The sequence below is a fragment of the Vespula vulgaris genome, chromosome 5, assembly GCF_905475345.1.
Source record: "Vespula vulgaris chromosome 5, iyVesVulg1.1, whole genome shotgun sequence".
In the NCBI taxonomy this organism is placed as follows: Eukaryota; Metazoa; Arthropoda; class Insecta; order Hymenoptera; family Vespidae; genus Vespula; species Vespula vulgaris.
The window spans coordinates 5154369-5226457 of NC_066590.1; the positions used below are offsets into that span (position 1 = coordinate 5154369).

General features: G+C 35.0%; 1 long non-coding RNA gene across 2 annotated transcripts; it reads left to right on the forward strand.

Moving 5' to 3' along the window:
- The first annotated feature begins 19229 nt into the window (after nucleotides 1-19229).
- On the forward strand, nucleotides 19230-44983 carry LOC127064333 (uncharacterized). Of its 2 annotated transcripts, none has more exons than XR_007781650.1 (4): nucleotides 19230-21070; nucleotides 21194-21270; nucleotides 22574-22684; nucleotides 40937-44983. It is a non-coding gene; the product is annotated as an uncharacterized LOC127064333 (long non-coding RNA). The 2 variants fall into 2 exon arrangements; XR_007781651.1 differs by lacking the exon at nucleotides 40937-44983 and adding an exon at nucleotides 27139-30975.
- The last annotated feature ends 27106 nt before the right edge of the window (nucleotides 44984-72089 follow it).

The window sequence follows — 72089 nt, forward strand, 5'->3', positions numbered from 1 at the left end:
CAAGCAGCTTTGAAGTATAAGAATAATTTATTCTATGACGTTCTATTCTCTAATTTCTAAATCTAGTTTCAGAATGTGCTCAGGTGTGCGGTCCAGCTGGTAGTGTATACGATTGTAAGTGAAATGAATGAGTGAAATCTATGAATGAGATGCGTAAGTGACAGAAATAGATGAAATAAATGAATGGAATATATGAGTAAGCAAGCAAATGAAATGAATGATTGAAATACGTGAATGTGATTTTCATACATTGCAATAATGTTTATTGCTTATGTTACAACTTTATAGAATAGTTAATTACAAACAGAAAGAAAAAATTTCATTTCTATTAGAAGTTATAACAACGCTTTTACTAATAGTAATTGCATAAGATATTCATTGCGATCGTGTCTAATAACTAATCGTATCGGAGTTTCGTGCAACTCGTTAACTAATTTTGAACGCGTCTGTAGGGAAATCTAAAAGTTATGTTAGATCGTTGTTAATTAAAAGAAATGTGTTTTTAAACTAATATAACCTCTCCGACAAAAATTGCAGTGCCATGACAAATGTTAACGTCGTTATTACTAACACCATAGTTATTACTATTATAGCTTTAAGGCTATTAATCATCTCTGATTTTATAATAGTTTATCTTAAATAATATAAACGTAATTCTTGAACGATTTTGTTGAACAAAGTTTCACTTTAAAAATGAAAATTTAAACGAGGACATAGTTTCTTAGAATTTTTAAGTTTTATTTTCTTTGAAACGTTTATCTATTCAGTCTATTTTTTTTTTTTTCATTCCGACGAGTACACTTCGAAATTCTCTCTTTTCAAACGTTTAAGATTAAACAATTCACATTTTCGGAAATTTTATAATTATTTAAGCAGAGTATAGTGCACACGGAGTACAATAAATTAATATTTAAACAATTCTACAATCGATTAAGTATTCCAAAGCTCGTAAAACGCTTTAAATATAAAATAAATTCAATTCAATAATTAAACACATTTGTTAAATAATCTATCTTTAGAGAAGCATTATTTGCCATATAATATTTTCTTGCTTCTGTTAAATATAGTAATATTTTTCTTACATATAACAATTGGTATCACTACTAATTGACACTGCACTAGATTGTTAGTTTATTCGTGAGAGATGTATAACCAGCGGAAGCTTATTACCGAATATAATAGACATATAGCGAGGATGGTATTTCTCTATTGCGCTTTTAGTTTATACCTGTCGCTAAAGTCGTATACGCTAGGAACGATAGGTAGTGAACAGCCTTAAGCTGCCTTCTGAATGTTACGATGCATCGTGAGTTTCTAATATACGTCACCGCAATTATTAATAAAGGTAACGAACTTTCGTGTAATTAATTTGCCGAAGTTATTGCAGTGAAAATCTCTTGCTCCGTACATTGATATTTTTCTCGAGATACTTCAAAGATACAGAAAAGATTTTATTAAAACTTTTAAAAGGACTCTGCGGTGTTTGTTATAAATAAACGTTCGTAATTCTGTATTTTACTATAGACATCTTGTTACATAGAAATTGATTTTATCTGGAGCTAAAGCTTACTCTCTTGAATAATGTAACGTTATATACAATAAATATATCGAGCAAACTTTTAAATAATTTATATCTTAACGAACGTTGCATTATTAAAATTTCGTAAACGAATAAGTTATTGAGATAACGAATCGTAATAAATCTTATTTACGATATTGTCGCTTAACGAAAGAAATACGAAGAGTGGAAGGATAGCGAAGAAAAGGAAAAAAAATTTTTTCAAGTAATCTCGTGAGAATGTTATACGATTCTGGACTAATTTCTTCTTTCCAATAAAAGTGCCGATTTTGCGAATGTAAGAGTAACAGGATGTTCGATAATCGGACGATACTCAATCACTATCCACTTTATCCTATCGAGAATCCTCCGGAGTATTCAGATATAGAGAAAGTAAGAAAGAAATGAAAAAAGAAGAAAGAAACGAAGGAAAGGAAAAAAGGAAAAGAGAGTAGAGATGAATACAAAAAGAATATAATTAGAAATCGCCGAGAAGTGGCAAAGTCACAAGGGAGAGGATGATCCAATTGAAGAAAAATACGTTGGAGAGATAGATAGATACGTATATATATATATATATAGAAAGATAGAGAGAGAGAAAGAGAGAGAATCTTTTCTCTCATCTTGGTTTAATTTCTTTATCGGATTTCTGCGGCATCTCGTACGAAATTACGTTCGCCAGTCTAGACGCGAGTTAGAAGTCGCCGAGGTACGAGAAAAGAGGGAAACAAAGAAAAAGAAGGATAAAAAGAAAACAAAAAGTAAGGAAAGGAAAGTAGCAAAAGAAAAAGAAAAATCACCAAAGAAAGTTTCGATCCTCGTGATATCCTCCCATCTAATATTCCTAAAGCGAATCCTTCGTTTGCATATTTACCCGCAGGATCGAGAAATACCTTCATTACAAACATTATACGTTACTAAGAATCGACTACTGTTTGCGAGTCCCTTTCTCTTTTTTTCTCTTTCTCTCTTTCTTTCTCTGTTCCACCATTATTCTTTTCTATTTCGTTTGTCCACCCTTTTCAGGAATTTTCCACTCTTGTTCTACTCTTCCCATGTATTACTGGGTCATGGAACAGTAAGCGCTCTCTCTTTCTCTCTCTCTCTCTCATGGTGCTATACGCGCGCCCATGGCAACAGGTTGCCTAGCAACAGCGGAACGACTTCGTCCCTCTCACATTCACTGCTAGCAAAACTGTTGCTGCTACCCTCGAGAAGATCGGCTTCTCTCTTCTTTCCTTTCTTCCTTTTCTTCTCTTCTTTTTCATATTTCCTTCTTTTCTTCTTTCTCTCTTTCTTTATCTCTCTCTCTCTCTCTCTCTCTCTCTCTCTCTCTCTCTCTTTCTCTTTCTTTCTCTCTCTTTTTCTTTCTCTTTTTCTCCCTATCTATCTATCTATTTATCTCTTTGGTCCCGTTCTTTCCCACGCGTGTTGTTTTCGAACACAGATGTTGGTGAATATTTTTTCGATACGCACAGTACGACCATCCATCCACCAACACCTGCTGTTTCCCCAATCGGATTTAACCTCGAGTTCTTTTCCTCTTTAGTCTTTTTACTTCCCAAAGGACATTGGATATCAGGCAAAACGTATTAACGAAAGAATAGATAAAATAAACTTACCCTTGATAACGACTTTTTGTTAAAATTCTTTTGGAAATGGTCAATGGAAACTTTGAACAATTTTCCAGCTGGTATCGCGGTACCTTCTCCCTTTTCCAAAAAAAGTTTTATCATCTTTTTTGTTTTTTTTTTATCATCCTCTCGATTCAAACCTGTCATCGAATCTTTCCATCGTTAAAATACGCTCTTCCTTTTATGCGTGTTGAGATTTTGGGTAGAGAAGGAAGATTTAGATACTATCGAAAAATACGACGTGTATCGAGAATTTATGTTCCTTCCTTTTCCTTCCCTTTCTTTCGTTTCATTTTTTGTTTTATTTCTTTTTCTTTTTCGTTTTTTCGCGAGGGTTAAGGTTACGAAAATAAGAAAACTTGTTACATTTATCATGAAAAATATAGAAATGTTTCTTTTCTTTCTTCTTTTTTCTGCTTGAAAAGGAAATTAAAATAAGATAAATCTCCATTTCTGTCGACACACTTTAGTAGAAATAATAGTGTCGTTCATTAAATTAACACCGTTATCATTTGTCTTAAAAAAAAAAAAGAAGAAAAAAAGATTTATCTTAACATGATAATGCAAAGCTCGTAAAAAAGTTTCCTCCTTGTTTTCCATCGTCCTTCGATCGGAACCAAAAGGTCATCTCAATCCACGAATCGTTAACTCGATATATCCTCGACGAAAAGATAGAAAGAGAAAGAAGATCGGAAGAAAACGACGTTGAGTTAGTCTCGCTCGGTTAACTTTCGTTGACTTCTGCTTTTTCATGGTAAGGATAGTTCCCGCTTGATTTCTTTTCTTCAACTTTTTGCTCTTTCTCCCTAGATCCTAAGCGATCAACGCAAGTGATTTTTCATCCTTGCCTTTCATTTAAAATTCGGTGCAAAATTTAGTCGAATTTTGATTTTTCTTCTCTCTCTCTCTCTTTTTCTATTTCTCTTTTTCTAGTTTCCTCCACCTCTAGTTTTCGATAATAGATGTTGGAAAAAGCGGAGAACCGATAAACGCAGGCGTCAGGATATGGAATACGGAGCAGTCAGCTGGTAAATCACAGAGGTTGCCTTCTATATAAGGAAGTGCCATTTGCAAGTCACCAGTTTTTACCTTATCTGGCATTTACCGGTCCTTGTCAATGTCCCGTTGAAACTAGGTCTTGATGATGGCAAAGTGGCTGAAGCCTCAGGGTTTCTGCCTTTGAGCAAGGAAATCGAATGGCCAAGTTTTCTCCTCTCCCCCCTCTCTCTCACTCTCTCTCTTTATTTTTCTGTCTTTGTAGGCGAAAAATTTGAGAACAAGAGAAATATGAAAGGGTGTAGGCAAAAAACAACGTATTGCGGGTTTTGTTCTGACACGAGATAAAAGTCCTGTTGAGAGTTTTTACCGATGGTGATGGACGTACGAACGACGAGTGACGGGTTTTCAGTCCGACGAAAATGTACGAAGCAATTTGTTTTTGTTGCATCGAATCAATGATTCGTATAATAGTTGTTTCTCGACGATTCTTGAAGATGAATAGTATACTATGATTCTTGGTATTTTTTTTTTTTTTTTTTCTTAAAAATAGCAAAAGTAAAAAAAGTAATATAAAAAGAAAAAACGAGTGATACGAAATTTAAAGGATATTAGGCTTGACAGACCGACTATGATGCATGGAGTGCATTCGCTTTATCGTATAGCTACGTGATCCTTCGTACGTCATCATAAAAGCCAACGATACCCGTACAAGGCAATATATCCTGATATATATCGCGTACGTGCGTCGACGTTCCATAAAGCATATATACGCATAATGAGTGTTTCCCGTGTCTCTACATCGATTTTACATCGATAATCGAATGACCCGTTAGAATTTCTTGTTAAAAAAAAAAAGAAAGAAAATTAAACGATAATGTAATATTTATACACGGTATGTGCGTCGGATGTATTCATTAGATCTTCGTTTAAACGGCGTCTTCGTTGTACCATGTAAAGGGACATTATCGTTTCATTTTCGGTACGATGTTCTTTCTCCTTATCGATCTCCAATGTTGAAATAGCATATAACTAAACCTCTATAAGCTATAGCTTGAACATCTTAGAGATATAAACGAATATATTGGTTTGTGGCTTGTTACGGTACAGATCAATACGATATACAATAGCGTTCCATTTATTTCTGAAAGTTATTTCGTTATAGAGTTGATATTTAATGGAACTCGATGACAATTTTCGTAGATTGATTTTCGTAGATTTTGACGTTTCCGATGATTGAAAAGTACTGATAAATTTATATATTATTTAGGTAAATATCAAATGTTCGATTGATTCTCATAGTATTTATACCAAAGACATGGCGGAATTATTAAAGGTGAAAATTTACATAAACTTTGTAGTTGGTACGTAACGCATGCTAACTCGACTTTCGATCGCTAAGATGTTATGAAAGCCATCTGATTGCTTCGTTCGTTAGTCCGTTTTGGCTCGTGTCTTATGCAAATCTAAAGTTATTTCTGCTTAGTCTACTAACTTTGAAATTACGTTTTAGAATCGTTTTAATTTAAATGATATTAGCAATCGAACGATTAAGTTTACATTCTTGTAGAAATCAACATTCGATATCAAACAAATCGTTAGTCTAAAGAAACGTATGTTCATTTCAATTCTATCGAACGTAATTAATTAAAGAATAAAAAAAGAGACAACAAAAAGAACGATTGCGTTAAATCTAAAGATAAATTTATCACAGCTTAGGAATCTTTTTACATGTACAAAAGTCTCTTCGTTTGTTTTAAAAATCTATCTAGATACAAACACACGTGCTACTTGTATCCAGTTTACCAATTGATGCAACGAGTAGATAGGAATAGTACGAAGGGTATTCGTAACGAAAACTCGTTAATACGATTGAGGTTCTCCACGTTTTCGAAGCGTTGAAACGTGTCGAACGAAGAAATGACTTTAATCGAATTTTCGATAAGGCCGACGCTTAATTCGTTTAAATGGAGACAAGAAACTTGTAGGAATAGCTTTGGAAGATTATTTCTTTTTCTTTTCTTTTTTTTTTTTTTAAGGATTACCCACTTTTATGTCGTCGATTAGAACTTCTCGAATAGAACTTCTCATTATATCGTAAAATTATAAAGGAAAACGCGAATCGTACAAAACGGACCAAACAGAGCGAAAAAATGTCACGTAGGCATTTGTCAGGAGCTAACCTTCACGAGCGAGCGAGCCAATAGCGTTTGCCAAAATTTAACCACTAATTAAAGTGTGCAGAATCGTAAATTCAATGATACCGTTAACGAGACGAAAAGCACGATATCAATTATTTTCCTCGTCGTCGAACTGCCTCCAAGTTGAAATCTGTCAGCTCGTTCCGAATTTTACAGCATGGCTTGGCATTTTATTTCTCGGTCACGTTGTTCCTTATAACGTTTTGATGGTTGATATTTGTTGTTCGTTGAATATCACTAGATGCTTTTTATGAAATGTATTCTATTTTAAAAATTACGCTGAGGAAACAACAAAGTTGATATAAATTGTACACGATTTATTATGGCAAAATAATCAAGTTTCGATTTGAAAGATTTCAAAGAAAAACTAACGTTTATTCGTTAATTTAAATAACTTCATTCATTCGCTATCGATTTTTACGCGTGCGTCACGTATATATGAGTAAATTTTTAGAAGCACTTCAGAAATATTTTTTATTCTTTCATATCGAATAACGCGTTTAAATAAGATGCGATAGAAAAGAAAGATCAATCATTTATTGATGCCATTTGGAATGTACCGCGAGTCTACGTTCTTCCTCGTTCCATTTGCGTGTCCTTTGCATCGGAAAACTCGATATTGCTATTCGAGAGTGTCGAGAGTTGAGTACGAATAAATACAATATTTTTCAGGGAAGCTCTCGTTTTCAGATATCTGTGATTTCGATCGAAAAACAATATTTCCAGTTGTATGTACTATGGTCAAGGATTCGAGTCGTTATAAAAATATCGATGAACCGTGTGGAAACAAACATGCGCGAAGTTAATGTAAACAAAGATGAAAAAGTAATAACTTTCGAAATTAAAATCTAGATTGAAATATTTTTTATATTTTTAATATATGGTTGTAAAAAATATTATCGATCGTGACCGTAGAGGTACGTTTGATGGACATAATAGAAATTTGTCAGACGAGTATTCGACGGTCGTTCATTTTAGTCATGTAAAAAATTTAAAACACGCGCCATTACACAAATCCATCCTCTCGATTTCCTTTTCCTAGTGAGATAGCGCAACGCGCATAGTGACGAATCGCCGAAAACGTGTTAGTCTTCGCAATATGCGCGAAAAAGGAAGGAGTAACGATAAATCTCCTTGACGTTTGGGATCCTCAACGAAACACATCGAGGATGTCCTTTTCAAGGCTCATTTATCTCGCGTTTTATACGACGTGAAAATCGTCGGACGTAAACTCAAATACGATTGGTAAATACAAAAATATAATAAATGTTTTTCTTTATTCATCCAATTTTATTAATTGCATATAGAGAGAAATTCCTTCTTTCTTACAAAGAAAAAACTTTTTTTACGCTTATACTTATCTGTTTTTCGTAAAAACTTCTTCGTCTCTAATCATTCACTTTTATAATTAATTTCTTAGATAGATCAGACTCTTCGATTGACCTAATTGCCGTGTATATGCATTTAAACTCGAAAGATACTATTTCGAAAAAACAACTCGCAAGATCGATAATTTATTATCATTATTTTCTCCTTCGAATTCATCGTAGTTTGTAAAATGAATCGAAGCAATTCGAAGATATCGAAGTCGACGTGGTCGTCGGAGGTTATTGACCTCTATCGTAATCATTTTTATCCAGTGCTCATGCATATGCAAGCCGGTAATAGGCATATCGGCTAACGTTCGGGTCCTCGACCCGTACAACGGCATTATCCTAACAAGAAACCTTTAGAAACCTCTCCTCTTTCTCTCTCTCTCGCTCTCTCCATTCCTTTTACCCTCACCTGATCGAAACTCGAGTGGTCCTTTGCATCAGTAACTCTAGTCCCGCGCATTGTCTTCACGAATCAACGACCGCTCTCGACAACGAGAAAGTCAGCATTCAGCAGTTTGTCAACGCGATGTACGTGGGGTTATTGCGAATCGATATAGAAGGCCAACTCTTTCTATGCCACTAGACAAAAGAACACGGTTACTGGGCATGCTCAAAACGTTTCGAGTAGATTTTCAAGTGCATTCGCGTATCTCTTCTCCTCTCTCTTCTGTTTTTCTCATCATCCTCCTTCTTTCTCTCTTCCTTGTCTTCTTCCTCTTCCTTTTTCGCCACTTGGTTACAACGAAGTACTTATTTCTTCTTTCATTCGTAAATTTCATACAGGCTTGACGAGTTCTTCTGGACGAGTGCAAGAAAGAGAAAGAGAGAGAGGTCGTTTCCTCGCTTTTTCAAGTATCTTTGCTTCGAACTTGCAACTATCTACCCCTTCCTTTTTTCCTTTATTCATTTCGTCTCTTCTTCGATCTCTCTCACTGTTCTTCTCTTTCACTCGCTCGAAAGTTTTACTCTCGAAGAAACAAAAAAGAAATAGCTCGCGAAAAGAGGCCGATAAATTATCGAGTTTAAGAAACCTACGAATCCCTCCTTTTCCTTCTTTTCCATTTTCCTTCTATTACTGCGACTTGACTTAACGATATTAATAGCACCGGTGGTCCCATTAATCTCTTCGGGCTGCCACAAAAACGAGGCACAACATTACGCGGAAATACGTGCCGGACGTTCGGCTTACCGCTTCTACATTTTGTCTTTCCCCCAGTAAAGACGTTACAAAAGAAAACTCTGAACTATTGCATTGGGAAAAGAGAGAAAGAGAGAGAGAGATGAGGGTTAAACGATAAATGATCAACAACGACACGTTCTTCTTTATCTTCTAGATTATTTATTCTATAATCGTAATACAGCATGGAACGTACTTTACATAAATTTCTTATCGTAAGTTTTATGATTTACGCATTCTCCTAGTTCGTGCCTCTCTATGAGAAACCACGAAGCGATGAAGAACTTTCGATCCAATGGGTTAAAACTTTCTCCTTGAACTTACGTTGAAGAATTCAAAATATCTTTTTATCGTCCCCCCCCCCCTCTCTCTCTCTTTCTATCTATCCATCCATCTATCTATCTATCTATGTATCTATCTATCTATGTATCTATCTATGTATCTATCTTTCTCTCATAGAAGCACTTTCGAGTATCATTCAAATGTAAGCCAGCTCACGATCGTTTGTTTGCGAGTAAGTAAACGGCACGTGCGCTTTCGGAATTCTCTGTTTGCCAGCTTTTGACGGACGAACGAGTCAATATCTACAGTCCGAAGGATTTGCAAATGTATCGCGAACGACAACATTCAAGCTAGCCATGTACCCTTCTTGTTCTCTCACGATTCGCAAGTACCACTGCGGATAACACATCGAGTAATGTTCTTAGGAGGCTAACGCGTTCGTGATTAGAAATCGGCCCATGGAGTCCAGTTATACCATGAGTAAATAATGGATTCGGTAGTTACTGTAGAAGTTTGATCTACGTGCTCCAAAGGTACTTGGAAATTTCTATACACGCTGATAGCAACATCCATGTGTACAAGTGGATAAGGATAGAAAGAGAGGGATGGAAAAAGTCGTAGAAAATTTCAAGTTTTATACAAGTAAACTGAACATTTCCATGCGCACTCGTTTAACTCCCTTTCTCTCTCTCTCTCTCTCTCTCTCTCTCTATATATATATATATATATATATATATATATATATATATATTTCTCTTTTTATCTCTATCTCTCGAACTTCTCGTACCTTTGTATACATAGATGAATATATAAACACATATATATGCATGCAAACACACACGCTACATCGAAATAGTAGCGACCTATTCTCAGACTTAGAGTATTTTCAGCCAACGAACAGCTAGGATATTTGCTACGAAGATTCTCATTCTTATAGTCTTCTTTCCTTTTCTTGTAATCTTCTCTCTCTCTCTCTCTCTCTCTCTCTCTCTCTCTCTCTCTCTCTCTCTCTCTCTCTCTCTCTCTCTCTCTCTCTCTCTCTCTCTCTCTCTCTCTCTCTCTCTCTCTTTCGCTTTTTTCTATCTCTTCTATCTTTATATTTTTGTTTCCTTATTTTAGTTCTTATCGACAAATTCTGAAACGTGGAAGTTCGGAAATTGCTAAACACTCTTCGTACGTTTTCTCTTAAGCTTTTATCCTTTTTCTCATCCTTCTCTAATCGAAATGCGTTCTCCGCTTAGCAAGTGGTTTGCCAGTGAACATTTGGAATCGAGAAAAACGTAGATACTTTTCGATCGGAAGGAAACGCACGATCATTTCAAGGAATTATCGGCGATCTCTTGAAATTTTTCGAGCACGTTTCTGTTTGATGATTTCGCGTCGGATTTTTCTTCGAAATCGTTTTGATGAGATAAGTTACACGAGAAGTTTTTTGAGAGAATATCTCGAGGAACGAGAAAAAAGAAAAATATAATCTATGGATCGTTTCGGATCGAATGAGTTTTCTTTTTATTTTTATTATTTCTTTTTTTTTGCTTCTTACTTATTTTAGTTTGTAGCTACAGTGTGTTAAAAAGTTGAAGTAACGTTGCTTCGAATTACCGTTTCGATGTATTATAGAACATTTCGATCGATTCTGAATATACATACATAGCTTAACGTTCCTCTATATACATATTCCAGTCTCCTCCACAAGATATTTGACTTTCTAAATCGTATGTCGCTACTCTCGACCTTCCACCTCTACGATCGGTAGATATATCGGGTTCTTCGATATATTTCCGATATACGAGAAATTTAATGAGTTTTCGTTGATGTAAAATTTGAAGGAGAATTTCCGATTATATCGATCATTAAACATTAATGACTTCAAATAATTTTACCATATTAAAGGGTAGGCTCTTCTCTATCTCATCATAATTTCCTTATTAATTAATTAATAACTAACAACGAAAGTATTGTCGAGAAATCGATATGTCGGGATGAAGAAAAGGCCAATTATATAACTATAACGTAACTCAGACTGAACGCAATCCAGATACAACGTAACATAAATTCAAAAACGAATTGAGTTATTCCAGAACCATTTATGGAAAAAGTTCATTTCGTTTCGACGAAGAGGCTTTGGGAAAATATCGTCGTTGAGCGGAAAAAGGTATCTTTCTACTCGAATTGGGTTTCTTCGTTCACATCCTCGCAAACGTTTTCTTTTTTTTTCTCTTTCTCTTTTTTTTTCTTTCTCTTTTTTACGTGATAGAGGGTAGAAAAGCAAAGGTTTCAAAGAAAAGCCCCAAGAGCCGTTTGCATTGAGACGACAAGAGTAGGAAGGACTACAATACTCGAGTAAAGCACATGCTGTTGTTTGGCGGACGAACGAAAGTCGAGAATCGAGGAAACAAGGAGCCAAGTGTTCGAGACGATCGTCCTCGGTAAGACGAGGAAAACTATTCTCTGCCTGTCCGGAACAGATTCCTAACAAGTTCTGTCTTCCATCGAAGTACGGTTTTGCAATTGCCATGGCTACCGACTACAACATGAACGTATGCCACGGTGGATCCACTTTTCTTCCATTTTCTACGACGATGAGAAATGATTATGAAGCTCTCGTCGCAAGTGAACGATCGTTCTGATGCGCGATTCCTCTTTCCCATCCCTTAAGATCAACTGATCTTCATTGTCTTGCTTCGAAGGAACGTCCGTAAAGTAATACGAAATTAGATCCGACCTACTTCTTTCGACTTCAATTCTGAATTTTTTGTTCTTCTTCTCTTTTTCTTTCATTTTTTCTCTCATTTCATTTTTTCATCTTAACAACTCATCTTCGCGTTTTTCCTTCGACGATAAAAAAAAAGAATTCGAAATTCGTTCAAAGGACGAAACATTATGCGTATTCATCATGCAGTCATCAGACTTTGCGAAATACCTACTTACGTAGTTACTTTGATTTACGAATTTACAGAGGAGGGAAAGTAAAAGATAAAGAGTCTTCTGTCAACGTTGAAATTCAATGAATAGTCGAACTATGATTTCGAAGCTTTGATATATATCTATAAAACTACTTACAGAAAAAGAGTGAGAGAGGGAGAGAAGGAAAAAGAGAGAAAAAGAGAAATATCGTTCGCGAGGGAAACTTTCTCTTTCTCTCTTTCTCTCTTTCTCAGGGGTATCGTACACCTCGATCGTATCACGAGACCTTCCACTTTTTACGCTCAACATCTCTGGTTTTACGACGGTCCAGCACTTCTTGAGGTCGATACCGACGACTGTGTTTCTCGATGTCTTGGCACAAATGTCTGTAGGGCAACGTGCATGTTCGCTCGTTAAATTCTCGCTGGTCTAACGACACACGTTAAAGATAGAGACAGAAACACAGAGAGAGAGAGAGAGAGTCAAAGAGAAAGAGAAAGAAAAAAGAAAAAAGAAAAAAAGGTCGACAACACGTGCAAGAAATCAACGTTGACACCGTAATTTCTCATTTTACGAGTCCAATAAGACATTCGACATTTTACGGTGTCAAGAAGGGTTACCAAAAAAAAGAGCAATAAACGTTGTAACTTTTTATTCGACTACTTAGTCGATGAAAATTTTTCACGAATTATTCGCAAATCGATAATTTAGATAGTAATTAATTAATAAATCTGTTCTCTTTCGAACGAACGGGAGTAGATGAGAGTATCTACACTTGCTTCGTGCCACGTAGCAGCGTAGCTTGCAAGTTTCCTTCGAGGTTCAATGCGTACATAGTGTAACCTACGTGTATTCTGCAGTGCTTGCTATACATAGCGATATTCCTCTACATTATTGCCTTCCTTTCTCTCTCTCTCTCTATCTCTCTATCTCTATCTCTATCTTTATCTATCTATCTATCTATCTCTGTGTGTGTGTGTCTCTTCCTTGTATTCGATATCTTATGAATTACACGCTTCCGCGTTACTGCCAATACGAGACTTGATTGCGAAATGCCTTGAAAAGGTAGGTCAACCGATGTTAGCATAAATCTTATGAAAGCAGAGAATCCTCCTTGATACTTCCGAAGAACTCGGTGCATCTTTTGCGTAGAATATATAAATATAAATATATATATATACGTGTACATACATATATGTACATATATATTTTTTTTTCATAAGGATTTTCCCTTTCAGAAATTTTTTTTTTTGATTAACTCTCAAGGAGAAATATACTTCCGCAATATTTTATCTCTCTTTGTCCTAGATCCTATCGTATCTGACTCGATAATCTCTTCTCGGCTTTTTGTGTAAGAAAACGATCGAATTCAAGGATAGGCCACCTGTGAACCTATCTTGTGAAACCAGCTAAGTCCAAAGTATTGTGCGAAACAATAACCATTTGAAACTTTTAATAGTTGCCATTTAATATCATCGACGTTTCGTTAATCTTCCTTTGTTTCATTTCTCAATGATAAATTTCTCTTTTTCTCTTTTTTCTTTTTTTAATGCTTGCTGGAATATGTATCGTGAAAACAGATAACAAAAAAGGAAAACAAAAAGATAAAAAGAAGCGATTATCGGACTTATCTCTCTACGTGTCCCTCGAAATATCTATAAGACATGCGAAGCTAGAAGGTAGAATGATACGAAAGTAACATCGATATCGCGAACGAATTCTCGTAAATCCGATCGAGAACGAAGAGAGGATAGTTCGTAAAAGGATATTTCTTCGGCAGGAAAAGTTTACGTGCTTCGGCCTGTGTAATGCGAAGGACGGAAAAGAACGAAGGATAAAGGGAAAAAAAGATAAAGAAAAAGGAGAAAAAAAATATACAGAAAAAAAGAAAAACTACAAAATAAGTGGAATCGAGTAAGGGTGGAAAAGGGGGTCGAATCGATGTAATAAAAAAAGAAATAAAAAGCAAAAAGAAAGAGAGATAGAAAAAAAGAAGAAAAAATGAAACTCGACGCTTCGTGCAAATCGACGTGCGCGTTTCTTTGTACGTTTCTCTTCATCCTTTCTATTTCTACCTTTCTCTTTCTCTCTTTCTCTCTTTCAAAGCATAGAACGAGGCTTTGGCTGTTCTTCTTCTCCTTTGCGTTTCCGAACGCGCGAATCAGATTCCGAGCGACGATAGTTTGCATAACGAAGCGTGGACCGAACGCGAAATACACGACCGATAAGCGAGTAAAAGTTGCGTCTATGTGTATGAATACACGTTTGCCATCGATGTATACGTACTTGTACGTGTTTGGGTGTACAGGGAGGAGAACGAGAGTTTGTTACGATGGAATACGAAAAATTCGATTTCGAGAGTAACATCGACTTCGTGATAAAGAATCGAACGGTCTATATAGTAGTAGTAACGCGTACAGGTAGAAACGTAGTAACACGTAGTTCGCGAGAAAAAAATTTCCAACGATTTATGTTGCTCGTTCTTTTTTCTTTTTATATTTTATTTTTTATCTTTTTTTACTCTTTTGGAATTAATATATTTTTTTTTTTTTATATATACATATGACTTATGAAGAGAGGATTGAGAAATATGCGAGGAAAAAAGAAATTTTTTTAATTTAATTGGAAAAAAATAAAAAAAAAAAAGAGAGAGAGAGAGAAGAAAAATTGTCGAGTACGTTAACGATCTTTCGTTTGTATTTTTTAAAACGGTTTAGTTTCATTCATCGTTCACGACTGAAAGAATAGAAAAAAAAAGGAACAGAAAAGAAAAGAAATAACGTAGGAAAATTACATGTTGACGGAATAAGGAGATTATTTTTTTTTATAATAATTTAAACCATACTCGAGGAGCTTGGCAAAATAAAGGACAAAGAGGACTTGAAGTGGTGAATTTGGTAGAATAAATCTTAGATACTTTAGGGAACACGGATTTCATTCTTTTAACTTTCCCTTCGTAAGGAGTCGGAAAGAGAAGGGTTCGTTAATGCGACGAGTGGAGAATAAGCTTGCGAAAGAAAAAGTTCGAACTAAAAGGAGAAAGAGAGGAGGATATTCGATGGAAGGAAACTCTTGAAAATTGATTTTGTATCAACTTCTCCTCGCAGACGATGACGATACGTACATATATATTTACTCTCCGAACAAATCCCAAAATTCCTACGTAGGTTCGTGTCGTAAAAGAAATTTCAGGACGTATCTAGTACGTAAACGGAGTTGTTAACGAAGAAAATATTATATGCTATTTTGTATTCACATCTATATACATTGCATTCATACGAGATTCATTGATAGACAGATTGGAAAAGTGTCGAAAAGTTTTTTGCGAACTAGAATCGTTCTTATATTCGTTCAACCGATAATGCCTCGTCTATTTGACGTAATTACATAAGACAAAATATCTATCTATAAAGAGAGATTAAAAGCCACTTGGAAAAGTTAAATAAGTTAAAATCGTTCTGGCTTTATACTCTTGATAAGCATGCCGGATTAATTTCCGTGAATTAATTAGATATTATTAAAACGCTTGCGGATCTTCCGTTTCGACTGTCTGTGGGAACGTTAGTTGGATTCTATAATTGCGAGCACTTTTCTCTTTTTTCATTTCTCTTCCTTTCTCTCTCTTTTCTGCCTACCCTCCGCATTTTCCGCGTTTTCCCTATCCTGAAAGCACTCTTATTCCTTTTCGTTTCATGGATTTGCTCTCTTTCACGAAGTATCGTTTCAAGTGATAGCTCGAGCCTCGAAATATCTGCTACATGGAAATCTTTCGAATTAGCGAGTTCTATGAATGCTCGCATTAAGGATATATTCAGTCGACTGCGTATACTTCGATAAGCGGATATCGAAACTCTCGAAATTTAAAGCTATAATACTACTGTACGTTATGATCGTTAATTAAAGACTTAACTAAAACGATTTATGTTGTATGTTTGTGTGCGTGTATGTACGTAAATAATACCTGATACGTTTCATATGCGAGATCTCTATCAACGATGTAAAACTTCGGCGTATTAGCGTTGTTCTATTCAAGGAAAATCTCGTTTCTATGATTTCTATGGCTAACAGCAAGTCATTCTTGAGTAGTTCCAACGATGTTGGTAGATATGTATATCGTTCGAAGAAATCTCATATCGAATCGTTCGATCTTGTTCTCATGAAACTTTCATTGGCATATTTAACCGATCTTTGAATAGAGGCTAACACCTCTTTCTTTGTCAAGTTGCTACTATTTTCTCTGTCTGTTTAAATTTCCTTCTCTTCTTTTCTTCTCTTCTTTTCTCCTTATCTCTTTTATGTATCGTAAAACGCATTGTTACATTATTAAAGCGGAAGAACGAAAAATCGTATCTATTTCGTAGATCACCGATGATGATTATTTTTCTATTCGAGTAATTCGATTAAAATGACTGGGTCAATAGTTCGAACGCATGCATTTCCCATGTCTTTTTTACTTTCTCCGTTTAGTACGTCAGATCTACTGAGCAGTTGTATTCAGTAGTAACATTTTACTCTTAAATTAGAAATTGAAAAAATTCGCAAAAATACTTTTTAATAAAAAAGAGAAACAAAAGAGAGAAAGAGAGAGATAGAATATTAGTAGTCACGGTAATCTTCTTTTATTTTTTGCAAAGACGTTAACTATCGATTCGAGGAATTAGCATGTCGATTAAGGTTCGTTATAGCTCTTAGAAAAGTGCCTTGTATTTTTTAAACGATCCGATACTTTGAAACAGGAAAAGAGTGAACGATTAAAGAGCATACTATTCTATTTGATCACGCAAACGAATTCTCTCTCTCTCTCTCTCTTTCACTTTCTCTCCTTCTCGGTTCCATCCGTATTGTTGGATATCTATATTTTCAGTGACATCGTTCCAACGTGGTAACCAATATCACGTTCGCCATGTAATTGCTCGCTCCGATGCAAATTCTACGGGAGCAAAATGACATGAATTACGGACGGACGATAACTGTATCGTTCTATGACGATTTTACGAATCACCCGTTGCATGTGAAGTCTCAACCCCCTCGTTATCGTCTCGTCATCGATGATTCGAAATTCGTTATTTTACAATCGGCTACAGTAATAGTTATGCAAACAGGGAATTCGTGAAAGTTAAGTTTAATCTTGCGTCTAAAACGGGATATTAATTGTTTATATGCATAATAATTAAAAATACATGTCATATGTTTAACAATAAATTTACGATACTCAATAACAGATCACAATTTCGATTAAAGATAGAGGAATCAGAAATATTGTCTGTTTTTTTTTCTTTTTTAGCAAATTTATATTGACTTTGATTGATTGGATGATATCAACCGATGTTATTATAATGAAAGAAAATCTTATTTTCATGTACGTCGATATAACGAATTTCGATAGACACGTGTAGAATCAAAGTTCGTAAGTTTGTAATTATTCATCGAAAAAATGTTTTTCTTTTTTTATAATTTCAGCAAACATTCGATTATCATTAGTAATACAATGCATTAATGAAAGTATCGGGTGCTTTTATTTGTACAGAATTTATCGCTAAAACGAAGTATCGAGTTAGAAACTTAAAATGTATCTTTTATCCTTAAACCTGATCTCTGATGCATCCCTCACCTACCATCCTCTTTGGTATGTAAAGTGCCCTTTGTTGTGTCTGCGTTTTATGATAAAATATACTGCTCCTAGAAAGTGCACTACGTTACTTGTACTTACTTAGGTACTATCTTATCTTTATCTCTATCTGTCTATCTATCTATTTCTCTCTCTCTCTCTCTCTCTCTCTCTCTCTTTCTTTCTCTCTCTCTCTCTTTATATATCCGTCTTATTCTACATCTGCCATGCGAGAAAGATGAAAGAGTATAAGTGTGTCTCGAAGAAGTACCTATCTACCACTTCTTGTTCCGGAGTTAACTATCCTGCCTCTTCTCTCTGAAAATAGCAAATCAATACGTCTAGCCCGTAGCAGTCGCTTCCAGACAGCATCTTTTGTCTACGTCCGTCCTTATTGTTAGAACCCCGTGCACAACGACCTATTGTCGCGCGCATCCTTCCTTAAGATAGATTCTCGTTATTTCGTTCGATCGAAAGTATCTAAGGTATGATGCTTAAAAAAAGGAAAGGAGGAAAAAATTTTTTCCAATCGATTCTTCGATGTAACTTCGACCGTATGAATTTCTTTATGTAATCGAAAAAAGCTACATCGTTTTAGATCGACGAAGACTAACGGAAATGTCGAATTACAGAGATAAAAAAGATTCGATGGAATAATTATCCGATGTTGAGACAATTTCATTGACGTTTTCAAACGTGAATTTTTAATGCTTTGTGATTATATTTCTCTCGGATGTATAGATAATATACATTGATCGGAAATTAATTTCTTTATGGTTATATCGAATAAAAAGTTTTTTTAATCGTAGGAGCAATTATTATATCGTTTTAACGTTTTAATGTTCATATATAATTCGAAATAATTTGCTTTTAATTAAAATATTTTTTTTTCTGTTTTTTCTTTTTCTTTTGCTATAGCTGAGACCGAACATACGATCTCAAAGGATTAATTGAGAATACTTATATCTCACAAATGGATCGTGAATGTGTGAACTAATAAAAGAAAAATTGGTAATAAAGTTTAGAGTTTAAAAGGGGGAAAAAGGAAGATAGACGTTCGTCTCTTTTCGAAAGTGATCATTTACTTTGATACTATCGCGTGTCGTTCGCGCCAGTAACGATCTCGTTCACCTTTTATATATCGTTCTTTCCAACGAACGAGACTTGGAATCGTTCGAGTTCTACCGATTACGGTAAAGATATCGTTTCGATGGCTTATCTTGAAATTTTACCGTTAAATCGACATTATTAGAAAGCTGTAAGATGATCATTCTACGACAATTGGTTTTGACGATTGAAATTTCATTAACTTTGTACATTAGTATTGCAAATGTGTATGTACCAGTAAAGTGCGATACTTTTATCAATAGGCTATGTGTGTATATGTGTCTATATACACACACACACACACACACACACACACACACACACATATATATATATATATATATATATATATATATATATATATAAAAGCGCGTGATACTTTTGAGAGCAGGTAATCTGCATTTGACAGGGACAATCATCCGAAGCAGCTTCTTATCAAAAATTCCCCGATATCGGGCTATCCATCTACAGCACGTTTCTATGGTTCGTCCCAGTTTTTTTCCCGGGGAATGTCCCGATAAGAGCCGAATAGTTCACCCTCGACATCCTCGCGTCCGCCCGAGTATCCCACGGCAGTCGGAGAAAAGAGAATGAGAAATTTTATCGATTTGTATATTCTTTATTCGTGCACAATGATCAAAAGAGTAATACGTGAACGATCAAATGGATTCTTCTTCCGTTGTAACAGCTCGACAACATTACCGTGAAAAAGTTGAAATATAACGCTTACGTAGAAAGAAGTAAGGAATTTTTTTATGCGTATATAGAAATTTATTTTTTTAATTTTTTCTTTTTATATTTTTAGATTTGCTCTAAGTCGATAATATTCGATATTATTTTACATCGAGTAATTCTAATTATAATGCAGTTAATCAAATATGTCTAACTGTTTCCATGGGTTATCCTAATATAGATATTTCTGGAATTATGCTCATTTACTATACCGCTCGCATTCCCAAATGAGATAATCGACAGCTCACTAACTTCACGTCAGTCATTGCAATATTCTCTGCAAACCGAGATCCAATTCCCAGAGAAATACGTTTCGTTTCTTATCACGTACCACTTGGACAGTATCTTTCGAGAGAATCTTAACCTTCGTATTATGTCTTTAGAAAAAAAAAGAAAAAAATGACAAAGTTCATAAGAATTGGCGAACTAGCTGTGAGGGAAATAAATTAGTCTTAAAAATCATACTCGTAAATTTCTAAATAACGTAGTAATCCTACGAGATTGAAGCGCAAGAATTGTACGAACGTTTAATAGCGATAATAACGATGGATTATCTGTTTAGAGAGAATCGAAATAATAAGAACGGTGAAATGATAATACGATCGATCGACGCGATTAATTCTGAATTCGTTGGATACGATTATTTTGAATAGTTTCATCTGAATGATTTGTTATAATAAATATATACCACATGCATATATGGAGAGAATAAATGATGCCGTTAATAAGAAAAGAAAATATCGAGGAGTTGTATCGTCATAACAAACCAACAAAGTAAATTCTTGGGAAGAATCGTAGAAGAAGTAAAAGAAGAAAAAAGAAAGAAAGGAAGAAAGAAAGATTTTCTCTGGGAAGAGAAAAAATAAGAACATAAAAAAATGTCAACGATATCATAAATAAAAAGAGGAGAAAGAACAAGAAAAGAAGAAAAGAGAAAAGAAGAGGAGAAGGAGAACAGAATCCTGGAGAAGACGTCGAAGGACGAACGAGAACGTCCGTCGCTTTTTCGCGGGGACCTTTGCAGTGCGCAAGGGCGTTGGCGCTGATGACGGACGGGTAACTGGAAACGGCAGAGAGAGACAGAGAGAGAAGAGAGTGGAAGTGTGGGTGAGAGGAGTAAAGAGGGAAAGGAGAAAAAGAGAGGGTGAGTGGAAGTAGGATGTGGCGCGTTGTGGGGTGGAGGGGGTGCGCGGAAGGCGTCGAAGCTTCGCGCGACGGTATGAGGAGGATCGACGAGGAGAAAGAGAGAAAGAGAGAGAGAGAGAGAGAAAATGAGAGAGAGGAAGGGATGCTTCGTAGAGGATAACGACGAGAGAGGGACGACGACGATGATGGTGGTGGTGGTGGTAATAGTAGTGGTGGTAGTGGTGGTGGAAGAGGTGGTACAAGCAAAGACGAGTTCTCCCAGTCGCTCAGTCCGCGCCCCGACACGCAATCGTACGCATGTTTATTTACTTGATCTCATCTCGTACGGACGACGAGATATTACGAGGTGTTTCTTTCTTACTATCTTATCATTATTATTACTATTTGATTATTTATACAAATCTTTTCTATCTTTCGATCGAAAATTCATCGTTTTTATTTTCTTTAAAGAAAAGAATTTCGTTCGCAGACGATCGAACGAGTCCTCGAACTTTGGAACTTCCCGCTTCCAATCTTCGTGGACGACGCTACTGAGAAAGAGAGCCGGTAAGGACTACACTTAGCGATCAACGTTCTCTTCTATTCGTCAATCGAACAACGTGAACATATATTTTTCTATCTCCTTGTATCTATGTATCTTCAGACGAATTTTTCTCTTCTTCTCTCTGCTTTTTTTTTTCCCTTTTTGTTTCTGGTTTCTTTGTCTTGTCGTAACTTTTATACATATTATAAGTAGATACGTACGTATTTATATTAAAGTGTGCGAATATTTAAGATAAGTTGCGTGTTAATTAATTGATCTCGTACGTAGAAAAAGTTTGAGTGTTGTTGAAGTGATCTTGAAAATGTTTCTTTTTCTTTTTCGTGCCGCGTACGTTGGAGGTTGTAACGTTAACATTGGTTAAGTGTCAAGAATGATCTCACCGTAGGGATGGGGCGGTAGCGATGCGAGATAGAAGGGAGGGTGTTGGATCAGACTTCTAATTACTTGGAATCGTAGGAATTCTCTAAAGTTTCGATTAAATCTTGTGCTTCTGTGAGAAAGATCGTACGTTCGTTTATCCGACGAAGAAACTTTATTTTCCTAGTACGTAATTTATAAGAAATAATATGTATTGCGAAGCACGACGTGTTTATCTGTTATTATTTTTTTTTCTTTTTTTCTTTGCAGTCGTCCTCTAACAAACGTTTTCTAGGTGAAGCTATATTGCGTCGTACGTATAATATTTACAGTAGAGCTAGTTAATGAACCTTCCGACGTATTTCACTTCAACTCGATCCATAGGCGTGTATAGGTAGGAGGTATGACGCTAATTAAGCTTGTCGTTCGCGTTCTCCAAACCGACATCCGACTAACTAATAGGATGGATCGTGAGTCCTTTTACTCGGCCAGGGTGAAAACGAGATCCGTGACGTCTGTTGGTAGGTATACCGAGGATGGAGATAGTGATAGAGTGAAAAGAGATAAAGAGTAATAGAACGAGAGAGACGATGTGTTCGTTTATTGCATAGGATGGCAACGGTACGTTAATCAAAAATGACGGAGAGAAGGAGAACGCGTTATTATTTTCTTTTTTCTTTTTATTTATTTTTCTTTTCTTTTTCTTTTTCTTTTTCTTTTTAGTCACGTCGACATTGAACGAATTTGACGGCAGAATTAATGAAACTTTATTCTATTACGCCGATTGCAAATCATTCTATCGTGGCCACGTGTTACATTATGTTTCAAGATCCGTTTAACGAGTTTCGAGATCCCTTCTATTTGTTCTTATTAGTATAGCCACGAAGATATCGATCGATCGTTTGCTCCTTATAAATAAAATAGTAAGAGGAACATTTATTTTTATAGTACTCCTTGTTACCCGGCCGCATAACCGTAAATTTCTCGGACAACTTTCAAAGCTTAAGAGGAAGAAGGCGAGCGTTTGCGTCTTACGTATACACGAGAATCCTCGAGAGAGTAAGTATGTAAAAGGAAAGAAATAGATAGAAGATACCATTGGATGAGAAAGTACTTATTACACGGTTTCTCGCAAAATTTGGAAATGCGTTATTGCGTCAACTTTAATATCAAGAGCAATTTAACGTGGTTTAAATTAAACGCATATCTACGTACAAATCTATCTACGAAGCAATTATATATGTATTTATGTACATAAGTCACGTTAACCCTTTCAACAGTGAATTTCCGTAGTATTATTAAATTGATTTCTAAAACGTCATAGATAGAATTAAGAGCGATACAGTTACGTGCAACAAGCGAATGAAGAAACATTAATGTGTTTTGAATAACTAAATTAATGACAGAGTAGATATTAATTTGGCGCTAAACTTTGAAACGTAAATACGTGTACGTTCTTACCACTGCTATTATTATTACAACTACAGATTCATTAAAGATATTACATAAATCTGCGTGCCTACTGTTCGAAAGATTAGATATATCCATCGCTTCTTTATCTTTGAGCACGAGCTTTAATACCCATCGTCCTGCCTATCCATCATAGCTTGATCCAGTCTCGAGTCTTTTCTCTCCTCGTCAAGCATTAACTCATATCAACACTACACGCACGTATTTAATCGAGTCAATCTCTCCCTCGCCCTTTTCATTCCTTCTCGAAGGGAAACACTGAGGTTCGTAGATCCTTAAAATCCACCAACTCGTGATGATACTCGAAGCGTACTAATTACTCTCGTATATTACTTTTACGTGACATCTACTCATTAAATTGATCGAATATTAAAAAAAGTAACAGTAAAGTTTAGAATGAGAAATAACAAACAGTGTTTGAAGAAATTCAAAAAATACGGATATAGGAAATGATCCTCGGGAAGGAAAAATAATGTAAACAAGGGAAATACGAAATTCTCGCGTCGGAGAAGTGGAAAAATGAATGTAGGATAATTTTTCATTTCGTCTCGGATATGCCGCTAATTAATCCATGGCACATGCCTTGAATCCGTGAACCTATGTTGTTGTAATAATATCGTACATGTTCTCAGCGACGTTTACTAAACGAAAAAAGTCCATCGCATATATATATATATATATATATATATATATATATATATATATGCATATAGGTGTACGTGCGCGCATTCGTGTTTCTTTTTCCTTTTTTCCTTTCTCTGTCTCTCTTTTTTCTCTTTCTCTTTATTTATTTTTTTCTATTTTTTTTTCCTTATTTTGAAAGTTCGTTGATTATGCTCCATAAAATTAAGAGATGGTTCTTGGACCGTGGAGTGCTTTATAGTTGACCGTGTATTTGACTGTACAGTGCCGAATTATACGAGAGGAAAAGATAGACAGAAAGAGAGAAAGAGAGAGAGAGAGAGAAAGAGAGATAAAAGGGAAAAAGAGAGATAAATAAAAAAGAAAAACGACGAAACATTTTGAGATTCGCTCGAATAGAAACTCGAGTGATGCCGGTATAAATTTAAAAGATATCTTATCGATATTTTTTTCTTCTATCAATTTAATTATCTATCCTCTTAGTGTTATGGAATGACCATCATGAACCTGTTTTACCTTGCTTTATACTCGGATGCTTGGAATATTTTAACGGCATTGTTTAGTTCTTGGAGTTTCCTAAACTCCTTTCTAAGCAGCCTTTACTCCTCGCTAACTCGACTTTGGTAAGTCTTATCTTTCATCAGGCGTAAACAGTGTTGCTACTCATCCAGTGATTTTAAATCCGGACGTCCCTTCCTTTAACCTACTATTCCGAGAATTTTAAGGAGATGCTTTCCATCTTTTAAAGGAGTCCGAGATTATGCAGGCACCAACGGCAATGCGAAACAAAGCAAACATCACAGGTTTGTTTACTGCACATGCCACGTAAACAAATTTTCGTGCAACGTACCAAACGTACGAGTACGTGCATATATACATACATACATAGATACATACGTACATACATACGTAGGTAGTTACTTACATACATAACATTCGTGTACCTTCATTTTCAGATGCGTGCGTTCCCTTTATCTGAGTAGCACGAAATTATACGCGTAACGTTCGATCTCTCGCACATTTACGATACTCACCGGCTCGCTTGAGCACGCGATCCATAGAGATAGAGAGAACAAGAGAGAGAAAGAGAAAGAGAGAGATAGAGAAGGAGAAAACGAGTATGCTATTAGTATGGAAGGATTGCCACTTTGTAGATTCTATTTGCTCGAGAAAGTCCATTTGCTAATTGGAGAAACCGTCCTCGCCATTTTCGAAATCGAATAATTAGATGACGCACTAGCGACTCGCGTTAATACACCAAGCTTTTCTCTGTTAATTGACCATATCCGCAACGCGTAAATGCTTATTAGCTATTACAGAGGAGGGAGGAAAGAAGGAGAGGGAGACAGGAAATGACGAGATTCTCAGTGGTTCGAAGAAAGGATGACTTAGAATATTCGCCACGGGGATGCTAGATTTCACGGAGACAATGTGATATTAAGATCGAACCTGACGTATATTAAGTTAATTTCGTGCCTTCCTGGGTATAATATAAGATATAATATAATAAGATGTTAGCCTTGAGGGATGTATCTTGAGATGGAAATATGTACGTCCTTCGTGTTTTACCCGAATATCTTGTCGATTAGGTTGGTCTGGTCTCTTTCATATTTCGTCATTGATTAATTTTATAATGGTCTACTTTGTTTTCTCTAATTAGCAGATGATTATGAAAGTGGCTTATATGTATATACAGTGCGTCCAAGAATAAGTGGGAAATATTTTAAGGATAATTTGAGCGATATCAAAAGCCAAGTGGTAGATATGTTTATATGAACTTTTTATATATAATTTTTCGTTTTTATTGTTTTGATGTGTTAAAGTCACCATCCCACCTACTCTAAAAAAAATATTTCCTCACTTATTCTTGTAACATACCCTTTATATACTGTGTATGAGCGAGATGAAAGAGATTTTATTTCAGGATTATTAAAGATGTATAACTCATACGTATAGATCGACGTGACGCAAAGTGCATTGATAAATGAAATTTTTTCGCAAATTTTATTTCTTTTTCTTCCTTTTTTCTTTTTTTTTTTTTTCTTTTTTACTTTATCAACTTTCATAATTATCGGAACGATAAAAGTATTTTGTTCGAAGGATGAAAATACGAAGGGAAAAAAGTGCGATGAAAATAATCTCCTTATACATCGCATGAAAAGTATTAGTGCTCTCGGAAAAAAGATATTCGGTCGAGGGTTCGTAAAAAATGCTTACTTTGGGAAAAAGATCGAGTGTACTTTCGATCAAAGTCCCGATCAAGTTTTTTGCCACGTAACGGCGAATGTTCCTTACTGCGCATCGGCCATCCCTCAGCGCAAATTCGTAGCATGTCAGCTTGAAGCGCTCTCTTGAAAGAAGGACAGTAGGGGAGAGAATTCTTTCATCCTCGAGATTCCATCCTCTTCTATTGGATGAGGGAAAGAAAGTAGGAAACGCTCGACAAATTATTATTGAAAAAGTTGCCAACCTTTCGTCTTCATTCTTTTTCTTCATCGACAACGATAATTTGCAGTTGCCTAGATTCGACCATAAATAACTCTTTCCATTTTCTTTCCCTTCACTATTTATTCTGATTTTAGTTGCTCTCGTGACTACCCTCTTTGATCTCTCTGCATTCATTCCATTTCCTTTACTTCTAAATATAACTCGTCATCTTTATGCTTTAACATTATTATATTCCAACTGTTTACTCTCGTCTTCTTTCTTTCTTTTTCTATTTCATCGATTTTCTCTTTCTTTCTCTCTCTCTCTTATATCGATTCTTTCTCTTTCTCCCTTTCTCTCGATCAGCAACCTAATTAGATTTCTACGGAGAATCTTTGGGATTCTGAAAGCTCTTGCGATTCTTCGACAACTCGATAGCTTCTGAGAATCTTTATAGAAAAATGAAATTTCATGAAACATTTGCTATGGCTATGGCTCAAAGATAGAGTAAAGAAAATGGATTTTCTTTTTAAAGATCTATATTCGTTGAAAAGAATACCGCGCACCAATTTGATTTCGATATTCGTGACATTTGATTTAAAAATGTTGATATATTCAGTTATATGTAAAACAGTCAGATTTGTTGGCTCGACGCTAGAATATATTTCGTAATACTACGTGACTTGGAGTTAAGTAGAACTCATGTGTACGTTGCTTCTATTGTGAGGTTCCCTAAAAAAAAAAAAAAAAAAAAAAAAAAAAAATGAATCGAGTTAATTTCGTCTTCAGTGGGATACATCTTACGAGATTAAAAGGAACATTTCGAATGTTTCTTCGATTCAGTAGAGTAATCTTCTTTCATTTGAGATTTTTAGCTTGACAAACGATGGTACTTTCGCTTCTTTCCAAAGAAAGGTTACTGGCCAGGATCCACGCGTTTCAAAAGAGTCCTTTAATCCCAGGGAAAAAACTAGTTTCAGATCGGCGACCCCAATGCGACGGCGTTGAAAACATTCGGACGTATGTTGAATTCGCTTTGTAGCAACAGAGGAAAAGAAAGAGAGAAAAAAAAGAGAAAAAGATAGTTGGTTGTCTTCAATCTCATAGGATAGACCAAAGTTACGCCGTAAATCTCGTCTGCAACCTGGAATATTATCATTTTTAGGAGGATCATGATAGTAGATATCGAGGTAGGCATTTATGATCGAGAATAAAGTTATATCTTACCTATTAAATTATCTAATATCATCGCCAGTTTGTGATAAATATCGATTTGATTTATATACGCATATATACCAATAATCTATATACACACACACACCTATATGTATTATATAGAGGAAATCGATAAAACCTTCTTTCTCGCGAATAAAATAATTGAAGTGAATGTACATGAGACATTTTTTTTCTCTCTTGTATGTATCAACGCAATATGTTCGACTTTCCTTCATGTTTATTCATCACATGCGTTGCGTAGTCCGAAGGTAAGAGGAAAAAAATGCTTTTCCAATTCCCTGGACTGGACTGGTATCAGGGCGCCAAATCTTTTTTCTGTGGTCCTTCGTAATTAAACTCTTGCAGCGAGTCGAGTTCATTAATCCCCCTTAATGAAACTCGTTTCATCCGGCCCGTTTCCAGATCGAATCGATCCGCGCGCCTCGAAGCGCTTTTCATTACTCTGACCTATAACTATGAACTTCCATCTCGTGCGATTCTATTAAATTCCAACGATTTTTGGAAGTCTTGATTGTTAAAACATAGAGATGAACATTTCTGAACATTTCGAATTCCAATTATTAATTTTATCGAAGTGAAATTTCAATGTCTACAAGTTTTTTTCTCTATCTCTCTACTTCTCTCCCTCCCCCCCCTCTCTCTCTTAATTTTTTTTGCTCAATGAATTAAGTACGTACAAAATCGATGGAGAATCATAATCTAAATTATTAACCGGATCATAATTCAAGTCACGGAGAAAACTAATCTAAACTTTTCCTCCTGAAAATCTTTACGATCGTGTGAATCATCGGCAATTTTCTACTTAATCCACAGCTACTTGCTCTCATAAATCTTGATCGTTTTTGGGTCATAGTGGATTTCGTTTCTTTCTTTCTTCCCTCTTTTCTTTTTTTCTTTCTTTCTTTGAGAGATTTTATGTATTCCGTGTCGATGGAATGTCTAGGTAATTTAACATTTTCTTTTATAATTGAGGTAGATAATCAACCTAGCTACAACGACGAACATTACTTTGAAATCCGTGATACACACCGTTAATAAAAAATTTCCCACATAACCATTTACGTAGACGCTCGGTAAAATTGCCAACGTGTCGTCTGCTTTAGAAAGCATAAAGATAAAGCTGTAAGGTCGCAGACGCTATAACAACTTATCTAGATTCTCGCGAAATTATTGAGAGAGAAAGAGAGAGAGAGAGAAAGAAAGAGAAAAAAGGAGAGAAAATAAAGAGAATATGGAAGAAGAAACTCACGTACAAAGCAGAGAAAATATAAAGTTGGTCAATTTTAACAAAAGGAAAAGACTTCGTATTTACGATTTTGTTTTTCTATGGAGATGACCATTGCCGTTCGTATATATTATAATATATACATATATACCTGTTTCTATGCGGAATCGCAACGCGAAGATATTCGATTCTTGTCATTCACGATTATTTTCTCTAAGATCAAATCGAGCTCGTTCGAGCTCGTATAATCCTCCTCTTTATCGTCGTCTTCCTTAACTCCTGAATATTCTGTCCTCTAAATATCATGGTCTTTAGCACGTTGCATAATGCAGAAGTCGATGTGCTCCTTCGGGTAAAGGATGTTACCAGTTCAGGTTTGCTTCTATTTCAATTAATGCCCATTGATTCGACGATGCGAACACGCTCCTCCCGGTCATTACGTCGTATCATAATTTGCATGAAAATTCCCTAGTGATGCTCGTTATCCATGGGACAACGCTGATCGACGGAATGCTCGAGTGATACCGGACAGTTTGTTGGACGCGTATGGTTCTAACAGCCTTCATATAAATTGATCATTATATGTACGTCGTCTATTTTCTCTGTCGTCAATCTTTCCCACTAACCTATTGCATTTTAATTTCTCGCGAAGATCCTATTAAACGTCAAACGATTTTTCCAATATTTACGATGAACGATAAAAACTTGATGAGCATCGTGAAAGTTGCCGATATTAAAATATGTTTTATAGTTTTATTGTTATATCGAAGAGAAGAGAGAAAGAGAGAGAGAGAGAGAGAGGGGGATGATTTTTCTTCTTCTTTTTTTTTTTATATGGAAAATCGATAAATTCTATGAAAAATATTAGGTATACATCGTATAGTTTTTACGATTGGTCAAAAGTTCGAATTCTATATTTCATTTTCTCTACGAGATAAGGAATAAGACACGACTAGGGAATAATATAGCTGGTAACCCTTGTAGATCTTCGAGTGAGGCTATTCGACAAGATTGAAACTTCTTTCGAAACTGAGAAAGTAGATAGTGGCAAGGTTCCAACCACCTATTAGTAGAAGAATCTATTAATCCTTATTTATTTCACGATTTTTCTTACTACTCGAGCTATCGATCTCTACTTCCTCTTTCGAAAGTTTCATAGTGAATTCTTTAAGAAAATGAAGAAAAAAAAAAAGAAGAAAGAAGAAGAAAAAGTATTAAGTTCGTGCTTCGTCTAAGTCTTTGAGAAAATAATCAGTGATCGAGATCTCGATTGTATCTAAAAGAAAAAAAGAAAAAAAGAAAAGTCGAAGAAAAATTTTCAACTTTTATTCTTGGCGCATCCCGCTGTTATCTCTAAATAATAGCCATTGTGTCTTCTTTGCGTCACTTTCGTGGCGTCCCTTTTTTATTTCTATTCTTTTTTCTCGAGGAATAAAAGAGACGAAAGCTCGTTTCTCAGCCTCCATTTATATATCCAACGTTTCGGATTAAATTACGATATCGTAGTTACCCTCAACAAGCTCATGGACAACTCACTTGACTCGTCGATCAGTCTTGCCAACCGACGGACATGATTTATGAAATAGATCTTCCTACATCTCCAATCTAATAATAATAACATTACGTACCCACGAAGTCGATGAGTGAGATTAATAAATAATTAATCGAACGATAGCGTGCGTACTGTAATTACAGATAGTCTAGGCTCGTGTAATCGATACGTATGTGTGTATGTATATATCTGTCTATCTACGTACCAACGTCGTTTGTGTACGTCGATTAATTATTTATCCTACTACATTCACCCATTCACCGTTTCACTGCGTTCGATACCAAATTACATCGGCTCTCGCATTTCTCCGTTAAGCGCTAATTTAACTTTGACACGCAAACGTTCGCTATTATCTTTCGCGCGTTTCTCAAAGAAAATAAATAAAAAAATAAACGAAATACGTTGGTTATACTTCTTTGAGATTGGCATTGTTCTCGATCGTGTCTCATCAGATCATTATTTTATTATTAATCGTATATCAAATGATCGATGTATTTAATAATTTATTGTATAAATATACAGTCTCGAACACAATGCAGAATTTCATAGTTCGATCGTTTCGTTCGTTTTACTTTTTTTTTTTTTTCTTGATATCCGTAACAAATTTCATTATTGTATACGTGTAGATATATTTATGTGACTCGTATATACGAATGAAGGGAAGAAAAGTATTTTCATCGGACGATGTTATTGAAAAATGTCGTAAACTGAAAGTAGAATCGTTCAATTTACCGTCATCTCACACGATAGATCGATCCATCTTACGATTTATTCGTTCGATCCATAATTCGACTTTATTCTTACAGCCGTACGATCATATCGTTGAAGTTAAGGATGCCAAAGTCGTCGACCGCCCTTCTTGAAAGGGCTTTAAAGATTTAGAAGGATTTGAGATCGTAAACTTGCACGTACAGGAGAAACGCGTAAAGAGAAAAGATTGGGAAAGTGGATAAATGGAAAGGAAAAGCAAGAGAAAAAGAGAGAGAGAGAGAGAGACAGACAGAAACTCATCCTAGACCGCAAATTTTATTTTCCGTCATACAAACAAGCTTTTCTTGCGTTTACTCATTTCTGGTAAATAAGTATTGCATCCCTTTCTTCCTTCTCTTTTTTCTTTTTTCTTTTCCCTCTCTTTTTTCTTCTATTCTACTACAAGATTTATTTACAATTCTCCACGCCATTAGCGTTTTTTTAATTATTTACATCGACGGTGTTTACTATGATTACCTGTTTAAGAACTGAAAATTTTTAATTTTTCGAATAAGAAAGTTTATTTTGATATATACATACTTACATATGTCGCATTCCTTATATTTTTCTTCTTATTTCTTTATATCTCGTTAACGAAGAGTAAGCATTGGTGTTATCTCATTAAATGAAAACTTTGAAGAAATATTTCCCTGCAAATCTGGAATGTTTAAGTTTTGGTTTAGGGTGTTGGAGAGAAAAAAAAAGTTGAAAGAGAAAAAAGAAAAAGAGAAAAGAAATGTAAAGACAGGAAGACGGAAAAGAACAGCGCGAGAGATAATCTCGATGAGCACGGAAAGGGAAATTCATTTTGGTTGGAGTTTCGAATGTTCGTGTAGTACAAAAGAAAATTAGAGTGCGAAGGATTAAAGGATCAGAAAGACTTGGCACTTCGACTGATCGTGCTCTTAAGTTACATAACGAGGTAGAAGAGACGTACTTACGTACGACCGTGTATAAATGCAAGATTCTTGTTAGTGTTGAAATATAATTATCCAGTAAACGTTGTCATTAAGAAATATTGTCTTAAATATATAATCGTTGATGAGACATTTTGTTGAGCTCGTATAATTGATGCATTTTCTTATTGAAACGAAAATTTGATCGAATGATCGTGAAACTCTGTAAATATAAGCAACTTGTTAAATCTTCTTTATCGACGTCTTCTTTTCTTTACTTTTCTTTTCTTTTATTTTATTATTTTTTCTTTTTTTTTTTTAATGTTCATTTAAAACATTAAAAAGCGAGATCATTAATATTTATATATAGTCGATAACGATACGATATCCGTTAACGAATGATAATACGTTCTTCAGATTATTAGAAATTACTTGCCATATCTAGCTACGTATGTTTACGATATCATTTCTTTTCCTCTTTACTAATAAGAGAAGTACGAGGATTAAAATGGAAAAAACGAAAAAAAAGAAAAAAAAGAAAAGGCAGCTCCGTGTGTAAAGTACGAGTATAACGTAACAGGTGGTCCTCTTCGGCGTCGTTAAGTATGCTCTTACACGTTTTCTCCTCATCAGTGTGACAAGGATTTCAGATGAATATTAGTAGTTACCAACGTGTGCGATTTTCACTGTCCAATTCTTTTTTCGTTAACTTTTACGGAGAACAGCTGTCAACAAACTAATTAGTATAATAGTGGAGGCAACTCGTTCAGAGAGATAAGAGATAAGTTCAAACCACTCGACTTATAACTTCCTAAACTTTTTACTTTTTTTTTCCCCCCTAGTATTTCCCAAGTAATTAAAAAGAGTTAACTGTTATTTGAACGATGTTTGGTAGATTTCATACATTTTTCTTCATTCCTTTTCCTTTTTCTTTGCTTGTTTTTTATTTTTTTATTTTTTTATTTTTAGAAAACTGATAGAACGAAAAATACGTGTCTACATCGAAGGATCGCAGTAATCTTGTAAACTTTAGGCCACTCTCGATAACCTCGGTGCAAATAATTGCATATTATCGCGGTCATCTCGATTCGACGATTTCTATTGTCGGTCGCAAAGCTGATACCCGTAATCCTATTCGTGGAAGAACGAGAGAGAGAGAGAGAAAGGGTTTGCACGAACGATTCCGTGGCTCATTGTTCGACGGCAATATCGACGCCGGAAAGGTTGGCCTTATGGTAGAGGAAATCCGAGTGGATATCTCTTATCACACTCAAAACAGACTGTCTCAGTTTGAGTTCACACCCGGCGAGCATTGTCGAAAGAAAAAAGGTCTTCTCCCTTTTCTCGCCAACCTTAAAACGCCATATGTCCGGTTTAATAAAAAATCCAAAGTAATTTTTATAGCGATTGAAAAGAATCCAGATGTTGACAGTTTCGATATTAAAGTATAGTTTTATTCTGTTAAAGTATTTCAATAATTTTCTATATTCGAATGAAAAAAAAAAAAAGAAAAAAGAGAGAAGAAGAAAAAGAAGAAGGGAACAATCTCGTGTCCAATGATAAAAGAAAATGAGAAACAAAAGTATGTAGTATGTTTTGTAGTAGTGAATGTTGTAGAAAAGAATAATTGATGTTTCGAAAGTGATTTCAACGGTAGATTGCGTCTGGGTTGCGTTTACTTAGGGCAATGTTTTGTCAAGGGTTCTCTTGAAACATGATTGATCGTATACGCTTGCATTCTCTTCAGTTGTTCCAAGTCAAGTAATACCTGTTTCAAGACGACGTGTCTTGAATGTCGAAGATCTTTAATCGCTATAGCAAATATTCGTTATTTGATTTTATCTCTTATTAGAAAGTTCAGATTTATCGATTATCGCGTTAATATAGTAGTTATAAGGGAATATCTCCTTCGATTAGGACGAGGGATGATTTTTTTCTTATTATCATTTTTCATCGCTAATTACGTGTCATTGTTCGAATCAAGAGGACAAATGATAAGGATCAAGTAGTAAAGTTAATTACGTTCAGACGACACGTTAGAGATGGTACATCGAAGGAGACAATAATCGATCTTGAGAAGAGAGTGTATACCTACGCGAAGTAGATAACTCTGGCAGAGGTGAGCAAAGTTTTAATTGTTATAAGCCTGATTAGAAACGATTAAAGGGGACCTCGCCGTCCATAATTACGCTGCTAAACTAATGTCAGATGGCATTTTCTCACATGGGTATTCTCTGTAACATAAATACATTGCTAGAATTTCCTCTTGACTATTTCGATGCAAAATACAGAACTAGAAAGAGAGAGAGAGAGAGACGGAGAGACCAAGAGGGTATAACCAAACGTACATTAGACATCAAAACACCTTATTGTTTCATTCATTCGTGCATACAGAATTTTGCTCCAGTTGGAATAAACGCTTTTGCATGTTGCTATGCGTAAAAGCCGCGTGGTTTATTCGTCTAGTAAAACAGACTTCTTCGTAAGATAAAGAAAAACTCATGCAATTAATGCTAATTTTCTTGGTATTATTCGTTTAAAGAGTTAGAACAGGTTTAGAAGCAAGTTACAAGAAGGAAGTTTCGTGGATAATAAAATAATAATGAAATGTGAAAGTGTTCGATTTGAAGAAACACAGTTTTGCAGAATTTGTTTTGTTTTCTATTCTTGTAATGCACATAGATATCTTAGATCTATTCATTTATTCATTATTCATTCAATGTTCTATATACATATACATACATATAGAAAGTTTCAGTCACAGAAATTTCATTTCGTAGGAAAGCAAAGCTTTAACGTCAAACGCAAAGCAATCCCATCGATATTCCTGTCTATATTTATGATTGAACACCCTAGCGGAAAATTGTATCAGCGAAGAAAATCGCGAATGGAGTAGGTATAATTTAATATTACACAGGTAAGAGTTGGGTGGTTTGCATGTGATGGGGTTGGAGATGAGGGCAGGGGGTGGGGGTATAGGTGTGATAGTTGATATGTAAATGAGATGAAACTCGTAAGGCTTTGCATCGTAAAGTTTAGAAGCTTCACCCATGCGGTATCGTTGTGTATTCCCACTAGACTCAAATCAGATTAGACGACTTAGAAATACACTACGCATGCAGAAAGTAGTCGCTAAAAAACTAATCGCAATCCGGCTAAAGAGGATAGGCGCCGATAGGTGAGAGTTTTCAAGAAAATATCAGACAAATACAAAAAGAGAGAGAAAGTAAAATTCTAAAATAAGATAAAGGTCGAAAGGCAAAGATTATTCGTGTACTTGTCCCGCGAGAAATATGCTTTAACTTAAGCCGGATAATGTCGTGCCATATGTCGTTCCTCGTGGCACATACGAGCTCAAATTTTGGGTGAGAATGTGTACTGTAGCACTAGGTGTGTAAGACCCTTTCAATTCCTCTCGTTGCACTAAGGAACATAGCCTATAGCAAAGTCTAACGAAGCATTCGAAATATGCTTTCCGTATATACCATTATAACTTGCCTTTCTTGTTTCTCTTTGATCAAAACTTCCTTTACGAGTTGAATTTCAGATAATTTCATATTCGAAGAAGAGCCATCGTAATTATTCCGTTTGCCAACAACCATCAACTCGAAATTCTCAATATCGTTGTTAGAGATAAGAATTCTTCCATCGAGTCTTTTCCATTATCGTTTAGATCAGAAAGAAGAAACTAGTCTAGGTTGTATCTACCATGCTAAAATTACGTGAACGCGTTTAAAAATAAAGCTACTTTCTAATAGAATCATTTTTTCGATAAAAATGAAACGCGAATAAGGTTCGACGGATATCTATACTGTACGAAAGAAATTCGAATTCATGGGGTTTTTTAGTTTTTATTTTTTTTATTTTTTATCTGAGAAATTTTTCATTAGATCATTCTGATAAACGAGAGTAATACCTACCTATTTGAAATCGTTCGATTCTCATGTTCATTGACCGTATTCCAGAACGGCAATCACGCGTTACGCCGTTCCTGACATTTTATCGATACAATCGTAAACTATAAAGCGCAAAATCTGCAGAGTAAGAATCGAAAAATGTTGGTGGAAGGGGAAGTTTAGCAATAAATGCGAGGGGGTTGGGAAGGAAAAGGGTATGGAACGAGCACGGGAATGGAAATAAAGTGGATCCGAGTGGTGGACTGAGGATGGTTGAGCGACGGGTGGAAAGGGTTGAAGAGGGGTTAAGGGAAGGGGAGAGAGAGAGAAAAAGAATGAGAGGTGAGATAGAGAGAACGGATTGGACTATACTCTGGAGATCGATTCGCTGATATCGAAGGACGAGAGACGTGAATAAATAAAAGATAAATAAAGGAAAAAATGAGAAGTTCCGTACGTATGTAGGTGTGACATACGGTATCTATAGGTGTATGCACGTTCTCGTATATTTCCTTACTCGAGACGTGAATTACGTTTCTTGCAAAAGCCACGAACGGTAAACAGAAACATTAGAAGCGGTTTCCTCGATCCTTCCTTCCTTTAGGCGATATTAGTCGGATAAAAGATCGTGGCTTACTCGCTCGTTCGTATACGAGCCAGTCAGGAAACGAGCGTAAGGATAAAAAGCGTAGGTAGATATGGACGAAAAGAAAAAGGAATTCTAACAATCGAAGAGATTGTAAAAGAAAAAAAAAAAAGAGAGAAATATACTACTAGTATCCATTCTCTCTTTGTATCGATGATAACGTTAAAAGCCTTCTGGGAATTCGATGAACGATCGATCGAATCGATTCGAGAGCTACATCGCGTTGTTTTACATACCGACATACGCTTGTTTATCTCTCGAAAATTTCTACATCGACATGGAAGCATGAAATCTGGGCTTGTAATTCGTATTTTTAATCACATTGTGGTATTTTCGATTGGTATAACACCATTGTGCATTTTGTAGTAGTAATCGAGATGTGATATTTTTCGAAACAGTGTACGAAAGTACACTGTTGCGTATAAATGTCACACGGTATGTATGTTATAAAAGATGGTCGATCGTAGTAGCACGTTTCCGCTCGAACGGAAAATTTAATTAAGCAAATGCAAATTGCACAGCCACGGAAGACGGAACGTAAGAAGAAAGTTAAATTCGTTAGGTAACTCGTATGTTCCTACGAAGTCCTACTGCGTTATGGACGGCGCCATTGGTGTCGCCTGGCCGCTCGTGCAATCTCTGAAAATATTCCGCATTCGCGCAACGTAATATCGTTCTGTTCTCGACAACGAAATAACGCTTTTAAAGCGCATGTAATCCGATGCAACACGAGATGCAAGACTTATCGCACGTACCTGTGCGATAGATAAGAACGTGTAATAAATATAAGATATTTATATATATATATATATATATATATATATATATATATATATATATATATGTACTCTCTTTCTCCTTCTCTCTCTCTCCCTCTCTCTCTCAAAAATAATTCACCGAAGGAAATTCTTCCAAGAAAATCCTGCCTCGTGTAATAAGTTTTCTGCCGATGGCAAAAATGATTTTCATTTTTCCGTTCCTTCGCGAAAAGTAGTGTGATACCTTTCTCTTATTTTTCAAGAATTGCACGCGAGAATAGGGGTGAGATATCATCTCTGTATTATGAATCTAAAGGAACCTTCACCGTAGCTATACTTCCTGGTAACAATATTATCTCGAAGGTTGCCCTTGTTAGACGCATGATAAATTTAAGTTATTTACTATATGTTAAATAAAACTATACTGCATTTATACAGAAAAAGTCATTTTTGGAAGTAGCTTTTTCTTTCTCTCTCTTTCTCTCTCTCTCTCTTTCTCTATTTCCTCTCTATTTCTTCGATTTACACAGCGATAAATATTTGTGGTATCCAAAAATGGTATCTCTTAAATAGTTATATTTCTCATAACAATAGAACACGTATATAATAAAACATTAATAACACTAATAAATTAAACTTAGACAATTTAAATCCTTTCATCTTACAACATATAGACATTATTCGATAACTTATAACACAATAATGAAATAGTATTGAAAGTATACTATTTGAATGTAACATATATATATACAAGATTACTAAGTATCACACGAAATATCAATAGTTTAATTGCAATAACGTTATACGCGTACACATTTCTTTTTTGTGAAGGAAACCATTGCTTTTACAATAAAGTGCATTCATAACACATATATAAGCTCGTGTTATTATTGTTGTTGGAATTTTCAAGTATGGGAAAGTACACCGGTAAGCGATTTCAAACCTGTGGAATGCTACAGTTGCTTCTCTCTCATGTTTGCATAATATTTTTCAAAACATATTCGTCTCGCAGCCCGATTATGTCCGTGTCGTTTTATTCGCTTTACTACTCACGGCTACATCCCAGTAGCAACTATTCTCATGAAAATAGGTTAATGCAGTCTTAGGAGTTTCGATGACGATACACAGTTAAAAAATCGTTCTTTCTCTTATTTCCTATTTCGCATTCTTTCACGAAAAGATAAAAATCTTTACTATCGGTGTTAAATTAAAATTTATTCTTTTGACTAAATAATTAAAGAAGAGGTGTAAAAATGGGAGAGAAAGAGAGAGAAAGAGAGAGAGAAATATCGAGCAGAAAAAGAGAATTAGTAGCAATTAAGTTCAATGGAGCAGCTTAACGATGAACCGGGTGTGAGAACAGAACATTATTTTCACCTAAATCCATGAGAGAAAGAAAAAAAGAATGAGATAGGGAAACGATGTTTCAGCCGTGTAAAGAACAAAATTGCTTTCACGAAATTATAAAATACATCTGTTCGAGAAAGCATTGCTCTTTTTTATTTTTTCCTTCTCTATTATTCATAGAGAAATTTTTTGGAACAAAATTAGGATTTTTCGGAAAGATTTTGAAAGTAGACAAACAAAAGGAGGAACATCGAAATGTCACGTCGTTGTTCGGTTCGTTCGTTCGTTTGTTCGTTCGTTCGTTTGCTCCCGACAATCGGAAAATCGTTTTCGTCATCGCACGAATCGCGTTCTTCAAATCACCGTAACCGCGACTAATTTCGAATTTCCGATAAACGAGATTACGAACGTTCCGGAACGATAAAGCAGACCACTTTGAAAAGCCACAGCTGGGTTATAGTACACGTACTACCTACTGTTACGTGTAGATATTATATAGAAACGCACTTCGTTGATGTAATCCGCGTTAATTCGCTATCGTTTTGCAATAACTTCATTTCTAATTTATTATCCCCATAGAAGATGCACAATGTATGTATACGTATATATATATTATTGTGTCATTAGAAACGTAGAAATTAATAATATATCACGTTGTTGATAACATCTATGCTCGAGAGAATACATAGAACATACATTGCATAGTAATAATCGTTTCGCGTAATTGAAACTAACAATTTTTAGCAAACTTTTAAAAGCTTCGATCTCGTCTATAGTAAAAATGCTATAATGATAAATAAAAAAGATACTTCATTTGATTCGTAAAATTCAAATGTTGAGAAAGCCTTGAGTAATACGTACTTACATACATTCGTACATATCTACATCTATATGTACGTATACTTAATCTATGCGTCAACTATGTTGAATGGACGACATTCGTGTGATAGAATGAAAGTAATATTTTTAAAGTAGATTTGAATCGTGAGATAAATAAATACATACGTGTAGGGAAAGTCTAGTTTAAGATTATAGGAAGTATTTTAACGAGAATCGAAACGAACTTAAATTTCACTTTTTTTTATGCTTTTTTTTATTTTATTTTATTTTTTTTTTTATCATACTAGATTCTGTCTGGTACCGTATGTTCCTATTTGCACTAAATAATTCTGTTATCGAGCGAACGTGTTCACGACAGGAAGCAGACAGGATTACGTCTTTTGAAGTAAGTACATACAACGATAGGAACGTGGATCACGTTTGATCAACGATGTATTTCTCTCTCTCTCTCTCTCTCTCTCTCTCTTCTCTCTCTCTCTTTCTACGATCAAAGATTCTCAAAGCAAAGCTAAGCAGACTCTTGGAATCTTACATTTGCATCCGTAATTCGAGCGGTTTTCCAAAGATATGCTTTTGAGGGAAACCACGTTTATTTCGTTTATCCAGAAAACGTAGTGATATATCTACATTTAGTCTTAGAAATATTTTCATAATTTTTTAACACGTTGAATGCTTTCCATTCAGATAATTGTGATTATTTGATGAACTGTTACGTCAGAATAATTTATTCTTTTTTCCCCCTTCCTTGTTGTCGACGTACACATTCGGTAGTTCAAACTGTGAAAATGTTTCTATGAATTTTGATTAATTTATCCCATGAATTTGCATATTTCCAAGAGCATCCTTTTATAGTTACACAGTTAGGTAATTGTTGCTTCATCGACAACGATACTGTTGTTGTTTTTAGAACAAAGTTGTCAGGTTCGATACCATCGTATACTCAACAATAATGAAACGAGCTCGAGGTGTGTTGAGAGGAGAAACTAGTAGAGATGAGAGCGAGTTGAGCGAGCATTAAAACTAAGCTATTCTGTATAGCTCGTACAGCTCTTCGGCCCGCGGAAATTTGCAGTTGCTTTGAAATTAGTCTAGAGCTTTAGAATAGTGGACGGACCAGATCGACGAAGTGAGTAGATATCCTCAGGAAGACTGGCCTTCGAACTTTTTGCAATGTATAGGTACATATTTATATTACATGAATACTACTTGATTACATACGTACCTAAGTACGAGATATGCGTTTCTAACAGAAACCATGTTGGATTGTGAAAGTATCAAATTGGATGAAATTTTCATTACGCGAATCGTATTATTTTAAAAATCTGATAAAAAATTAAAATCATTGTGTTGATAACCTTACAATTTCATATCTTTTTTTTATATTCTTTTTTAAGTATCATATGATATAATTGGATCGAACAATTGTTTGAGAATGAAAGATGTAAATCACGTAAAGCTAGTAGGTATTGTTCAACATTTTTTAATCGGATCGATGCGATACGAATGTAATAAATTGAAATCATAGATCTAAATATATTGGTTCGATTACAAAATCACTTTCCTTTCCTTTCTTTTTTTTTTTTTTAATTCCGCTTACGTATAACGTTGCAAGTACTTTTGTTTTAGTTTCGTTCCTGGTTTATCAATATACGGGTACGTAATTATCTACTCTCGACGAAAGAAGCCACAACAAAATAGGATGATCTATTGTTTGTGTTTGAAACTAATCTACGAATATGTCGCGTAACGATATGTTGGGAAAGATTGAAAGAGAGAGAGAGAGAAAGAGACAGAAAGCATGAGCAAACAGAGAAAAAGTGAGATTTGTGAAAATCCGCGTTAAAGCTTTTTCGCAAAGCTTTCTCTCTTAATCTTTACGAACCCACTCACCATTTACCATCTTTCTCTCTCTTTCTATCTCTCTAACACTCTGTAACCACTAGTCGAAACTTTCTTAAGACTTCCAGCGACGTAAACGACGTGCCACTCTCTCTAGGAATTATTTATGAGAAGGTACATACAATGAACTACCTCCCTTGAGGACTATACGAGCGGTGTTTCCAATTTATTGAGTTCACGAATAGATCCAATGATTCGTAGTAAAGAGAATAAGGGATTCGATAGGCGTCTTGAGTGATACATTAGATACATTTAATCATTCTCAACTAATTGATAAGCTGTCGGATAGAGGGATCAGATTAAAGGATCTCTGCTATTATATTGATCGATACTTGCTCTATTTCTCTTCTTGATCTTCGAAATTTCTCGATAGATATCTGTTTTCATCCGTTCATGTTATTTAGAAAATTGCTTGATAATGTTTAGATGTTACGGTATATGTATAAATATATATATATATTTATGTATGTATGTATACAAGTATATATGCATGCAAATTTCTCATATAAAGTAAATGCGCTTGCTTAGAGGAAATGTTCAAATATTTTGAAAGGATCCATATATTATAATAGATCTATTTCCTAATAGAAGTTATTACGTTGATGGTATCAGAATTTTTTTCTATGATGTGAAGATACAACGAATAGAAAAGTATGCTTGAACGTAGATACCACAACGTAAACGTATCTTTTCGTATTTCTCTTTGAATATAAAAGAACGTTCTCCATTACGTCTAGCTTATTTCTAATGGATTTTCACGTATATAGGATTTGTAATTATTGATTAAAAGAAAAAGAAGGAGAACAGAAAACTTTGTATTCTCTTCTATTTTTTCTTTTTTACTCTTTATCGTTTATACCTCATTAGAAAAATTATAAAACGGGTTATACGATTGTACGAGCTCGTTGTAACTTATCGGCATAGAAAATATCTAATAAAATGTAAATATCTACCGCGTAAAAGTTCGTAAAGGTTGAAGTAAAAAAGAGAGTGAGAGAGAGAGAGAGAGAGAGAGAGAGAGTGAAAAAAAAAAGAAAAAAGATCTATAAAACATGCGAACAAAATCTAATGTTCTGAGAAAAAGTTTTTCTTAAAGTGTCGTTTAAAAAGTATGTCGACCGAGTTACTCAGCCCTTAATCCTTCGTCCTTTTAGCCCTTACGAACAAAGTAAACGACGTGGCTTTGTCGTTATGCGACAAAGAAAATGGCACGTAGCTACATATTATAGCTTGATAAAATCACGTTGAGCGTTAAGGAAAGGAGCGTATTATTTCTTTCTTCTTTCTCTTTTTTTTTATTTTTCAAATTATTTCAAATAACATAAAAAAAATATTTACATGTCGAATAAAGAAAAGATCGGCAGAGAAAACATGAAAAGAGAGACAAGAAGTCACTTGAAATCCTCGAAAGTATTTCTACGAGATTCGCGTTGTTGATAGAATTTAGTATAGAAGAATCTAACATGTAAAGAGTCGTAGATTTCTATAGGATGTTTCGTCGTTACACGATGTTACTACGAATTGTTTGATGTTATAAGCTTTAACGGTTCACTGAAACGGTACTCGATGTGATGCAGCATGTCGGCTGGTCGAGCACGAAACACGTAAAACTAGCATGTAGCAATCAGAACGAGATGAAGCGTGAGTGGAACGGAAGAGTGAGAAACGAGTGGGAGAGAAAGAAGAGAAGGGTGAGACAGAGATAGAGAAAAAGAGAAAAAGAGAGAGAGAGAGAGAGAGGAATGGGCGCGGCCGACCGCTGACGATTCGATAGAAGAGGCGTTGAAATCAGAGAGCCTTCGGAAATTCGCTACATCGCAAAGCTATTGCGAAAAATCGCACGTTCTACTCTTGCAGATGTAACCTTTCCGCACACGTAGATACATACATACATACATACTATATATAAATATCTGCACAGACACATACCATGTATATAGAAAATCGAGAAAATCGTGAGACTGGATCGTCGTTTCGTTCTATACTCGCTTCGATATTTAATTTTCCTTCTGTTTTACCAATGCTGGAAAAGAGAGAGAGGGAGAGAGAGAGAGAGAGAGAGAGAGAGAGAGAGAGAGAAAGAAAGAGAAAGAGAGAAGTTTACCTTTCGTTTGTCGGGGTCTACATTAGAGCGTTTCGTTGAATCGAAAGCGTTGATTGGATTTGTTCGGAACGAATCGATGTCACTTGTGAAATTTTCCTCGTTTCGTATACCACGTAGCCCACGTATTCCATTTAAATTTCTACTACACTCGGTATCCTCTCTCTCTCTCTCTCTCTCTCTCTCTTCCTCTCTCTTTCATTTTTTTCTCAGTCAGATTAATTTTGATTTTCTTCAAAAAAGAATAATAAACGACCGACGTATCCAATATACCTAATTTAAACTCCCCCCATCCTCTCCTTCCCCTGAACGTAGTTACAAAATCTAGTTTTATTAATTTATTTGTTATCCGATGGCAAGAGACTCACCACCATTTATCTAAATTTTGGAAAAATCGTTTCGCTAATGATTCGTTAACATCGAAGGGAAGGACGTTGGCACGTTTTTATCGGAGCTACGTCCGTTCGAGGAAATTCTGTTTCGTTAGTAAGTTGGGAGCAAAAGCCAGGAGGACGATTCTAACGATAAGAAACACCGTCGGAAGAAATAAATGACCTCGTTATAAGACGCCTAACAGACGAACGAGACGATACATCAACTGCGTGGGCGAAAAATGGAGGTAGAAAACTGTTATCATATCCCACGTTAACCATTATCGTAATCTGACGTTGTGTGTATTTACAATACACAAACAGAAAGTATAAGTACTTATCTGAACTGACTAAGTGTAAGAGATAGAAAAGAAAAGAAAAGAAAAGAAAAGAAAAGAAAAGAAACGAAACGAAAAGAAAAGAAAAGCAAAGAAAAGAAACGAAAAGAAAAGAAAGGAAAAAGAAAAGAAACGAAACGAAAGAAAAAAGAAAAACAGTGACGGATCGTTTCGTGGCAAGTTACCTTCATCTTTTTCTTTATCTAATCATCTAACTATATTTTTACTTACATACATCGTTAGGAAAGTTGAAACGTCCAAGAACAAAGAGTTGTTAGATCTCGTTAAAAGAGTCTACTTTGCTAACTTCAACGTTCACGAAAAATAACAAACTCATCGTATGACGATCGATTAATCTTTTATCGAATGACTCTCTCTCTCTCTTTCTATCTATCCATCCATCTATCTATCTACCTTTCTCCCTTTGTCTCTGCTTAATTAATCCACGTAGTATACTTGGTAAGTTCATTCTTTTTTTTTTGAACTCACTCGAAGCGCACTTATAACTTTCCCCGTAATTTCATCGCAATTCAAAGTTGGTCTCTCAATCGTAGTAGATTTGCGAGCGATACACCGAGAACTTTCCGTCAACGATAAAGCGTATAATCGGTCGACGAGTACAAGTCCGATAAATTGAAATGACTTTTTCTCCCTCTCTCTTCCTCTCTCTTTCTTCTTTCTCTTTCTGTCTCGCAAATTGTCTCGATAAACTTATTTGTTCTTTTCCAATGTGGAACGTTAAGAGAATAGAATAGAATGCGAACTAGAATCGGAAAGTATTTTAAATAGTAACGTTAAATCAATTGATAAAATTAACGATTCCTTTCGAGACGATACGATCGAAACGATTGCGACGATAAGAAATAATGAACTTCGCGAAAGGAAACGTTATTCACTTCTCGGATCAAATGTCGCGATGAAAAGAAATATCTGATTGATAATGAAAAAGGAATTGGATGTATCCATTGAAATATTTATCGAATAGCTTTCTCTCGATATTGAAGAGAATTATATATATATATATATATATATATATATATATATATACAAAAGATACGCACTCACGTACGCATATACATAAATATTTGAGTTAAAAATTTTCTTCGTAAACGTGAGATCAGTCAAAGAGAAATGAATATCTCGAAAGCCTTGTATAGGGCGTAACGTTTGGAATTTAAACGATTCAGTTACGTTTTAACGATCGCCCCGTTTAATCTCTTTCAATTGGATGGAACTGTTCGAAAGTGTTCGAACGATTTATTCAAACTTTCGTATGAATCACTTGCAACGTTTCGATGCAATGAATTTGAAGTATCGGAAAAGATCGTGCGATCTTAAGTTACGATACAAGTCCGAGAAAGAATGGGACACGATTAAACGGAATTTTCGATTACGAAAAAAATTGATGACCGTATTAACTTGTGAAAATGTCGTCGTCGTTATTGTCATCGTCGTCGTCGTCGTCGTCGTCGTCGTCGTCGTCATACGTACCATTAGCTTTACGATCAGTAACGAGAACGCATTTTCCACTCGTTAGTGTCGGTGACGTATAACAATCACGTTGGTAACCTAAATACCATTGAATCTTCTTGACGACAGAATTACAATGAAATTTGTGGCATTAACGAGGAAGAGCTCGTCGCGAGAATCTTAAAGAGTACGATTCGGTTTACTAAGGTAATAACTGATATTTGGTGAATCTAACCGAGCGATCCCATTTTTCATCGTCGAAGTAGCATCATGTAGCAAAAGTTATGACATCCAATTTACTGTGTTTCTTCGCCAGCTGATATTCTCATGAGTGAACGTGTTTCCCGCGTTTATACGTACGAAAAAGGAAGGCAACAAGAAAAGTTAGTGACTATCTTCCTCTTTCTTTCTTTCTTTCTTTCTTTCTTTCTATCTTTTTCTCTATCTTTATTCACACAGATTTATCTCAGTAGTGAACTGAAAAAGAAAAGACTACTGAGGTGTGAAAGATGGAAAATGTATTGCGAGCAGAAAAAGAGGCTTAACAGCTTCTCTCTCTCTCTCTTTCTCTCTTTCTCTTTTCCCTTTTTCTTTCTTTCTCTTTAACAAAATCCCACGGAACGCATGCGTCCATGGGCACGACTAAAATCGACTCGAGCAACGCTTTCACATCTCTCTCTCTCTCTCTCTCTCTTTCTTTTTCTCTCTTTCTATCTCTCCAACAAAACGAGTTAATTATCTCGAATGAGAAGAAAAAAACAAAAAAAGTGAGAGAAAGAAAGAAAAAAAAGAAACTAAAAATTCAAGAGCTCCATGGAAGAAACGAGATGAGAATGAAAAGAAACTAACGCTTTGCCACCAAAGTCTCATGTTCGTTCGCAACAATGCTACTTCGAATCCACGGACGATTGCATTTAAAATAGAAATGGATAACGTAACAGTCTGGAAACTGAGGATGCGTCCTCGGTTAAAGTAGACGTGCTCGCTTACTGAAGATGTCTGATGCTTCCAGGGTGTTATTGGATCACACTTTGTTCGAATGCACAATTCAAATGTTACGTGTTATATATACGTATACTTTACCTCTTCATAGGTAAAACGAAGAGAAGATTTATCGATCGTAAAACGTTACCATAGTTTTTTAAAATTTTTTGTAAAAAAGAAAAAAAAATAAATAACAAAATTCGCGTGAAATAGAAAAAGAGGGAGAAAGAGAGAGAAAGAAATGTGGTACGATAAAATCAAAGAAGATCGTGAATGAAAAATAAGTGAACGAATTCAAGCCGTCTGATGTTACATTATCGTAGAAAAAAGAATCGTTGAATTGGTTGATGGATTTAGAAAGAGGGTCGAGAATAGAAAGAAGAAAAGGAAAAGAAGAAGATTATGCGAAACGCGTGGAATTCGAGCTTCATTAAATCGCAAAGTCCATCGAGTTTGTCGGGGTAAGGTATCCTTTCCTACTTAACTACCTACCTACCTATCTATCTACCTACCTACCTACCTACCTACCTACCTACCTACCTACCATTCGTCTTCGATATCTTTCGGCTGTATGTTGGATAGAGCAAATTCGAGATCTACGATCTCTCATGGGTTAATACTTTTCTCTTATTTCAGTGCTCTTCTCGTCCGTAAGATAATCTAAGTCTGACTCGTAAGACGAATTATGACTTTGGTAGAAGTGAGTTATGTTCGCTTACGGCGAACGACTTCGTTGAATTTCTGAAAATTATCTAACTATCTACGTACTTATTACTTATCCGACAGTTAAAAGAAAGAAAATCGTTAGAACGAGTGTGAATAAAATTCTCATGGTCTTTGAGATTCACCCTAGTTGAGGTTTTGCGGTCGGATTACTTCCGTTTAGATATACGTCGGTAACCTCGACTTAAAAGACTCTTCTTGTTCGATAATCTTTGAAATATCTATCTTCCTTTTTCTCGGCTTCTTGCTCTCTCTCTCTCTCTCTCTCTCTCTCTCTCTCTCTCTCTCTCTCTCTCTCTCTCTCTCTCTCTCTCTGTCTGTCTTTCTCTCCTATCTTTCCTCTCTGATTTTACGATAAATTAACGTGCATCTCAAGAAAACCGCTATTTTCTTCGGCTAACCACGAAATAACGATGGTTTTCCTCTTTCACACAAGAATATCATCCACCAACGCTTTACCTACGTATTTATTTTTTGTTTAAGGTGTTCGTGAAACATTAACGAGTCTCGACGTCGTTTAAGATATCAAGATTTTGGACGTTGTTTTAACGAGTAATTAAAATAACGAGTATCTTTGATAGATATTTTCTCTCTCTCTCTCTCTCTCTTCGAAACATTAAAGTTTTCTATCTTTCAACTTTTACGATATCGTTGGTAATTATTATATTTTTCCGTCCTATAATTACTTTGTTTTTACTTTTCAAGTACGAAAAAACTTGACAAAGATAAGGAACGAAGGTATTTGTTTTTGTAGAAATGCGTGATAATTCTTTTTCTTTTTTCCTTTTTTTCTTTTTTCCCGTGTCGAACTCTTTACGGATGATATACTGGAAACGAGAAATAATGACGCTTTTTAGCAAATATGTACATACATACAGGCATGCGTATGAAAAGAGAGAGAAAGAAGGAAACAGTAATAAAAAAAAGGAGAATAAAGTATACCGACGTTGCAAGCGTGTTTTTTCTGTTTCTTTCTTTTTCTTTTTTTTTCATTATTCATACAAACTAACTCTCACGAATTTTAGACTTTTTTGACAGATAGTACGCATCGCGTTTTATCCGTACCACTAATAAAAATATTATGATTCCAAATACGGTACTTGACAATGCAAGAAAAAAAGCACGAACAAAAATTTGTTATCGATATTAGATCAATTGATTCATCGAAATGACATCAAGACAAAGTTTATCTTTCGATAAAAATTTTTGACAATGATGAAAATAATGATTCGACGAATGTACTTTTCGATTATAATTACTTTCGACTGTAATTTGCAAAATTCGAAAATAAGTAGTTACTTATTTATGAACGACCGAGTAAGTAGTAACGAACGAATTAAAAACGTTTTACCTGAAAATTTTTCGGAAGGAATTTTTTTGGAGCACCAAAATCACATACATATGTGAATAGGTTGAAGATATTGTTAAAAGAGAATTTATAATAGGTATGTGTCTGCTCGAATCGTACATATCCTGGATAAAAAAGTATGTGTTCTCGACGATTTTGTCTAATTTCGTCGAGAACAAAAGAGTAACCAACGGAAACAATTTAAAAAATGAGCTCGTTCGTACGATGAGACCTATTTAAAAATGGTAACCCACTAAAATGATCGATTAGAGTTTCGTTACGTTTAACATCTTGTTATTACCATTGAATATGTTACCACCCCGTTCGTCGAGATATTGGCGAGATGCCAAGAACGAAACTTGACGACGACAACGACGTCGACGACAACGACGACAACGACGACGACGACGACGACGAAGAAAGTACTTCGAATTTTATGAGCTAACCACGTTTTTGTGATCTCAGAAAAATGTGCCACTATCTTTCCCATACTCCGCAAGTATAATACGAAATAAGAAGTAAGAAGAAAATCAATGATTTCTTTTCCGTTTCTCGTGTTTCCCTTATTCGCATTCTCTCTCTGTTTCTCTTTTCTATTCATATTTTTTCATATTTCCCGACATTATATTATTTTCGATTTCTCGAAGAGGAAATCTATTGCTCGTGAGAATGATTCGCTTCTCGATGCCAAAGGAAAATAAGAAGGTATCCAGTTTCCGCGGTGAGCTCGTATTTACGCTTCGGTTAATGTTCCGGAAGCATGGAAACATGTAAGTTCTCTTACCAGCGAGCATGGGGAAAGAGAAAAGAAAGAAGAAAGAGAAAAAGAGAAAGGAAAGGACCAAGTCAAGCGTGGCAGTTGAGTTAAGGGATTGGAAAGTTAAAGAGAAGAAAATTGTTGAATGACAAAGTGAGGGAAGGAAGGAATACTTACTTTCTTCTGAGTATAGCTATCGAAAAGAACTCTCTCTTTCTCTTTCTCTCTTTCCCTCTATCCCTCGTTCCCTCTTTTTCTAAAAAGAATTTAACTCCGATCGTATATTTGATAATACGTTTCTTATCGAACGCGTTGGATATCGTCGAATTCGAAACCGTGGGTCTATACGAGATCAAACGAACGACGCGTGGCACTCAGGTTGATTAACGTCGGGGGTTCGTTCACCTATGATATGTAGAATAGTAAACGATTTTGAGGGGAGTAACAGCGAAATAAAGGTGGATAGAGGAGGTGAGAAGGTGAAAAGAACCGTGGGATGTGCCAAAGCGGATTTCGATGCCCCCTCTTTCTCGACCTGCCTATATTTTATTCATGGACCGGTTAGCGGATATGAAAGAGCGAAAGCTGGATCGAAGCTAAAAAAGGATAGACAGGACTCGTCACTTTTTTACATTTTATTGCTTGCTGAACTCCTCTCTCTTTCTCTCCTTCTCTCTCCCTCTCATCTTCGTGAGGAATAAACGAGAAAAGAAGGAGCAAGATATACAGAGATAGAGATACAGAGAGAGAGAGAAAGAGAGAGAGAGAGACTATTGTCTTGCAAAGTAGCATACCACCCGATAGTCGAGCTCGGTACGCCTATGCAATGTCATCAATCAAGGCGGTTTCAGCTTCGACGGACAACAATGAGAATACCGTCGCACGATCCGTGAAGCCATCGATCGGGCTTGATCGATCTTCTTCGTCTACCGTATCCGCAGCAAGCAACGATCTGGATTCCCCCGTTGGATTCCACGGATACAACAACGTCGACTTGGCTTCAGGATGGTTAATGCGTTGATCGGACGATCGGGGTGCCGCAAATATAAAGATCTTTCACGATGTTCAAGTGATCTCGATACGAATTCGTATAGTATCAAAGGATCATCCGTTATCCTCATCTTATTTTATCTTATTTTTTATTAAGGAAAACGTTTCTCCTCGATCTCGTTTCGTGTTTGATACTTGATAAATTCTAAAGCGTGATAAATCGTGGAAAAGAAATTATACAGAGTAAACAACTAAATAAAATCGTGACACTTGGGTGCCACGCAAGATATATCTAAAAACGCGATCTAAATCTTTCTTCCTATGTATTTTTCTTTTTCTTTCGATCTTTTTTCTTCTCTCTCTCTCTCTCTCTCTCTCTCTTTCTCTCTCTGTCTCTCTCGTCTCGCGAGCTCGCGTTTTTTTCGGCTAGATTGATCGAACCTTTAACCGCTAGGGACTAACGTGCACATCGCTAAAATATTTTCTGGAAGTACAAACTTATGAGCTCGCGTTAACAAGAAACATGTTTCCGCAGGATATACATACTACCGGCGACAAAATCGTTCATGTCATGGTCGCGGTCTGCCAAGGAATATATCTATAGATATAGAAACTATATGCGTACACATTATTCTACGTGGCCTTTTCGTATTAGAACCAAATAGATCCCACGAAAATCCTAGTTTGCGTTTTGTCTCTCGAAGAGAAACACTCCTACGACCGTGGACTTTCGGTCAGTATAGGAATACTAACAAACAGACGTTGTTAAAGGGGAGAAACCTCCCTTTAACTCGTAAGATATACCAAAGAACTTTGCTTTGCCACGATGTTTTTGAGATAAAACTGTTTTAGAGAGTTTATTAAGACCTCCTATTACCATAATCCCGTTCGTTACTTTAAATCCTACTTTATGTACTTCCGCGTCGTTAGCTTTTGACGTATCTTATTATGTCTACGCTATGTGGTTAAATCAAGTCTTACCTCATTCGCCATTTACTTTTCTAACGTTTTACTCATAGTTTTATCTTATTTTAAATGATTCTCGATTTAGTATCGAAACATCGGTTTATTAAAAATGTTTGTAATTTTTAATTGATACCCTGTTTTCGTTTTGAGAGTTTAAGTTATAATTTTGATGAAAAGAATAAAGTTATATATATATATATTTCTTTTTCTTTAAAGTTAAGAGGAACGACTTATATGAAACACTTTTTGAAACCATCATAAATATATAGAGAAAACTTGGGACTAAACCAACGCTTTCAGAAAAGATCGTGGAATGCACTTTGCGAAAAACGTGTATGGTACGAAATAAAGAGCACTTAGCTCGAATATATCCAAGTAACTGAACTAAAATTTATTTATACAAAACTGTTCGATAACAAGATTCCGTTGTATCTTTTTTTTTCTTGATATTTTTTTTTCTTTTTTTCTTGATAATTCTCAGTTATTGTTCTTTCAATTTTTCATTATGTCGGTACTCTCGAAAAATTAATTTTTCAACTTGTCATCGATTCTGATCGGTAAGCTTACCTTTTTTTCTCATCGCAATTTGCCTTCTCTCTCTCTCTCTCTCTCTCTATCTTTCATTTTCGTTTTATTATACGATAAAGAAAAAATGAATAATAAAGTTATCGACTAAGACCGGGAGCTACGATTAATACTTCGGACAACTTTAGAAAAGGAATTCTCTGGAAAAATTTTTCTTCGACGTATTTTCGATAAAATACAATACGCCTTCTCGAGACTTTATCCTTTGAAAGGAACAGAAAGAAATAAACGTGGCGATAGCTAAAGGGATCCTCGTGAAAGCTGGTGTTGGAGATAACGAATGCAGCTGAGTTCTGGTAGTCGGATAAATTTATTTAAACGAAGCTCTTCGATAACGACACTTGGAACGCAAAGACTGCGACAGCATCTCTCTCCCTCTCTTTCTCTTTCTTTCCGTTTCATTCTTTCTTTCTCTATCCATTTCTCTTCGTTCGATTTCGCTTGACATTCGACCCCATTAATTTTTCAACCGATCAACAATCCAACCACCACCATTTGCTACTCCTGTCTCTCTCTCTCTCTCTCTCTCTCTCCCTTTATATCTCTCATCGTCTTCATAGCTTTTTCCATTTATTCGTTTCTTCGATGAGGTTTCGATTATCCCATTGTGTCTTCCAGTATCTTTTAACTTTAATCGAGCCACCTGCCATGAAAAGAAATTAAAAAAGGATCTAACTTAAAGAATTTCAGATTGAGAAAACTTTCTCAAACCGCAAGTTAGCTCTTTTTAAATCCCTTTCTCTCGTTAATCTCAATTTTCTCTCTCTTTCTTTTTATCTTTATCTTTTCTCTTTATTCGTATTATATTGTATTCGAATAAACGGTCAGTGATTAAAAAAAAAAAAAAAAAAAAAAGAAAAAACGAAATAGCAAAAAAGATCAGTCGATTAAAGAGACGCGATAGCATGCTGCTCGAAAAAGACTGTTTTAAATAAATTTACATATCAATTCGTGGAATTAAGCGAGGCATTACCGACCTATGTATAATCTATTTCGTTGGGCATTATATCGACGAAAGCGAGTAATTGTGCGAAATAACCCGAAGCTGACCGAGCTTTTAAAGATTTAATCTCTGTGCCATTCCACAAACGAAATTATTTTTATACTAAGAGAAAGAGAAAGAGAAAGAGAGATAGAGAAAAAGAGAGAGTATTGTTAGAAAGAAAGTAGATAAACAAAATTACGATTATATAAATTCGAAATACGTTTTTGACTGACTTTGAATAAAGGATCCATCGATCGTACTAACTAAAATAACCCCTAATTGTAATTATTTCTATTGAAAAGGTAGCTAAATGAAACGAAAACGTTTTATCGAACCAAAAGTCTCGTAAAGTTTATCAATGCTGTATCAGCAAATAAAGGTTGGTGAATATTTCGTTTAGTTGTTTCAATCATCTTCGTTTTATACGCATAAAGAGAAAGAGAGAGAGAAAGTCTAATGAATTTGATGTAACGATGGAAATGATAATTCGTTCATATTTGTCGTCAACTTTCGTTTAACGTTTCATAAGAAAGTAAATACTCGTAATTATCATTTCATGATTCGTTGTGGAGAATATATCAAAATTTATTTCGAGTCGAAAATATCTCTACTTCATAAAGTATGATAAAAATTCATTTGATATATATATATGTATGAATGCATATATATATATATACGTACATATGTAAGTAGGTAGGATATAAATTGGATTGCATGATACCATTCTCTTGAGAAAAAAGGGAGAGAAAAAAGAAACAAAAAAAAAGAAAAATAATAAGAGAAAAGAAAAAAAAATTGAAAGTGACAGATTCAACGAGCTTGAGAAATAGATAAGGTCAAAGAGTTATTGTTCTCTGCACTCTCATTCACGAATATTCTATTTTCTTCCTCGTCACGGATCGCTCCAAGTCAGAAAATTTCAAAAACGAAGGAGTGAAGGAGACATTCGAGCGAAAGATCGATTCGATGTTTCAAGAAAGCCACCCTTGCGATTTTTCCATAGAAAATAGATCCCTTCTTCCTTCGGGAAAGAACATTCACCCTTCCTTCTTTTCTTCTCCTTCTCTCTCACTCTCTCTCTCTCTCTCTTTCCCCTCTCTGTCTCTCTCTATATCTCTCTTTGTTCCTCTCTTGATATGCGAAGTCGAAATTGTAGAAGAGAGAATGGGAAGACCCGTGAAAATAAATAAAAAAAAAAAAATATGAAAATTGGAACGATACGATCTAGAATATATTTTTTTCATTCTTTTTTCTTTCCTTTTTCTCTTTTCTTTTTCTCAAATTGAAAACGACGAAATCTAGTTTTTATTTATTGCGCCGAACGATTTTTTGCTCGAAAAGTTTAGATTTCATTTCGTTGCACGGATTTATTGGCATTTTCTTTATCGGTGCGCCATGGCTTACATCGCGAGAATGAAGCTATCAAAATATTCTTTATATCCGGACCAAACGGATTAGAGATTTTTGTTTCCTTTTTAAAGAACACGCTAAGTTTTGATTTCATTTCGTTGGTTTAATCGAATCGAAAAAAACTTCGTAATAATAGGTTTCAAATATAATTACCTAAATGTTATTCAAAGAATGTTTTATAAAAAGCGACGTAGAAATCTATATAATATGTCCAATATACGTGTGATTATATCCTAAACATAAACATACAAAAATATTTTCGTATATATAACGTATTGTATAACGTCAAGGTTAATACATACATCTTAGTAATAATTATACGGTGACCTCGTAGAGCCTAGAGAAAGAGAAAGTGAGAGAGAAATAAAGCTCTATATAAAAATGTAAATATTAACTTTCAAAGGACTCTTCAAGATCGTCGCAAAGGCAAATAATTATCAGTACGATACGTAGTTGGTATCATATCACATCATTCGTCTGAAACACGTCTCTGCGTGTACATCGCTCGGATAAATAATCGCGTGTATAGATACATACATACATATATATATATATCGTAGATCTTCAATCAGTCGAGAGCAACAGCTGAAAGATTTTCAACGAACGAGAGGTGCAATGACACGGAAACATCAATTTACGAGAGTGAGTAGAAATCCTTATGGTCATCGTTATCGCTTTGGACGATAACATTTTCGTAACAGGAGAACGAGAGATAGAGAAAGATAGAGATAGAGTGAGAGAGAGGAACGGTAAAAGTGGACGAAACGAAGACCTTTATGTTGCGAACTATCGTGCTATGAGGTAGAAACAACGATGAAACTATCTCGCAACTGATATTGATCTTTCTCTCTCTCTCTCTCTCTCTCTCTCTCTCTCTCTCTCTCTCTCTCTCTCTCTCTCTCTTTCTCTGTGTCTCCGTCTCTCTCTCTCTCTCTTTCTCTCTTTTTCTCTAGCGATAACTAGCTCGATGAAGCACTCGTTTCGATGAAACGGCTCATTAATACAATTAAGTTTTGTTAAAAACGAATGCTGGCATCGTGCAATGAATACCACGATGAATTTTATGACGATACCATTTTATTTTTTTAACGAACCATCGACCAATTGAATTTCATCGTAACGAGGTTCTCGTAGAGAGATAGAGATAAAGAGAAAGGGGGGATTTATTTTTGATAAATTATACATCGCGTATCGGAATATTTGTCATCGAGCGTGGCTCCAATTTATTCTTAAGAAATATTGCTTTTCAGTTTATCGTGTTACGCTGATAGTGAACCGACGTATCTAGAATTTATTGCAATCGATATATATATATGTATATGTATATATATATATGTATATCGTATATATATACATACATACATTGGACATTTACTTTACATTGCAATATTGAAATATCTCATGAGAAACTGAACCTATTAAAAAAATGAAACACCTGTATATATCTATATACATAATATATATATATATATAAGTTCGGAGGTTTTAGAGAGAATGAATTTAAATAAATCGGACATACAAATTGCGTAAATCTTTGAGAAACGAATCAGTAAAACGATTCGTTGTAATACTTTTTACAAACGTTGATAAAATCGTTTATTCTCTTTTCTTTCGCAATATTCGAAACAACGAGGTGCGAAAAAGAGATACTGTGAGAATGAGCGAGGGAGGTGCAGTCTTCGTGAGCAAGTGAAAGTTTTACGATGCACGTAAAACGAGGCACCGTTGCCCAGTTGCGTTTCATTAGCCGCGAAATTGATCGAAAATGCGACCCGTTAATATCGACTCTTGCTCGCAGTAAAACTCCCTTTATCAGGCCAATTTAGAAAGTTCCCGGTGTGCAAAAATCAAGCTCCTACCCTCTGACAAAGCTAGGTCAGCTTTGTTGGTCCAGACGCGAACACATAATCAAATGCTTCGATGCGGACACAAAACGACCCTCCCTTTAAAGGGTCTGCACAGTGGCGATACGCCAAGGCGAACGAGAATATTACATCGGAAATTCTGACGAACGGGCCCCCCGGTATTATTTAATTAAGTTACGACCATCAGAACTTACCCGACGCAATTACGAGAATTATGAGCGACCGTACGAGCAATTATGGCTCTCCGACCATGAGATTACGCGTCCTATTATTATTATCATTGTTACTATTATTATTACTATTACTATTATTATTACTAATTATTATATATTTATTATTATTATTAATTACGATATAATAATTATTTTTCATAGATTTATTATGATTATTGTCGTTGCGTGAATGCCCTTATTTTGTTTTTTACTCTCATTTATTTTTATATGCATGATTTATTTCTTTTAAAATGCATCATAGTCAAATAAATTTTCAAGATATATTGTATTGCTCGTTCTCGAAGAAATGATCGAACTACGTTACATGTTTTTATGATAATGGATTTTTTTATACTTGTGTATATTTCTTCTAAAACGGAATTGTTTACACTGCATGAACGAATCGGATGTTATATAAGTTAGAAGAAATAATAAGTGAGATTATTACAGTTTGTTTTTATTCTCTTCGTGTTTATTTTATTTCCTTTGCTAATTCTGTGTATTTCTTTGCTTTTTCCTTGTAGTTCGTTTATTCTATTCTATTCTATTCTATTATATTCTATTCTATTATATTATATTATATTATATAATATAATATTATATTATATCATATTTAAATCTGATGGTATGATCATGTCTATGACGCATCTGCCCCATTGTAATTTATTTTGTTATGTTACATCTGGTCTGTTATGCGATGCGGTTTTATTCATATGTATTGTGTCATATGGTATTATTATTATTATTATTTTTTTTATCATTTGTAGAAAAAAATTATATTTCTACGTGAGCGTCATTAAACCTTCGTTAGAAAATTGATCGATATAGTTATCGATACAGGTCACAAGTATATACGCATGAAATTTCGGTGACTTTCGAAACATCCCTGCGTTCGTTCGTGCATCGTTCGATTTTATATTCATCGGGTGATATCGTCCGGGCATTGAAAATTGCACTCACGGGCTACTGCTTTTCGTTCGCTCGCCCGTATAATATATTCTCGCGTGTACGCGCAAGCGGAAATCGCGCGGCGCGGTAAACTCTGTAAAAAAACATACGCAGAGGCCATGTTAGCCTCTTCTTCATATCACTTTGTATTTTAAATAACACTTTTTTATAGCTGAAATAACATGCCGTCCTAGAATTCGCCAACGTTTTTAAAAGGGCAACAATTTCCAACCATTTATTGCGATTGTATTTAATTCAAAATCGTTAACTCTTTTTACTGTAACTGTTTTTATTTCTTCTTTTTTTACAGGGATTATTACAATCGAATCGATAAATAAAAAAGTACCAGATATACGATTTTAATGGTAATTTAAAATGAGAAAGAGAGAGAGAGAGGGAGAGAGAGAAAAAGAGTAAATAGTACATATATGTGTTTAGTATACACATACACAGACGGATAAGCGTATGAAAGAATTCGATAAGCATATAAGGTATGGAAAGTTCACGAGTCGATTATCGTCCTTGTCCTGTACGGGCATCTAATTCAGCATACCTTTTCACGATGCAAGTTCGACGCCAAAGCAGTATTAAAGTAGTATCGAGTCTGTGCATCGGCATTACGTTCGAATCGATACAATTTCCGGATACTTTTATAGACTGGGACACGCCGTTAGCGTATCCAATCTATCGTTTAATATCAGTTGCAAAGCTTGGTGTATATCGAAAACGTTTTGCTTCACCTTGCCTCTTGGTCTCTCCCCATTCGGTAAATGTCATTTCGTTCAAAGCGTTTTTTGAAATTGTACGAGTCTTTTAGTCAGACCCATATAGTATGTATATATATATATATATACACATACACGCACACTATATAAAAGAGTATATATATATATATATATATATATATATATATATATATATATAGCTTTCTATATGGCGTTTACCCCTCAGGCATATTCGAGATATTACCGTTCGCACTACCGAGAAGATCTACGATGTCAGGTCAAAGGACAATTTAGCTGCGAGTATCGAGAAGTCTATGTTTGACAGGACTTGCTAAGATATTGAGTTTGTACCGTGCCGTTTATGAACGCGAGAGTTTATTTTAAATATGGAAAAGTTTTCCTCGAGAAAGGCTTCTATATCTCTTCTTATATTTCTTTCTTCAGCTCTCTCCTTCCCTCTCTCTCTCTCTCTCTCTCTCTCTAGAGCATGAAATAACTTGGCGATACGCTTCAAAGCGATCAAATGAATTTCCGTCGTCGATACTTGGAGAGAAACCTGTCCTAGCTCTGTGATTGGAAATATCTATTGATCGATTTATCGATCGATGGATCGATGTTCTATGACATTAATTATCCGATTAATTTGCAAACACGGTTGGTGCATCTTAATCATCGGCCTCATTAACAATTCTGTTTGTATCTCGATCTCTCTCTCTCTCTCTCTCTCTCTCTCTCTCTCTCTCTCTCTCTCTCTCTGTCTGCTGCCTGTCTGTCTCTCTGTCTCTGTCGAGTATGCCACCGATATCCATATACGGCGGATAGTTATGCGTTTGTCAACTACAATTAAATCTAATTATACTTACTGCTCTACAAATATATATCGTTGAACGTTGAAACGATCGATACTGTTCGAGAGAGACACGAGTAGAAATCGTCCTTGTAAAATATCGACAAATGATATATATTTTCACATAGGAAAAAAGGAACAGAGGAAAACAGAGAAAGAGAGAGAAAGCGAAAGAGTAATCGATCGGTAGCAATTCCAGGTTACCGAGAGATCATTTTCACGTGGAGGACAAATACACGTGGAAGATAGGGATGAATAGAGGGTGCAGGTGGATTGTGCAACGTGTGGTCGTATCGGTGCAATATTACTCGAATCGATGGTACAAGTAGCAGAGTAATTGAGTACCGAAACCACAGCAAGTACCGAGCAGTATCAATCAGAATGGGGCCATTCGATTCGATTCGGTCATCTATCAGGCTGTTCGAGATATCGATCGTACCAAATTTCCGCATGTCATAGGTTTAGGAATAGCGTCGAGCACTTAGCTACATTCCGGCGAGCCTATTGTCAAGCTTCGAGAGAGGAAAGGACTTCTCTCTCGTCATTGCGATTTCGTTGAATTTTCTCGTTGAACAAGTCGATATCGTTGTTCAAATCTGATTAATCGTTTTCGTATAAATCAAATCAAAGATTTCAATACAACGCGCGCTAACAAAAGATACACGTAATTATGCGTACCTTCTCTCGATTTAAGTTCATTTAAAAAAAATATCGGAGATTCGTTTTCTCGAATCAGAATATATTTTCTTTTTTTCTACGGATCGAAGCAAGGACATGTGAAAATTTGATCGCGGTACGTTTAATTTCGTTGACCCGTATTTACGACTTGTCCCGGTTCACGGCAAAGAGAATGCACCGATTTATTAATAATATACAGTTGCAATACAAATCGTTATTCGTATCGAAATAGTCCGTCTCGATTAAAGGGGATATTATCGATTACTTCTTGCTTAGGGAACTTGTCGAGAAGACAGTATCTACCGTGTTTCTCGTTTCTCTCGAATAGAAACTCTCTTATCGAATTATACGATCGATAATCAATCTCGAAACTTTTCAAACATCTTGATCGAAGGTCGAAGCTTTCGAAAATGATGAAACTCTTATCCTCGAATATTCCCTTCGCATGCAAAAGCTTTCTCGAGTAAAGGGATGTGAGTTAGTAATTGATCAGGCCTACGTCATCACATTTGATCCGCATTTGACAACTAGTCATCCCTTTGGTAGATATATATGTATATAGGAAACACCGTAAATATAACGAAAGTCGATGGACTAAGTATTAAGACATAGAGAAGGGCATACACACGAGAAACCCGCCACCTGTTGCCATGGCTACCGAGGGCAACAGCCTTCGGCTGTGCTTTAAAAGCTATTCTTGATCGAAATTTCGACCTACTTTCGTTGATCACGGACACGTTGATTTATAACAATATAAAGAATGCAATGACATTTTATATAGGTAAATGATACGTTTTAATAGAAATAATAAATATTTTCTTAATAATAGATACGCGATCATTGTCAAAATGTTTTTAATGTTTCAGATGTTCTTATTGTTTTTTCAAATAACATTTTTCAATCGTTCGTAAATCGAAAAATGTTAATCAACGATATATAAAATCGCTGTCAGCTTCGACGTTATTTTTTTATTGATTGAATTTTCTTCTTAAGTACTACGTTCTCGTTGGATAGCAACGTTGAAAAAAGAAAAAAGAAAATCATCATAGAAATTGAGAACGTCTCTGATGAAATCGATTTATTCTCTTAATTACGTATCTCAGTTAGAGCGCGTACAACCTCCCCTCTCGAGCTTCCTCGTACGTCCTTCATCAATTGACTCCATCAATGCGTGAATAGACGCAATTCACCTGTCTACTTTAGCCCCACTGTGCAATCAGGATCCGATTGACAAGAATGAAGACATAGTTTTACGCCTCGTTTATCTTTCGATATCGTTTTCTGGGATTCGTGAGAATAGACGACAAAAAAACAAGAAGTGGAAATATAAAAATCGTTCTTTCGAATTTATATCAAAAAAAAAAAAAAAAAGAAAAAACAAGAAAGAAAGAAAAAAAGAAAAACAATCATCCCTTTTACACAATTTTTTCTCGTATGCATTAAAGCGCACCGACACTGTGAAGAACGACGTTTGTTGAGTTTCATCAAAAAAAAAAAAAAAAAAAAAAAAAAAAAAAATACAGGAATAAAAAAAAAAGAAAAAAATTGAAAAATAAAAAAATAAAAATATAAAAAAAAGAATAACAGCCGAATCTGAGAGCAAGGATTTTAATTCAGAGATTTCAGCGGTATGACGAACGGAATATTCCAAAATAGAAACAATTTAATGGGAATCGTAAATTTTAACGATGCTTTATCGACGCATCGTTGAATCTGCCTGCTTTGGGGGAACGTCATCGGCAATTTAACGATCGACCCAGGAATTAACGACTTAGATATACATATGAAATAGTGGAGTACGTTTTTGTGCTAATGTTACGTATTATCGAGTGGGATGACATAAAGGAAGTTGATACGATTAAAATCTCGTTTGAACTTTTACAACGTTATTATTGAGAGCTTCCGAAGAGAGATAATTCATTTTATGTACGTACGATAAATCGAAGAAAAATAGAAATATCGTCATTAATATTATGTATTTCATATATATATATATTAATTAACGTATATAGTTCAAAAGAATCGATTCGATCACAAAGTTAGACACGATTTAATCACAATTTACGTGTAAAATTATAATTTTCTTTTTTCTTCATGTCGTACAGACGTTTAGAAAATGTCATCATCGTAGAAAGCAACAACATCTCGCAAATTAGACGAACCATCTATTATTGAACTTGAGCTCGTTTGTTCATCGAGAATATTCGTACGAAAAAACGAACGATCAAACGAGAAAAACAGAGCGAAAGATAGAGAAAGAGAGCTACTCGTTAAATTGTCTTTTTATAACGTAGAGAAGCAACGTGTAAACGAAATAATGGGAATTGCTTTGAGCGTTTGCCGCAATAGTTACCTCTATCCTTCTAACGAGTATAGGATTCTTCAATGCATTTTGTTCTATCGAAATATCTCGTAAGGAACGTCTAGCCGTGTTCTGAAGTGTATTGGTAATACGTTTTATGTACTTCCATTCGTTCTCTAATGGTGGTCATAAAGTTTCATTACCGATCGGTGAATTCATTTGATTCATTTTGTTACTACGAAAGATATTAGAAGGGAAATTTAATCCGTAAGTAATTCTGTAAGTAGCGCGCTCGATGAAATACGAAAGGGAAGGAAATGAAGGAAGGAAGGAAGGAAGGAAGGAAGGAAGGAAGGAAGGAACGAATGAACGAACGAATGAAGAAAAGAGGAGCAAAAAGAAATAAAAAAAGAAAAGAAGAGAAGAAAAAAGAAAAGGAATAAGAACGGGTACGAGAATAAAGCCAATAAGACGATCCCATCGTAAAAGTCCGTAGGAGATTATTCGCCTATGAGATCGTGAAATCCGAAGAAATTGGCATAAGGTACTGTCCCTTCGAAAGGAAAGAGAATAATACGAATAAATGCATCCATAAAGCCCCGTCATAAATTCCTGAGTGAGCGAGATGAGAAGGATCGAGGAAGTAAGGGATGAACTCTATGTGAAACGATAGGAGTTGCTCTTCATAACCAACAAAATGCTTTTCTTGTGGTTATTCAACGACCGTCTGTCTCCTTGTCTTCTAGCCTTTTCTAGGCCTTAACCGTACAATCCCATTTTGATGTGGAAAGGAGAACGAACGCTCTTATCCTGGCATCGTTTTTATCTATCCATCATTTTTTTTCTCCTCTTATTACATACGTTATTCCGTTTATCGTCTATCTTTTTTTCACTTCTTATTTTAGTCACTTTTCTCTTAAACTCTTTTTATTTTCAAATCCTCTTAGTATCGTTATTATTTTTATAACTTATTTTTTTGTAGTGTCATAATTAAAATTATTATATGTATATGTATGTATGTACGTCTGACGATATTATACGCGAAAGTTGAAATATAAAAAAGAAATGTGTATGAAAAAATAATCTTTGACGAAAGCACATCATTTGTTTTGCCCAATGGCTTTCGATATACATACATGTATTCATGCATATATACATACATACATACTGATATTATACAGCATATTTTCTTTCTCATCACCATACTTTTTCGTTTCGTTTTTTTTTTCCATCCTATTAATACGATCTCACTTATTAATTACACATCTTTTCCAACTTTGTAACATTTTTATTCTCCATTTTTCAATCGATGTTTCCAGTTTAATTTCGGATATTTCAATTTTAACATCCACTAGACTCGTATCTCGTTCAACGATATCCTCCATTCTCGCGAGACGTATCTTTTCTACTCTTCACATTCGTACTCTCCTTTTTCTATCCTTTTCGAGGACTTTTCTCTCGGTTCTCTGTTTCGGTACACTCTTCAAACTTTATATCTCCATCCATATGTATGTATGTGCTTTTCATACATTTTTCATGGTATCGGACTATTTCTTTTTTTTTTAGTTTTTCCCACCAACAAGTTGCGAATATCTACGAGATGATATAATGGACGTTTAGGCATATTTTACGCCATATTCGTTTAACAATCTTATCTACTTTTTCTTTTTTATTCTACAGAAATACAAATCAAAGAGAAAAAAGAAAAGGAAAAGAAAAACTCCGAATATCGAATGCAGACTACATTAGTGATATCGATTTATTTCAAAGAAACTTTTCACGTTACTTAATCTGTTCCAACTGATAATAACCTAGTTAAATATTTCAAAATGAACGTGTACCAGCTAGTTTAAATTTACTTAACATTGTTTCACATCTATTGACCCGTTAGACTCGTCATTTTATTCCGCACTTTAGCAGATGAAATGCATTACTGCTGGTTGACTCGTTTAAATGTATTCGAGAAGTTAAAATATTCGAAAAGATGGGCGATACTTTGCGCGCTTTGGATACGTCCTTTCGTTTCATTTAAATTTGCGCATTTACATCGACATTAGCAGACGCTTCATGAAATTATGGATTTAGATCTGTCGTGCATACTCTAATACGTGTGTGTATGTGTATGTACACATACAGACATGTGATGTGATAGATGTGTTTACACGTATTTAGAAAAACTATTACTATTTTTTTCCTCTTTCTTTTTCTCTCTTTGTTTTCTCTTTTTTCTCTTAAGCCACTTTACGAAATAGGTACCTCATATCGTATCCTTATCGAAAATCCATGCTAGCGGCTTTTCTATCAGGATGCAAGTGACGCAGCTGCAGTTGTATATCAATTTACAGGAGCCACTGTGGCGCACTCTGGAATAGGATACAATGGCGCCGGCTACAAGAGATATCTACTTCTAACGAGACTCCCTTTAGCGAGAAAAATTGTCCTCGTTCGTATTTCTCTATTTTCTTTTCTTTTTCTTTTTTTTTTTTATAAAAAAACGAGAAAAAGAAAAGAGAGACGAAAGAAAGAAGAGAAAAAAAGGAAACATTTTCTAAAGGAAGGGAAAGAAAAAGAAAAAAAAGAAACGAAGATACGAAAATACAACCGGAGGACACGATAGAAACGAAGTTGTAACTCTTTACGAGAGTTACTTCGCTATGACCGACATTCTTCTTTCTTGGTTAAACATGCAGTGGAAAAGTTTTTCTATTACGTGGCGGTGGTCGAGTTTTCCCCGAAAAATTGGCTACTTCGACTTCTCATCGGTTAGTTTACATACGAGATGTTTCGATTTTAACACGAACTTTCGTAGAATACGATGTTCATGAAACGAATGGCAATGAAATATTGAATAGATGTGTGTGTGTGTGTACATATATATATATATATATATATATATATATGTATATGTATGTATGTATATATGTCTATCATGTATATTCACAGATTATAGAGAATTATTTGATCTGGAAAAAAAAAGAGAAACAATTTCTATCTCATCGGTTACGAGTGACAATTCGAGAGTTGGTCAGAGTATAATCCGACTATAACAATGAGAACTGTTTCGTCCGTGTTGAATCCTCGAACGGAAGCTGAATTATCTGTCTCGTACCAAACCGTTCGATTTATCTCGAATAATATCGGTTCAACGTGCCCGCTATCCGATGAAATTACGCTTGGATTAAATCGCTACTAGCATAATTGTTGTTTTTATTGTGGTTGTTGTTGTTATCGTTGATTTTATCGTCTATTCGACAAAAAAAAGAACAAAATAAATGAATAGAGAATAGAAAATAAAAAGAGAAAATAAAGAAATTTCATTTCTTTCTTATAAGGCGAGCGGATCTCTCGCAGTAGAAAAGATCAATGAATGATCGGCCATTTAGAAGAAGGCGAGGATCCAACTTTTCTTAAAACTTAAATTGTCTATTTGCTTCGAATATCCGCCATAACGTTCGTCGATTTCCTTCCGAAGAACTTTTTCATCTTTTCCACGGTGCCAACTCGAACTATCGTACGCGACACTCGCATCGTATTCTCTCCATCAAATCGAAGCCATTTTTCTGTCTCACGATAGAATGACCCTTTGAGATGGCCTTCAAAGACGAATCGAATTGTCAGGTAAGAGATTCGGATTCAGCTAGAGTGAAATGTCACGGAAATAAGCGTCGACTATTATATCTTTTTTCTCTCCTTTTTTTTATTTCTCTCTCTCTCTCTCTCTTTCTCTATCTATCTATCTATCTATTTATCTTTTTATCTCGTATCCCATGTCAACGAGCGAGTCGCTGTTCATAAGTGAATAAAAATAAGAAAACGTTTTTGTTTTGAAAAAATATTTCTATTTTACCATCCATCTATTTCTCTTATCCTTTTATATGATATTTTTTATTGTTCCTGTTGATGCTCGTTGGAGAATGAAAAAAGGAAAAAGGAGAAAAAAAACGAAAAGAGAAAGAAAAAGGAAGATATAAAAAGAGAAAAATAGCTTTTTCTTCCAACGACGGATGGAAACGAAGGAAACGAGGATTTTAAACTTCCTCTCGTCCACGAATAAATCTCTGAAGTTTCTTTTGAAAATTTTATATCGGTCGATATCTCGAAAAGAAATTTTTATACGAACGATGAGAGATAGATGAGACATAAAACGTGATGCGCTAGGAATTTAACCAAGAGGATCGATCGATCAATCGATCGGTCAAAGAAAATTCATTGAAGTAGATAGTGTACGTCGTCAAAGTGAAAGAATTGTCGATTGATCCGGACTCAACGTTCTTGTTCTATTTCCCTATTTACTTTTATATTGAAGACATACGTACATATATATATGCATATGTGTATATGTGTACATACATGCTACATACATACATACATTCATATACCTATCTCTTATTTTTCATCCAAATATACTTCTTTCTTCGTCTTGATTCAATCTCTTGAGAAACGACGAATATTACTTTAGCGAAATAAGAAAAGAGATTCGTATAAAAATCCGTACATATGTATGTATTTAACGCGCTTTTATAACGCTGCTAAAAATGATTTTAATATCTCGCATCATCTTTCGCATTCTTCTGTATATACTATCTAGCACATTTCCATACATATAGTATCGGAAAAAAAAGATATTTAAATATATTCGTCTAGATGAAAAGTCATATTCTCGCGTTATACTATATGTGTAACGCGTATATTTCGCTTGTTCTCGAATTACATAAACGAAACTGAATAGAAATATTCCTATATCTTTTCAGTCTCACTGTTTCACGCATCGCAAGATACGAATTAGAAACGTTAGACTTTATGTGTTCCATGCATCATATTAACATCTTGAGAATTCATCTCTTTCGTTGCATCATATCGAAGGAATGTCCTTTAGTATGCCAGACATTCGAACGATGTCAGAGAACCGACAAGCTGAGAATAATTCAACGATCCTTCTTTCATACGATATTTGCTAGAATTAAATCTAATTTTGTATCGAGTGTTGCCTGCGTATAAATGGGACGAAAATAAAATAAACGTATATAAAATAAAATATATATTTTTAATAAAAATAATCATATATATATATATATATTGTTTTTTCCAACTGAGTACATTTTACGAAAAGTAAATAAAGAGATATTCTCGTGGAAATAAAACAAAACATATATGTGTGTTTATGAGAGAGAAAAAGAAAGAGAGAGAGAGAGAGAAAGAGAGAGAGATAATGAAAGAAAAAGAAAAATTATGAACAAATCTTACCTTCAAATAAAATATTTATTTATCATTTTCATTAACGTCATATACTCGTCGCTATCGACCTATTCCAAAACAACATAAAAATTCGAAACACTAAAATGTTATAGCAACAACGACAATGATGACAACGACGACGACATCGACGACTAGGCCAACCATGCAATCTTTTCAAACGCATAAGAGACTATAAGCATTTCCAATATTTACAGAAAGATAGAAGCATTTCCAAGAATAGTATATACTCAAGAAAGAGAGGAAGAAATATTGCAAGTTTGGAGAGAAATACATAAAGGATAGAATTTACGATATTGATGGAACATAAAAAATGCAGAATTCTAAGATTATCGTTTTCGTAGATCTAATCTGGTCGTACAAGATAATTTAATTCCAAAAAATTATTGATAATGGATTTTTATATGATTTTCTTCGATCAAGAAATTATAAAACGAAGAAACACAAGACATGTATTTTATAAATAGATTGAATCAAATAAATGATACGCTGATTATTTCGATCGTTGATAACGTTGTTAGAATCGAATCTAACGTAATTTATAATACGATAAAATATAAAGTTATCATTCATCTTGATCAGTTGGTCACGTTGATAGAAGGTTTTCAAGAAAAAGCTTGCGGAAAACGTCGATACCCTTCTGCCATTTCATCCGCCATGATCGAAAGCATCTTGACGTAGAAAATGCATTATCCGAACTGCAGTGAAATATATAAACGTGTTAGCTGGCCATAAGTTCGTTCCTTCGAATTTCTTAAAAGAAAGATTATCGTGGTGATCGAATATTCTTTAAAAGATAATGAGCTATCGATATATAAAGTATTACATCATTTTCACGATGTTAATGTATTAAAATAATATTCGTGTCGTTGATAAATCAAGTAGATATTTCAAATATTATTATCTTCCTTTAAATTTGACAAGAAACAGGCGTGTCTATTATAACTTTAATCAATGAATATGAATATTACTTAAATATTAAATATCTTTCGAAGTTCTCTTTCAAGATCATATATGAAAAGTACTCGTTCATCTGGCTATAATGTACACCTAAGTACGTTCTTATGTAAATTTGTATAAATATATAGAGAGAGGAAGAGTGTGTGTGTTCAAATGGAACTGGAGAAATCGTTAAAGCACGTTCGAAGGCTCATGAGCATGTTAAAATCGATAGAATGTTCGCTTTAAAGGAAGTTCTTCGTTGGACCACGAACGTGTTTCGTGGAGTTCGCGTTAAACTAAGAAACCATTTGCTTCGTGTCAGAGCAAGCCTTTCCCCTTTCTATGTCTTGTATCACTTCTGAAAAAGAAAAAGGGTACGCGTCTTCGTGAGCCTGATTTTAAAGTAAAAGTAGTGATTGTAAGTTTTCACTGGGAACGTTGTGTTGTAAAGTAAAAATTCGCAAGTCGATGTATCAGAAGAGAAAAAAATCCAATTACATTTCCCCTGAAAAAAAAAATACGAGTTTTAAATGTATATATTTTTTCTTTCTTTTTTTATATTAATAGCGTCTTTTTTTATTCAAAAGAAATATCTTCATCATTCCACCCTCTGTAAAATGAAACGAAAGGAAGGAAATGGGAATAAAAACTAACAAAGTACAGAATATGTTCGCTATGAAAACTTACAGGTTAATATATTTTTTTCTTTCTTTCTTTCTTCCTTGTTCTCTCATTACGAAGTTTAATAAATTCATCGAGAGAAAAAATAAATGGAAATGAACATAGCCACTTATGTAAATTTTGATGGCACATCACTATAAAGATATGCTCTTTAAAGCATACGCTTGAAAATTTTCAATTCCAACGGCCTGGACGATAAGATATTACAAACGGCATATTAGAATCATAGCATTTACGAAAGGGAAATCAGAATCGTCGGCGCGTCAACAAAAGGAGCCGATAGTTCAACTATCAATTGGCATATTGCCAATCGATTTGACCTAAATACATTCGTTCTTTGCCAAATGTCAGTGTACTCGTAGAAAAATCTGATTCCGATCTAAATAGTAAGGAACTTATCACGAGATATTTCTTATTACATGATAATAAACGTATACTTTGTTACATTGAAATACGAGCTGTTGGATAATTGAATAATTATTCTTTGAGGGAAAGAAAATCGATTGATATCGAATACCGGTCGACCAATTAACTTCGTTTTACGTCAATTGACAACTTAATACAATGACGTTATGAAACACTATATCTAATTTTTTTTTCTTCTAAAAAAACGCGTATAGATAAAGAAAAAAAAAACAATTCTTGATAAAAAAAATCTGTGACACGGATTAAAAAAAAAGTATTTTAAGCGAAGTACTGCAAAATATGTATAGTATAACAGAAGGAAATAACACATTGATATCGCTTGTATCGATCGTTTCGCACGTTGAGATACATCAAATTCGCTTCGTTATTACATGTCGTTGTTTACAAATACAGTTAGAAGCTTAATTAAAATTAATTTAGGACATCTCCTGGCAAATATTCTCTAGTCGTTCTTCGTTAAACTCACGGAACTATTAACGCGATATCATCCAGCCGCGTAGTGTTTTTAATTAATCTTAAAAGCAGAAATAGAAGTGGAAGGAGGGAAGGAGGAAGAGGGACAATATCTATTACGTTAAAATACGTTGAATCTCGCATACGGAAAGAAGACGAGACGGAAAATGTTGTTACCATATACAGCGAGATGGAAGAAGTTTACGATCTTCATCTTTGAAGAAAATACAGATCTCCCTCTCTAACCCTCTACCTCCTCTGCTCCTATTTCTCGCCATCCTTTAGAATCAAGAAACGACGTGAATACGTGATCTAATTTCCACGGAAACCGCATCATCTTACTGTAGCGTATTCCATCGAACATTCTTACCTCGTATCTCTAAACCAATTGCTGAAATTATTTATATCCTTTCTCGTATCGTATAATTATCAAATATATTAATTATATAAATAAAATTTAATAAAATAAATGTATTAATTATATAAATAAAATATAAATCAAACACGAGGACGACATTAATATCGTTTTATTTTATCCTTTCGAAATTAAATAAAATGAAATAAAAATAAAAAAGAATGAAAAAACAGATAATCAATAACTTTAAATAAATACATGTAGATATATATGTATGTACTCTCGGTCATTTTGACATGGTCAATCAGAATTTTGGCGCATTGCTGTAATTTTTAAACGTGCACGCGTACTCACTCCTTCTTTCCGATGTCAAAATCAATAAATGAATGAGAAGAGGGAAAAAAGAAGGAAGAAAAAACGGAAAAGGAGGAAACTATTAAAACGCGAGAGAGTTCGTCCTCCTCGTCGTCGTCATAGTCATCGTCAGTGATGGTGGAAACGGAAGAAAAAAAAAAGAAAAAAGAAATAAAGGAAGAAAGAAAAGAAAAAAGAAAGAAATACCTTTTCATAATCAAGGGATGCGAATGACGAAGAAATTTTTTCCCTCTATATCGAACGAACGTCCACGTAGATATTTACGCGGTCTCGTTTCGGTTTCTCATAGCACGAAAAACTCTATAACGTTTTAATTTTGTCTCTGGTTTGGAAGAATAAAAATCGTTTTTATTTTTTCCCCTCTCGATAATTTTATCCCACATGATCGAGCGACGCGTAAATATGCAATAACTCGCGAATAAATTGAAAACGTAAACAAACTCGAAAAAGAGCTCGAACGATCGAGATATTAAATAAACGGAACGGAACTCGTCGTTATCATTAATTTTTTTGGCGGAAGAGAAAGGGGGATGAAGGGAGGGAGGTTGGGGAGTTATCAAAATAATCCGCTTTTGCAGTTATTATCGTTTTCCGATATCTATCGATCGAGAAACTTTTAATGATTTTATTATAAAGAAAGACAAAAAAAAACGAATACAAGAAAATTTTGGAATAATTTTTGAAATCGTCATTACGAAACGTCGGAAAAAGAATCAAATCGTTTCGAGGATAATAATAAGGATCCATCGATCTTAACGTTTACGACGATCTTTATTACCTTCTAACATTGGCAATTTCATGTTAGCTTTCTGGCAGAGATTCCACAGGCTGCCGCGAGCGCGATGCAATTTAAACCGATAGCTAGAACCAATCCGGCGTTAGTCGTACGTACTCGTTAATGGGCGTTGTTACGCAAGTAATGCACCCATTCTACCTGTTGCCGTCACGGAATGTCTCGCTTAAGCCTACCAAAGCAAGTGCCAAAGATTTTCTCTTTTGTCGATAACAGGAAAAGAAAGAAAAAGAGAAGAAAGAAAAAGTAGATAGATAGATAGATAGATCGATAGATAGAGAGAGGGTAAGAGGAAGAAGGAAGGAAAAGAGAAATGAATCTATTATCAAGCTGTCAGAGTCTCTTTAGCAACGTTCATTGTTCATCTCGTAGCTCTTTTGTGCGTAATTTCTCTACTAGGGGCATGAAAGTTCATTATTATTCACTGACATACCCTTCTCCCTTTTCCCAAAGAATCTTCCTCCTTAATGACTACGATAAGTGGAAAAGCAAGCGTGCTACTCGAGAATGATAGGATTTTATTTAGAAAAGAAAAAAGAAAAAAAGGAACAGAAAAGAGAATAAGAAAAAAGGAAGTTATCGACGATGATCTGATAATGTGGAAATATCGATTAAAACGATTATTATCATTTTATTCGACATTGACGTCTAAATGTCGGATATGTCAGACAAATGCACGTTATAGTTATGTCAATAATCTACATCGGATGTCTACGCTTGACGAATTTATCGTCAGCATTTTTCCAATTCCATGGAAGTGGCATTGGAAGTTTTTTTTTTTTTCTTGCAACGTTAATTCTAATCCGCGATGCTATTCATCATCCACAGAAAGAAAGAGAAAGAAGAAGAGAAAGAGAGAGTGATCGTTCGTTCAATTTTACCAACTCGGAAGTTAGCTAAGCATGAAAAATATCTGAATAATAATTAAATAAGATCTATCGAATGATTGAAAATTTTTTTTCGAGGCGCAAATTAAATGATGCAAAAAAAAAAACGT